The sequence below is a fragment of the Oncorhynchus mykiss genome, chromosome 1 (assembly GCF_013265735.2).
Source record: "Oncorhynchus mykiss isolate Arlee chromosome 1, USDA_OmykA_1.1, whole genome shotgun sequence".
Classification (NCBI taxonomy): domain Eukaryota; kingdom Metazoa; phylum Chordata; class Actinopteri; order Salmoniformes; family Salmonidae; genus Oncorhynchus; species Oncorhynchus mykiss.
The window spans coordinates 77,736,747-77,808,835 of NC_048565.1; the positions used below are offsets into that span (position 1 = coordinate 77,736,747).

At 42.8% G+C, this 72,089-nt stretch overlaps 2 protein-coding genes across 3 annotated transcripts; one reads left to right on the forward strand and one right to left on the reverse strand.

Annotated features, from left to right (window-relative positions):
* Positions 1-15,838: 15,838 nt before the first annotated feature.
* On the forward strand, positions 15,839-26,882 carry LOC110529992 (tetraspanin-14). Of its 2 annotated transcripts, none has more exons than XM_021612736.2 (9): positions 15,839-15,990; positions 16,681-16,769; positions 18,245-18,295; positions 19,965-20,111; positions 21,701-21,871; positions 22,300-22,425; positions 22,926-22,976; positions 24,174-24,287; positions 24,368-26,882. In XM_021612736.2, the coding sequence occupies exons 2-9, from the start codon at positions 16,689-16,691 to the stop codon at positions 24,434-24,436; spliced, it is 810 nt and encodes a 269-aa protein (XP_021468411.1). In that variant the 5' UTR covers positions 15,839-15,990; positions 16,681-16,688; the 3' UTR covers positions 24,437-26,882. The 2 variants fall into 2 exon arrangements, with proteins under 2 accessions (XP_021468411.1, XP_036841992.1); XM_036986097.1 differs by lacking the exon at positions 15,839-15,990 and adding an exon at positions 16,020-16,404.
* Positions 26,883-29,197: 2,315 nt separating this feature from the next.
* Positions 29,198-46,225, reverse strand: sh2d4ba (SH2 domain containing 4Ba). The gene is made up of 15 exons (XM_036989897.1): positions 45,797-46,225; positions 45,400-45,552; positions 45,005-45,152; positions 37,470-37,608; positions 36,885-37,191; positions 36,262-36,389; positions 34,428-34,648; positions 33,354-33,405; positions 33,111-33,141; positions 32,747-33,028; positions 32,448-32,616; positions 31,620-31,868; positions 31,139-31,189; positions 30,920-31,054; positions 29,198-29,290 (listed from the first exon to the last, which is right to left on the reverse strand). Exons 1-15 carry the CDS (start codon positions 45,973-45,975, stop codon positions 29,198-29,200), a joined length of 2,337 nt encoding a protein of 778 aa, XP_036845792.1. The 5' UTR covers positions 45,976-46,225.
* Between the last annotated feature and the right edge of the window lie 25,864 nt (positions 46,226-72,089).

Genomic DNA, 72,089 nt, shown 5'->3' on the forward strand with positions numbered 1-72,089 from the left:
CACACTGTTCACAACATTGACATCAGCAAACTGCTCACCCACACAACATCATTCTGCCATCTGCCCGGTACATTTGAAATCGACATGAATCCATGAAGAGCACACTTCTCCAGTGCCAGTGGTTTATCGAAAGTGAACATTTACCCACTGAAGTCGGTTACGACACCGAACTGCAGTCAGGCCAATACTCTGGCGAGGACGACGAGCACCCAGCTGAGTTTCCCTGAGACGGTTTCTGACAGCTTGTGCATACATTCTTCAGTTATGCAAACCCAGAGTTTCATTAGCTGTCTGGGTGGCTGGTCTCAGACGATCCGGATCTTGCAGGTGAAGATGGATGTGGAGGTCTTGTGCTGGTGTGTTTACACGTGGTCTGCAGTTGTGAGGCCGCTTGGACGCTCCCACCAAATTCTCTAAAATGATGTTGAAGGCAGCTTATGGTAGAGAAAGTAACATTTAATTATTTGGCAACAGCTCTGGTGGACACTCCTGCAGTCAGCATGCCAATTGCACCCTCCCTCAAAACTTGAGACATCTGTGACATTGTGTTGTGACAAAACTACATTTTAGAGTGGCCTTTTATAGTCCCCACTACAAGGTGCACATGTGTAATGATCACGCTATTTAATCAGCTTCTTGATATGCCACACCTGTCAGGTGGATGGATTATCTTGGCAAAGGAGAAATCCTCACTAACAGGGATGTAAACAAATTTGAGATAAATCAGCTTTTTGTGCGCATGGAACATTTCTGGGATCTTTTATTTCAGCTCATGAAACATGGGATCAACACTTTACATGTTGGGTTTATATTTTGTTCAGTGTATGTTAATGTCATTATTTGGCAACAGTTACCACACACCATTATAACAGCAAAATCCTTAATTCTGTAACTAAACACACCTACATTGATTAGGCTACCAGTCTACTGTCATATTCTACAGCAGGGGTGTCAAATTCATTTTTCCCCGGGGTCACATTTGGTCTTAGCCCATTGGCGCCCTGCAAATGTGTTGTAATGTTATATGTTTGACATCCCTGTTCCAGAGAAAGATATATCTATCTATCTATCAATCTACACTATACAGTATATACAAAAGCAAATTAGTAGATTCGTTAATTTCACTGCCATGCAAACTCCATAGACAAACATTGGCAGTAGAATGGCCTTACTGAAGACTTTCAATGTGGCACCATCATAGGATGCCACCTTTCCAACAAGTCAGTTCGTCAATTTTCTGCCCTGCTAGAGCTGTCCTGATCAACCGTAAGTGCTGTTATTGTGAAGTGGAAACATCTAGGAGCAACAACAGCTCAGGCGCCAAGTGGTAGGCCACACTAGCTCACAGAACGGTCCTGCCGAGTGCTGAATTGTATAAACATCATCTGTCCTCAGTTGCAACACTCACTACTGTGACATCCCTCCACCTATGGCTGCTGTGATCTCCTGTCTGGTAGTCTACTTGTTGCAGGAGCCCAGTGGGCAGAGCTATGAGGATCGACAATTGATGTGGCACACCTGGGCAGGCTTGGTCTGCAGGCTATAAAGGGTGACCACATCAGCCAACATTCTCTCTCTTCCCTGACTGGCAGGCTGGCTTCCAGCAGTTTTTTCGCCACCCTATAACACATACTACTGGTCCTACAAATGTCTACAGCTTATGTTACATTTTTATATTTAGTTTAATAAATATATTCATTTTTACATTTAAGTCATGCACAATCTCCCTTTGTTATGAACTATGAGTCATGTCGTAACACAGTGGGGGCTCGACCAATTGGAGATTTTGCCTATATGGCAGTTTTGGTAGTACGTTATTTATAAAATGGGCTATTTTTTTTTGTTTGGCATTTGGTTTGGACTCCCTGTTTTGTGCATGGTTAGCTTGGAGCACCGTGTAGGGGTAGTAATTGGTGCTAAATTGGGTTCAGCTGTGTTGCTACAGTTCTTCAAGTGCAATGTGGTGCTATTTGTTTGGCAGTCTTCGTTAAAGCCAAAGTTTGGGAGTATCAAAGCCGAAGTTTCTTTTTTCAGGGTTTTTCCTTAATTGTGTAGGCTTTAGGGGTTTTGTTTTGGTGGATTCTGGAAGGGAAGCAGCTTTTGTCCTCTGGGTGTTGCCCTACAAAGCCATTTGTTTGTACCTATTTCCTAATCACTGGGGTTTTAGGTGCTGTTACATTGACTTGGTAAGGATCGCCACTTCAGTTGGTAGGACCACATATCCCCTTGTAGGTTTCAGTGACCATTTTTGTTTTCTCTCTAGTATCGTGGAGACCGCAGGTAAAGCCAATTTGTGATAAATTGCCCCTGGATCACTTCCTTGGATTCAGATCAGTCACTGGATTTACGGTTGTCTTACTGTTTCTGATGGAACCAGTGCATAAATACCCCCTGCCAGTATCTGCACGAAGACTAGGGTTGAGATTAGCTAGTCAGTTAGATAAGCATATTAGTTAGAATGGGGCCGGGGAGTGTACATTAGTGTAAACCATGTACCAGCCCTAGTTGTGTAGGCTTGTCTCAATCTAAATTGGTAATTAAATTTTTATAATTGCTAGTAATCTAGACAAGTTTATTTAGTGCCCATTTGAAGCACTTTTGGAGCAGTGCACCAAAGAGCAGATGGCACAGATTACTGAACACTACAATATTGGATTGAAAGATATTATGAAAGCCAGTCTAAAAGCCAAACTAGTTGAGGAAGGAATCCTAACTGTTCGAGAGCCACAGTTTGTTACTCCATTTGCATCACTATGTGTCACTTGTTTAAGTTTTGAGCGACGAGATAATGCTACAACTAGAAATAGAGCAGATTAATACAAACTGAGTTGGTAAAACGACAGATGGAACAGTATAAGCTAGACCTAGTCAGCAAGGGTCAAATTAGTCATCAGTTTTGCCAGTAACCAACTATCCAACTGAGGACATTGTAAGAAATGTTTACTTTTTCGGGGTAATGAGAAGGACCGGGAAACATTTTTCTCTTTGTTTGACTAGTAGTAGAATCTGGTCTGATGCAGATCGTACTTTACTGCTACAGTGTGTATTAACTGGTAACGCTCGTCTATGAAACGGTGACACCAGCAGTGTTAAAAGCCTACAAATTGGTCCCAGAGGCTTGTAGGCAGTGTTTTCGCAATTGGAAATTAGGTGACAAGCAAACCTATGTAGAATTTGCATGAAATTTAGTGTTTCAGTTTAGTCATTGGTGCTCTGTCTCAGAGGTAGATAGATACATTTGAGGAATTGTCTGATCCGGTGGTACTTAAGCAGTTTAAGAATTCAGTACCAGAGCGTGTTAGTGAGCACAATATAGAACTGCTGCCTGACTAGGAGTTTATCAGATGAGTATGTCTTCATCTATAAAAGCTTTTTTATAAAGTACCTTTTTATAAAGTACTTTTTTATAAAGTACAGAGTACTTCTCCGCTCGCCAAAAATGTTCAATGTTGTGAGCAGATCAATGTTTTCCTAAGGTTGATCGTGGCATACGAGGTAGAAATGATCTAATTAGAGTTTGTAACTACTGTCAAGGTAAGGGACACTGGAAAAATGAATGTCCTGGAAGCTACAAATTCTGGTGGCAACTCAAAAGTACAGTTCTCTGGCCTGGTACTTTATCTCAGCTTGAGAAGCATGCAGAACGTTTTTCAAAAAGCCACTGCTTATGACTATGCTGCTTACATTCCTGAAGGTTATTTCTCCCTGGTAGGACGTGATGAGAAAGTGGCAGTCAAAATATTGTGAGACACAGGCTCTGTGGAATCATTTGTTTGTGAATCTGTATTGCCATTCTCTTGAATCAAATACAGGCAGTGGCTATTTTAGCATGGAAATCTTAGTGGGGAAAACAACAAAACATGTGGGATGCATGCCAACAAAGCCACAACACTAAACAATATGTTAATTGCACTATAACGGTGACAAACGGTGCCCACAAACTGATATGGCCTACATAAAGCTGTCCCAACAGCAGATTCCCAAAGCCTTACCACTGTTACACCTGGCTTTCAGCTGAGCTTTGTCTGGCAGTGAAACAGTTCATTCAGCCTCATTTACTGCCTTAAAAAAAACATAGCTGATATGGTAGACTTGCTTAAACAAATGTGGTTTCTACTGACAATTGAGATGTACAAACTATGGCATAGGGGGACGAGAAACCAAGAAGAGGCAATCCATAATTTTGATTACGACAATGAGCAAGCGACGACGGACGTAGTCAATATAACTATTTGTTCAGCACTTTTGAACAGCAACAGAATTCAGAACACGGTCCATTCTTACAGTAGAAGTCAGAACCGTAGGATAAGTAAAGGGGGCATATAAATAGACAATGAAGGCTCTTACAATATTCAATGATTACATTTCTCTAAAACAGGTTATAGGCTAAATGTGCACCACCAAGTCAGAACAGTAGGTGAAAGTAAGAGGTGAAAATATACCAAATTATTAGGGTGGGAGACATTGAACGCCGTTTGGGTCTTTGCGTGTCAAAAAAGATACCGTAATATAACACTATTTGACACGTTAAATAAGCTTTTAATTTGACACCTCAAATAACACAATTCTATTATAGAATGTTGTGTGTGCTGAATTTGCACTTGCAAGCCAAGCACCACCACTACTATCAGTAGCACTGTCAAAACTGTACAAAAAAGTAGCCAAACAAGCACACACCGGGCCATGAACAATGTGTTTACAATACCACGTTGGTGAAAATAGACCAAATTATTAGGGTGAGGTACATGGGCTACTAACAGCTTACTACACAGCATACACTTAGTATTGCTTTCTTAGCTACAGTATACATTTCTCTTCCATTACATAATTTATGCAGCAGCATACAATACATTTTTGGACTCACCTTGTGAAGGTGGCAAATTTAGTCATCAAACTTTGTCAACAAAGTATGTCTTTCTCTGGATTCATGGTGGGAACTCTGGAAAAAAAACCACAGCCACTCCATTGAATAGCAGGCTAACTTTAGTGGTTTCTTTGCAACTCTTGCAGTTAGCCACTGACTCCTTTCAAACGACTCATTGTTGAATTTGCGATTTCCAACTTGTTGTGTAATCTTTATGTCCAATGGCCAATGAGCACCGATATGTTTTATCTACAATTTCTCTTTGTTATTTCTCTTCATATAACAAGGATTAAAAAGGATTTGCCAGTAGATTGTGTACTTGATTTATGATGACTGCAAGCTAGTCCAATCAGTCCAATCAAAGCTACTGTAGATATGCGATTTTAAATCATTTTATCTGTGGCCAACGACCTTGAGCCTTCTTGGAAGGGCATTTCTAATCTAAGTCTATGGCAGGACCCAAAGGGCTCACATTCTTGATGTCTACCCTTACTAAAGGCGGATGACATGTGTCCTCATGAGTGACAGAACACTGAGCCAATCACGGTGCAATGCTCCGATTTTCTGCTGACCAGCCCCACCACTACAGAAAGCACTGAGCTAGGCTGAAACACCTGCATTTTGGAGCTACCTTACTCAAGAAAACAAAAAGGGACCATGTTTGTGTGGCTTTATTAACTCAATGATATATATATTTTTATGTTGTTTGCAAACTGATATGTGACCATTATTAATGCCAAAATAACATACATAACAGGCAAGCCCCCTCCAGAAAATCATTTTTTTTAATAATAAATATATATGCACATATTTAATTCCATTTTATTTTTTGCAAAAAATGTAGGGTTGCCACTGGATACAGGTGATTCTACACTAATCCGTGGGTTGTTTGTTTTTCCTGTTCCTGTGCATACAGTGCAACTTGACTCAGATCTTATGAAAGGTGTGTTTTGTGGTGTGTCCTCATCTACCAGTGGTGGGTATTGATCTCATTATACAGGGCTTCGGTGCCCCCACCTTATGTGGCTACACAGCAAACCCCTGTTCTCCCTGCTCCTGAGGAGTCAAACCCCTGCTCCTGAGGAGTCAACCCCCTGTTCTCCCTGCATCTGAGGAGTCAAACCCCTGCTCCTGAGGAGTCAAACACCTGTTCTCCCTGCATCTGAGGATTCAAATCCCTGTTCTCCCTCCATCTGAGGAGTCAAACCCCTGCTCCTGAGGATTAAAATCCCTGTTCTCCCTCCATCTGAAGAGTCAAACCCCTGCCCCTGAGGATTCAAATCCCCGTTCTCCCTCCATCTGAGGAGTCAAACCCCTGTTCCTGAGGATTCAAATCCCTGTTCTCCCGCCATCTGAGGAGTCAAACCCCTGTTCCTGAGGATTCAAATCCCTGTTCTCCCTCCATCTGAGGAGTCAAACCCCTGCTCCTGAGGATTCAAATCCCTGTTCTCCCTCCATCTGAGGAGTCAAACCCCTGCTCCTGAGGATTCAAATCCCTGTTCTCCCTCCATCTGAGGAGTCAAACCCCTGCTCCTGAGGATTCAAATCCCTGTTCTCCCTCCATCTGAGGAGTCAAAACCCTGCTCCTGAGGATTCAAATCCCTGTTCTCCCTCCATCTGAGGAGTCCGACAACTCTCCAGATAGTACAGTTATCTGTGCAGTGACATGTGCTGGGAGGTGTCAGTAACTGAACAAAATTCTGTCTGTTACAGAAGCGTTTTACTCACCTTTGCCTGGGCATCTCTTGTCTGTTTCTCGTGATGACTTGGTGAAGGAACAGCAGGACGACCCCTCTTTGAAGGAGCTGTTTGACAGTGTTGCCAGCTGATGGGACAGACAGCTCTGCACAAGGTTACTGGCTTCAAAACAGTATGCTTGTTTGCAGGTGCGTGCCTCATGGGGAAAACTTTGTAGGTGATCTTATCATGCAGATTGTAGTTTCGCCAGACAGTGCTTCAAATCTCCCATGATAATGTTGCTGGACATTTGGGAGTTAGGAAAACGTATGACCATATTTTGCATTTATTTTTCTGGGCAAGGTTGAAATGTGACATCTCTGCTTACATTAAAAAAAAACGTCACACATGCCAGTTGACTGGTAAGCCAAATCAGTCAATTAAACCTGCTCTTCTGAATCCTATTCCTGCCATTGGTCAGCCTTTTGAACATTTGATCATTGACTGTGTTGGTACTTTGCCCCATTATGTCTGGCATTAGCTATTTGCTTACAGTGATGTGCCACACAACCAGGTACCCTGCTGCTTATCCGCTACGCACAATAACGAAGTCTGTTGTGAAGGCTTTATCTCAGTTCATCTCTGTATTTGGCATTCCTAAGGTCATTCAGAGTGACCAAGGCTCTAATTTTACCTTTCATGTTTGCACAAGTGCTACAGCAGCTTTGTGTCTAGCAGAACCAGTCATGTACAGTCCCAGGATGCGTTAGAGTATTTTCATCAAACCCTAAAGTCTCTCCTGGCTGCATACTGTATAGAGCTAGATTGTGATTGGGAAGAAGGTTTGCCATGGTTATTGTTGGCAGCTAGAGAAGTTGTCCAGGAGAGTGTAGGATTTAGACCAAATTATCTGTTTTTTGGACATGCAGTGCGTGGACCTCTGGCTGTGTTGCATGACAGCTGGGGAACAGTAGAGCCACCACTAAATTTACTTGGTTATGTTAATGGTTTTCGTAATTGTGTTCTTAGCTGGTGAAATGGAAAAAGAGAAACTGGAAAGTGCACAAGTAAAGATTAAGCATATTTATGACCGTCGGACTGAAAGGAGACAATTTTGCCCTGGTGCTAGGTTTTTAGCTCTGTTACCAATTGTAGGTTCTTCTTTTTATGCTAAGTTCACTGGGCCTTTCACAGTGGTGTGCAAAGTGTCTGAACAGAACTATCTGGTTGCAACTACTAAGAGCAGGAAGGCCCCCAACTTTTTCATGTGAATTTGTTGAAACCTCACTACCATTGTTCATCGGCATCGACTCCTGTTAAGTCAGGTGATAGTTAACTTAGTTCTGCCCTTTCCGCATTCTCAGTTGCCCTAGACTCCTTTCCGCCTCATACTTTGTATGAAGAGGGTAGTTTGAAAAATTCAGAAGCGTTGGGGATTCCTTTCCTCTACCTCATATGGAGGATCGTGTTGATTGTGTTGAAGTGGGTTCTGCAAAGTTTCGGAGCAAGTTCAATCTCCTTAAAGGGTACTGGCAGGTCCTCTTGTCTACTAGAGCAAGGGAGAGTTGTGCAGTCATCACAAATTATTGGACTGTATTCTTATACAGTTATGCCTTTTGGTTTGCATAATGCACCTGCAACGATGTATGGTGTACTTGGATAACGTGGTCATTTATAGTGACACCTGCTCTCAGTATGTCCAACGTATACAAGCACTGTTTGATAGGTTGGCTTGGGTACGTTTGACATTTAATCTTAGTTTAATAAATGTATTCCTTTTACCTTTAATGTATCATGCGCGGTCTCCTTTTGTTGTTACGAACTATGAGCCAGGGTTCCAAACTGCCTCTGGAAGCAACATCGTTGGGAGCTTCATGAAATGGGTTGCCATGGCTGAGCAGCCACACACAATCCTAAGATCACAATGCCAAGCATTGGCTGGAGTGGTCTAAAGCTCTCCGCCATTGGACTCTGGAGCAGTGGAAACGCTTTCTCTGGAGAGAGGAATCACGCTTCACCATCTGGTAGTTTGACGGATTCATCTGGGTTTGGCAGATGCCAGGAGAACACTACGTGCCCCAATGCATAGTGCCAACTGTAAAGTTTGGTGGAGTAATAATGGTCTGGGGCTGTTTCATGGTTTGGGATAGGCCCCTTAGTTCCAATGAAGAGAAATCTTAACACTACAGCATACAATGACATTCTAGATGATTCTGTGCTTCAAACTTTTTGGCAACAGTTTAGGGAAGGCCCTTTTCTGTTTCAGCATGACAAAAAATGTTTGTACCTTTATTTAACTAGGCAAGTCAGTTAAGAACAAATTCTTATTTTCAACGACGGCCTAGGAACAGTGGGTTAACTGCCTGTTCAGGGGCAGAACGACAGATTTGTACCTTGTCAGCTTGGGGGTTTGAACCAACACTCTAACCACAAGGCTACCCTGCCGCCCCAAATGACAATGCCCCCGTGCAGAAAGCGAGGTCCATACATAAATGGTTTGTCGAGATCGGTGTGAAAGAAGTTGACTGGCCTGCAGAGAGCACTGACCACAATTCCATTGAACACCTTTGGGATGAATTGGAACGCCGACTGCGAACCAGGCCTAATCGCCCAACATCAGTGCCCGACCTCACTAATGCTCTTGTGGCTGTAGTGAAGCAAGTCCCCACAGCAAAGTTCCAACATCTAGCGGAAAGCCTTCCCAGAGGAGTGGAGGCTGTTGTAGCAGCAAAGGGGGGTACCAGCTCCATATTAATGCCCATGATTTTGGAATGAGTTGTTTGATGAGTATCTTGATCATGTAGTGTATCTATCTCCCTTTCACTCTCTCACTCACTCTCACTCTCTTCAATTTCCCTTTTCAGGACACACTTTTGATTCAGGCCTCTCTCTGACATGTGGACTGTCCATATGGACCTCTCGTCTCCCTTTATGCCTTGTGTTGCATAACTGCAGATGTGCCCGGTCGTGAGTCGTGCCTGTTGACTCTGCTGTGCAGGTGCGGAGAGAAGGGAAGGGCCGCCGGAAGGAGATCCCAAAACCACCGTGTCCAAACGGGTGAGTCTGTGGCAGGGTTCCTACTCCATCCTTCCTCCCTCGTTCCATCCCTCCCTTCCCTCCCAAAACCACTGGCTCCTGACTGGGCCACTGTTTGCGGACCAGGTGTGAAAACAGTGCAGGCATAGAACCAATCAACAGCAGCGGCAGCCCCGGCCATACCTACAAATATATCACATTTTGAGCATTTTCTCTCATACCTTTTTTTTTTACTCCTCGTTCATATACTGCTGAATAAGAGAGATTATATGGAGGGAGAATTAATCATTTAAGTACAGTGTATGTTTGTCTAGTACATTTTAGGGTTGATTTATTTGACATAAACTAAGTTAATCACCAATTGCCCCCCACCAAACAAAAGGTTATGTCACAAAGTTTTTTTTGCAACTCTCATACATGGAAGTCAAGTACATATAAACATTAATTGGATAAGTCGTTTGAAAATAGACTATAGTTACTATAACTAATACTATAGTTATACCAAACGTGAGTCGTACAATAGTTACATTGGGGAGGAGTCAATGGACATCCACCCACTGCAGATGGAAGAGGTCCCCTACCTAGTTTAAATTGATCGTAAATGCTATACTTTCACCTCTACTCCTATTGTTGGAGCACAAACTACAAAAATATAGAAATACTATTTTTTTCTCTTGAATACTTTCACTGACATCAAGCTGATTTGTAGCTTACAACATTAGACATGGTCCAAGCATGACAGTGGTACAGATACAAAGCAAGGCACAGGAATGTAATAGGTTAAGTTTTGTGGAGGAGAGTATTAGCTCTGAAGTTAAATCTATCATACTGTTGTGAGAGTTATACCCTAGTCTCTGCAGTCTTTTATTGATGGTTAAGAGGTGCACTCCACTCCTGGGTGGGTGGGTGGGTTGGTTGTTAGGGGTAATATTTAGTTTGATTCATAGCAACCCAAAATGCGTGGGAGCTTAGTCTGTTCACAGAGCCTGCTGTGACTTTTTCTTACAGCACACTTTGTTCATTGTGTAGGGCAGAGAGGTGCACACAGAAGCACAAGGTTACTCCAGTTCATAGCCTGGTTGTGCCTGTTTGAGTAATTAAGCCGGCATATTATGCAAAGGTTATTGCTAACATAGTACAAGAAAATGTGATGCATTACATCCACCATCATGAAGAAAACTGAGAACAGTTGCTTTTAATAATGCACAAATATAGAACCAGACTGAACTATTCTAACGAACCTCAACAATTTTTGTGACATTTCTGGGGGAAATACTAAAAAAGCCTCACATCTACTTGGACCACTATAGATCCTGAATCCGGCTCATTCCAGTCCCATTCTGCTATGCATTGTCCTCAGTAAATCATTTTTTAAAGAAACAGCTACACCTGCTGAATTATTGCTGGCATTACCGATACAATGTAGGCTTTTGCTGACTCAAGTCTCAAAAAGGCACATAACAAAATGTTGAATCAAATCATAAAGAGTGAGTGAAGTCATAGGGTAGGCTAAATCCATTGGAATTCAATCACTTTTTGACAGCAACCATTTTGATATAAACCAAACTTTCCATACATGTTTGCCAATGGAGGAAGTTGACACATTTCGCATACCCCAGATATCCATGTCAGTTAAGAAGTTTCGGTGGCTGGCGGGCTGGTTGAATAAAGACAAAACAATACCATAAACGCATAAATGTGTCATTCTTGTGCAATTTATATTTCTGGGCTACATTGAGGTTTTTTTTTCTCATTATTTTAAGGTATTATTTAAAAAAAATATATATTGCATTTTATCCCCTGGTCCTTAAACATCTTTGCTCTGCGAAAGAAGCAGAGATGACAGAAAACTTGACCGATGTCAACTAGATAGAAGCATTCATTCTATAGATTCATAACATCATTATTTTGAACAAGGGGTTACGTTTATTTCGTCTTCTAGGGCAATATATAATGACAGAAGAGAAGCTGCATGTATCTAATTATAGACAAGTTGACTTATAAATAGGCTACTGAAATGTCTGAAATTATACGCAGAAACATGTCTAATTCAGGCAACAAAAAAAAAATCCTGCTACCCCTGTCAGAAAATCGTTCTGCTGTCTCTGACTGTAGTTAGCCTACAGTGTACTTTCTATATTAGTGTTAAAGCCAATTTATGCTTGATCTGCAAATGTGGTCAGAGACTCCATTTGGAGGGTGTGACGCAATTGCGGAGCCTTCAGAGGCATGAAGAGGCCAAATTGACCTCTGTACCGCATCGCTGTGCCCCTCCCAAATTGTGTAACAATCTGGAGGGCTCCATATAGCTCAGCATTGACATGATTGGTTGATGGTAGTTGGGGGCAGGAGGTCCTGTATAAACACAAACTCACGTCCTTGGCAACTTGCTCAACAGCTCTGTGCTGCTCCACAAAGCACAATAATTATGAATGCCCTCACTTCTGCAGAGGCCTTATCATGTAAAGACTGCACGGCCAATGCAGATGTCGATTTGACCATGCAGTGCTTTTTAGGGTCTGGTGCAGGCCTCACATGTTCACTTTATCACATATAGTTAGGCGGTTGCAGATGGGTTACTAGTAGTGCGGGCAGGTGCAGGTAAAAGGCACTACATGGTCAATCCGAGGTCTGCATTGGTCATGCAGCATTTACGGTGATACAGCCTCTGCAGAAGTCAGGGCATTCACACTTCTTGCTTCGCGGAGCAGCGTAGAGCTGTTGAGCAGAGCTGTTGTGAAGGAAGTTGTAAAGGAAGTGAGTTTGTGTTTATACAGGACCTCCCACCCCCCTACCATTAACCAATCATGTCAATGCGGGGTTATACGGAGCCCTCCGCATTGTATAAAAAATGTGTAGGCGCACAGACTCCACAATTGCGTCACACCTTTCGAGTACGGAGCCTTCCAGTACATTTCCAGATCAAGCATAAACTGGCTTTAAACAAACAGCTGACTTGTGCACCACTAGCAGGCACAACACAAAAACCTCAGATGATGTAAAATAGGGTCTAACTGCAACATATGCTAACATGAAGAAAATCTGACTTTACAAGTTTTTATATAGGCCTAATAATTTTTACAATTTATTTTCAAGAAATTATAAATAGTTTGGCAACCCTGTTTGTAAGCATTTAAATTATAGCAATCTCAAGAGTTTATATTTTACACTGATCAAGACATGGATGTCTCATGGTAAGGTGGGCTATGCAAAATAGGTCAACTTTGAGCACCTTTGTCTCTGAATGTTTTGTCATTTAGGTCCAAAAAGTCACTTTTTGAGCACTTCTACAATGAGCAAACACGTAAGGAAGATTTCGCTCAAATCAAAAGGGGTTCTGCAAAAGGGGTGTTTTTTGTGGTTGCATTAGACTCTTGCTGTGTGTGTGTGTATGTGTGTGTGTGTGTGTGTGTGTGTGTGTGTGTGTGTGTGTGTGTGTGTGTGTGTGTGTGTGTGTGTGTGTGTGTGTGTGTGTGTGTATAATATATATATAATGCCATTTATTAACCATATTCATTGGTGATGGGGCTATCTTTGAGAATATTTTATATTTCCATAAAGTTAAAGAGATGTGTTTAAATATATTATTACTCAATAAATTAGCAATTCAAGTTCTGACTTCTAACTTTGTAACAATGTAACAAACAAACTACTTTTAGTTTTTATGGTTGCCTAGTGTTTAGAGCGTTTGGCCAGTAACCGAAAGGTTGCTTCAGCAGTGATAAATTCATGAACTTCTTTGACAAAAAGATCATGATCATTAGAAAGCAAATTACAGACTCCTCTTGAAATCTGCGTATTCCTCCAAAGCTCAGTTGTCCTGAGTCTGCACAACTCTGCCAGGACCTAAGATCAAGGGAGACACTCAAGATATTTAATACTATACAGTATCTCTTGACGCATTGATTAAAATAATCATGGCCTCTAAACCTTCAAGCTGCGTACTGGATCCTATTCCAACTAAACTACTGAAAGAGCTGCTTCGTGTGATTGGCCCTCCTACATAATAAACGGCTCTCTATCCACCGGTTGAGTACCAAACCCACTAAAAGTGGCAGTAATGAAGCCTCTCTTGAAAAAGCCAAACCTTGACCCAGAAAATATAAAGAACTATCAGCCTATATCGAATCTCCCATTCCTCTCAAAACAATTTGAAAAAGCTGTTGCGCAGCAACTCACTTCCCAAACAATGCATATGAAATGCTTCTGTCTGGTTTTAGACCCCATCATAGCACTGAGACTGCACTTGTGAACGTGGTAAATGACCTTTTAATGGCGTCAGACCGAGGCTCTGCATCTGTCCTCGTGCTCCTAGACCTTAGTGCTGCTTTTGATACCATTGATCAGCACATTCTTTTGAAGAGATTGGAAACCCAAATTGGTCTACATGGACAAGTTCTGGCCTGGTTTAGATCTTATCTGTCGGAAAGATATCAGTTTGTATCTGTGGATGGTTTGTGCTCTGACAAATCAACTGTAAATGTTGGGGTTCCTCAAGGCTCCGTTTTTCATTATATATTTTACCTATTGGTGATGTCATTCGGAAACATAATGTTAACTTTCACTGCTATGCAGACGACACACAGCTATACATTTCGAAGAAACATGGTGAACCCCAAAAATTGCCCTCCCTGGAAGCCTGTATTTCAGCCATAAGGAAGTGGATGACGGCAAATGTTCTACTTTTAAACTCAGACAGAACAGAGATGCTAGTTCTAGGTCCAAGAAACAAAGAGATCTTCTGTTGAATCTGACAGTTAATCTGGATGGTTGCACAGTCGTCTCAAATAAAACTGTGAAGGACCTCTGTGTTACTCTGGACCCTGATCGCTCTTTTGATGAACATATCAAGACTGTTTCAAGGACAGCTTTTTTCCATCTACATAACATTGCAAAAAACAGAAACTTTCTGTCAAGAATTATGCAGAAAAAATGTATCCGTGCTTTTGTCACTTCTAGGTTAGACTACTGCAATGCTCTACTTTCCGGCTACCCAGATAAAGCACTAAATAAAATTCAGTTATTGCTAAACACGGCTGCTAGAATCTTGACTAGAATCTTGAAATGTGATCATATTACTCCATTGCTAGCCTCTCTACACTGGCTTCCTGTTAAGGCAAGGGCTGATTTAAAGATTTACTGCTGTGTTTTTTGTGGTTGCATCAGACTCTTGCTGTGTGTGTGTGTGTGTGTGTGTTACATGGGCATTACATGGGCTTGCTCCTACCTATCTTTCCGATTTGGTCCTGCCGTACATACCTACACGTATGCTACGGTCACAAGACGCAGGCCTCCTTACTGTACCTAGAATTTTTAAGAAACAGCTGGAGGCACGGTTTCTCCTATAGAGCTCAATTTTTATGGAATGGTCTGCCTATCCATGTGAGAGACGCAGACTCGGTCTCAACCTTTAAGTCTTTATTGAAGACTCATCTCTTCATTAGGTCCTATGATTGAGTGTAGTCTGGCCCAGGAGTGTGAAGGTGAACGGAAAGGCACTGCAGGAGGGGTGTGTCACTTGAGTGGGCTGAGTCATCTCCCCCTGGGTTGTGCCGTGGGGGAGATCTTCGTGGGCTATACTCGGCCTTGTCTCAGGATGTTAAGTTGGTGGTTGAAGATATCCATCTAGTGGTGTGGGGGCTGTGATTTGGCAAAGTGGGTGGGGTTATATCCTGCCTGTTTGGCCTTGTCCAGGGGTATCGTCGGACTGGGCCACAGTGTCTCCCGACCCCTCCTGTCTCAGGCTCCAGTATTTATGCTGCAATAGTTTGTGTCAGGGGGCCAGGGTTAGTCTGTAATATCTGGAGTATTTCTCCTGCCTTTAAGTTCTCTCTCTCTCTCTCTCTCTCTCTCTCTCTCTCTCTCCCTGCTGGCCATGTTCTGTTATAATCTCCACCCTGCACAGCCAGAAGAGGACTGGCCACCCCTCATAGCCTGGTTCCTCTCTAGGTTTCTTCCTAGGTTCTGGCCTTTCTATGGAGTTTTTCCCAGCCACTGTGCTTCTACACCTGCCTTGTTTGGGGTTTTAGGCTGGGTTTCTATACAGCACTTTGTGACATCAGCTGATGTAAGAAGGGCTTTATAAATGCATTTGATTGATTGATTGGTTGCTGGATCAATCATTAAGCTGACAATGTAAAAATCTGTCGTTCTGCCCCTGAACAAGGCAGTTAACCCAATATTTCTAGGCCATCATTGAAAATAAGAATTTGTTCTTAACTGACTTGCCAAGTTAAATAAAATAAAAATGTGTTAGTCATTGTTACAAAAAGTCTTAGGAGACATTTTTTCGACACATCCAGTAAGGGGAGCAGGCCACACCCGGACAAATTGGGCGTGGCTTCCTGCCCTTTCGGGAAGTCGAGAATAAAGTCTCCAAAGAGTTTTTAAAACTCAGCCAAGCCAACAAAGCGGTGAGTGTTGAGATAGCGACGAAGAAAATATGTATTACGAATTGATTAAATGTAACGAGTTTGATAGCTACAGTAGTTATAAAAAATATATATATCGTCACCGTTAGTTAGCTAAACAACGAAGTTAGCGTTAGCTGACTCCTAGTCAATGGCTAGCTAACTTAACGTTATCTAGCTAAATTAATTAACGTTAGCATCTAGCAAGGGAACATTAGAGACTTAGCGGCATAATTATTGAATGGCATATGTGTTTAACTTTCCAATGAATCACATTTATGTCCCGGGAAGCCACCATGGCTAGTAACGTTAGCTATCTTGCTAAGTTAGCTGTGTTTACATGTAGCTACCATGTTATCTAGCGATAGTTAGCCGCAGTATAAATTGTTTGTCTTGACCGACTAACGTGGTAGCCAGGTAAAGACTAACGTTTAACATTAGTTTAGCATTTTCAATCTAGCTAACGTTTAGCTAGTTAGCTGGCCAAATAAGTTTTAAAAGCTAGCTTGGGTCTTGTCTAATCAGTTGTAGCTAACTTAGCATTATGTGTTTCAGTTGCGCTAACTAAACATGTATGTTGCTGACCTTTATGGATATACAGCTGGATTATACACTAGCTAACTAGGTAAACCTTTCACATCCTGTTATATCCGTGCCACCTAGCTAAATGTTATGTCTCGTCTCTCAACACAGGGGCAAAGATGCACTACTATCGTTATGAAAATGAAGAGGTCAGCTGCTGCTACAAGTACCTCATGTTTAGCTACAACATAATATTTTGGGTAAGTAGCACTAGCGGTAGCCCAGTAAACCTTTAAGGCAGGCAAAATGCCTCTCTTTAGAACCCGAGAGAGAGTGTGATACTTGCTCAGCATTCCCGAACAGTCCTATTACAAGTCAGAATGTTGAACAAACTTCACTTCAACTTTACCTATTGTCTGCTGCTTTTCTCTGTTGTCTGAAGTAATCTGAGACAAAATATCCACAGGAAAGTGTTATCAACCAGACTGAGTACGCTGGCTTGTATTTCTGGTTGTGTTTTCAATACTGACAAAACAAACACATGCACAATATGGCTGAACCACATACTGAACCTGTCCCATCCCAATCAGCTGGCAAACTTCACAAACACTTCAAGCTGATTGTGAGGAAACGTGCTTCGGTTGACTACGTTCGGTTAAATTCGGGCTATTGGTTACATATTGTTCAATGTGTCAGGAGATTAAAAAGCCAAGTGACAGATACTACCGGCACTGCAAAAAGTTGAGTTAACAACACTTTCCTGTAGATACCTTATCTCTACCACCTACCGTCAAAAGCACAGACAACCGGTTAAGTAAGTGTAAATATAATTCTATTCAACATTCTGGCTTGTAGGCTCCTGTGTCTTTTTTAGGCAGACCTCTTTCCTCTTTTGAATATAGGCATACAAATACTATGACACCCCCTTGTCTCATTTGGTGCTAAGCAATGAATGTAGCTATGAATATACTGTTGGCCATGAGCAGTACCTAAATCAGATACTAGAATACTGCAACAATAGGTTGGTGCCCATTGTTTTCTTTTCATGCAAGAATTTCTAGGATTCCCATGTAGGAAACACATTGATTCACTTCAACCATTATCTGCCTTGGAGGCCAGATGGCAGCCTCTGCAGGCTGACCCGGTGCCACTGTCTATCTACACAGAGTACTTTTTTCCATCGCCTCTCCCTCTGATAAAATCCTCCACTGGTAACAGCCACGGCTTTGGTTTATTTTGTCAATTAAAGAATAGTGCAAAATATTGCTTTGTGCTGTCACTTTACACATTTCTATCAATTCCCTGCCAACATCGAGTTGAGAATGAACATTGAGAGCCCATACTTCCTGCTTTAGAGTGAACAGGACTCAGTCTGATGGGTGCTAGTTTCCTCTCTTGGTGTCAACAGGAAATGTAGAAATGTTTCAGTTTGTTTTCTGGTTAAGTGTTACTTTGTCTCTTGATAGGGAAGGGGGTGTGGTAACCATTTGTGACTGCTCATCCTGTTTTTAAAAATGTATTAATTATGTTGCTCCCCCTTTGTAATTAAAGCGGTTGTCAGTGTTTGTGGTCAGCAGGATTCTATTTTTTTTAATATATATCTCTATCTCTATCTATGCTTCAATGTTCTTTAGTGCAGAGGTCTACCTAATGCCCTGGTTAAATACAAGTAAACACACCTGATGTAAATAAATGAACACACCAGAAAAAATAGTTTCTATGCTTCTTTCCTCAGCTGGCTGGAGCAGCATTCATTGCCATTGGGTTCTGGGCCTGGAGTGAGAAGGTGAGTTAGCAGCTTCTCCCATGGCCCTGTGAATGTTTCACCACTGGACAGAGACAAATGACTGTTTGTATAATTGTGTTTGAGATTGACCTTAAACACAGACTGATTGGCTGTATAATACTTAAGCCAGGATTATCCAGTCACTTCTCTTCACAGCTTTTGAAAGCTTCACAATTATCAAGTTTAATTTCCCCTCTTGTTACACATGGCTTAACTTTAGCTGATAAGGCATTTTAATGTAAATGTCTGTTGTCTAGGGTCAAACCGCTTGACTACATTAGAGGTTATTCCAATGCGTATTGGACCTATTAATTTTACTAGGTAACACAGCAGCTTTTAATCACAGGTATGCCGTGATTTATTCAATGTTTGAAGTAATGCCTGCACGTTGATGCTCTTCTGGAAATTATATCAGTCTCTGTGTCATCAGTGTTTAGTGCTGAGCGATTAGTGCTTTTTTAGGCCTGTTTCACTTTGATTATTAAAAATCTGTTTTCAGTTTCTATTGAAACAAAGTTAACATTAAATGCATTGTGTTGAATGCTGTCCCAACACAGAATAAAACAATTAATACAATTTAAATGATGTTAGTGACTGCCCATTACTGCTTATCACTTATTAACGATTTATTCACTTTAATACAATATTTCAATTGTGTATATTACACTTGTTGGTCATCTAATCTCTATAGAGCTGCTGCCTATGCTGTTTGACAAAATCACTATTGTTTTAGTTCTTTAAAGTAAATAAGGCAAACTTGTCACTGCTGGATACCAACCATGTATTTTCAGGTAGAGAGACCTTGTGAAGCAACTGCTCTCTACCCCCTCGCACATTCAAACCTAATTTAGCAGTCCTAAAAGAGAAACCGGACAAGTAGGTGGATTGTAGTTAATTACAACATTTTCTGCACAAAGCTATATAGGATATTGGCTTGTTAGAAACCATTACTCCCTACTACATCGCACAGTAAAGGCTTGATATGATTTATATCTAGAGAAACTGCAATATGCAAATTGAGCTCACCGGAAAAAAATTAGCAAAATAGATTTAAAATAACTGACCAGACTTCGGTCCTGTGTCGCCATACACAATAGCTAGTTTTATAGATAGGATTTGTTAGAGAGAACTTTCTGGGTACCAATTAAGTACCTTACTGGGATTGTTTTTCAATTCAAATGGTAAAAAAGAAACCAGCCTCCCGGGTGAGGCAGTGGTTAAGGGCGCTGTACTGCTGTGCCACCAGAGACTGGGTTCGCGCCCAGGCTCTGTCGTAACCGGCCGCGACTGGGAGGTCAGTGGGGCGATGCACAATTGGCCTAGCGTCGCCCGGGTTAGGGAGCTTGTCGCCCGAGTTAGACACCAGCTTGTTAGCAAAGAGCAATAATTGTGAGGGCTGTTTTGGGAGTGGGGAAAACTAGCTGTTATTGTAAGATGTTTTGGAACTTATTGGTCTAACTAATTGACTGCCTGATGTCACCGTTGAAGGCCAAACCTCCATCTCACCAAAACAGGCAGTCTTTTCAAACAGCTCTTGGACTTAAAGAGCATTATCATTTTTGCAATACCACAGTATTATTCCAACCTCATTGTGTGGCTATAGCTATATTTTAGAAATATCGTCTTTGACTGCACTAGGCCTTTAACTTGACTGCTCTCTCACCTATAGGGTGTGCTGTTGGACCTGACCCAGGTGACACGGCTGCATGGCTTTGACCCTGTGTGGCTGGTGCTGGCTGTGGGAGCGATCACTTTCATCCTGGGCTTTGCAGGATGTGTAGGTGCACTCAGGGAGAACATTTGCCTCCTCAAATTTGTGAGTACCGCACCCCTTCAACAATCCTTTTTCCCTGTGTCTCATAGCATACTGGTAAATATATTTCAGCTGCCCTTACAAACATGCACCTCTGTTGGCCCAGCTTGTGCTCCATGAGTCAGACATGCTCCACAGTTGATTCCACATCCTATGACTAACAAGGGGTGTCTATCTTAATGAGTGGAAATCTATGAATAAGGGATTCCTTCATTTACCACATCCTGCATTGTAGTGTTGCACGTAAATATTACAGTATCAAAATATCACGATACCAACTCTTAAGAAAACCGTAGTAAAGTTTCATGTGACAGTACCACATTTTTCAGCCCTACCAATCTAAAGAATCTGCTGGCGCCTGTTATAAAATGTTAAGTGTTTTATAAATTCAGTTGGATTTTTTTTAAGCAACGCTAGTCTCTTGAATGCCCCAGTCCAGTAATATCCACTTCACTTTCATGCATATATCAGGTGTGGGAGCTGTAATCAGCCAGCCGGCATCCACATCCCCTTCCAGCCACCACTCACCTGCTTCTCTCAGTCCGTTCTGTCTGCGCATCTATTCCGTAATCAGTTTTTAAAATAGAATTTAGCTGTGATGGAGAGTGGGGATGCACACCCTGATGAGTCTTCTGTTACACTGGAGCAGTGCGAGCAAAGTTGATACAATGTATCATTTCATAAAGCACAGGCCAGTCTGGGTAGGCTGTGCAAGTTCACTGTCAAGCAGCCTTTGAGTGCCAGAGGACAAATGCAGCTTAGTGACAGGCATACTTGCAGCTTTACAGCAGATACATTATTTTCTCTAACTCAAATGCCAATAAACCATTGCCCGTATTACCGGAGCGACCTTTTTTAATTTTCTGCTCGATTTAATGCATATTTGATATACACTGAACAAAAATATAAACACAACATCCCAGAAACTGTCTATACGCACAAAAACCTTATTTCTCAAATTTTGTGCACAATTTTGTGCAATTGGCATGCTGACTGCAGGCAATGTTCACCACAGCTGTTGCTAGAGAATTTAACAGGTAGGCTTAGTGTGTGGGAGACGGAGGGGGCATCTGTCTGTTTTTAATGAAGAGGTAAAGGTTTCATGCTGCGTTTTCCCCCTTATTGCCACAATGATATGCAGATCATTATGCATGTGTATTCCTCCAGCCAAAACACAGGTAGGCCCTTGGAAATGTGAGAAAATCAGCTGTTCTATCCAGTATTATGTTAGTGTGACGTTGAATACTATATGTGTTGAGTGGGAGTGTGAATATCAGTGAAAGGTTGTTGATGTAGCACATGCGCATAACGTTTAGAAAACGGGAACAAGTATCACAGGGACGGGATGAACCGGGTGCTAGGTCACTCAGAATTGTTTTCCTCTGTGGTATCACTATTCTTGGCCTGGTATCAAATCACTAGTAACATTTTGGTATTGTGATAACACTACTCTATTGATAAGGGTATGCAATTGTTTTTTTGTTTTGTCTACTCGTGCTACCACGAACACGACTGTCCTGTCTTTGTGTCTGACTCGGATGCCCCTCTATTAGTCTTTCACCACGGGTAAATGGCTTGTTTCTGTCCTTCAGTTCTCAGGGGTCATCGGGTTCATCTTCTTCCTGGAGCTGACGGCAGCCGTGCTGGCGTTCGTCTTTCAGGACAACGTCAGGGAGTGGATCAATGACTTCTTCCTGTCCAACGTCAAGGCCTACAGGGAGGACATCGACCTGCAGAACCTGATCGACTCCCTGCAAAAGATGGTAGGAGAGAGGGAGAGCTATGCAAGGTCTGGCTGTGGGGGTGGGTAATGGGATATAGAGGCAGATAAAGGGATTGTGAGACACAAGGTGATGTTTTAACCAGTGCCTCTTTCCCCTCCCTGATAATGTCTTGCTGCTGTTTTGTTTCATGCTGTTTCTCACATCCTTTCTGTCACATTGTTTCCTTTCCTCCTAACCGCTCAGAGATTGTTGATACATTCCAGTGTTAGTGTGTGCTTGTTTTCACAAGTCTCGCTGCAATGGCCTGTTCTCTGGGGACCTGATGAGACCTGAACTGTTGTCCTCCTAATGTATATGTACTGTATGCTCAGTCCTACACTGTCAGATGTGTGGTATGAAGATGCTTCAGTGTGTTTGGTTCATTAGAACCATCTCTGACTCAAACTCCCCTCTACTGTCTGTCCTAGAACCACTGCTGCGGAGCCAAGGAGCCTGATGACTGGAACCTGAATCTTTACTTCAACTGCACCGTCAACAACCCCAGCAGAGAGAGGTGTGGAGTGCCCTTCTCCTGCTGCCTCAGTGACCCTGCAGTAAGTACTCTCTGCCCGTCTCTCCATGTCTCTTTTGTGCTGCTTTTCCACTGTTACACTAGTGTATACACCCTTATGTTATACTAGGGCACATGTGTTTGTATAGCTAGGGCTGACCGTGAGGACTTGTGAAGAGCAGAATCAACAACCTCTGCATAATCAAAACAGCTGCTTTGTGAGATGGTGTTAAAGTTCAATTAGCCATTATGTAAATTAAAGCTGAAAAGTGCCAGTGGCCTGGGCTTTGGCCCCAAGTGTGACACCAGGTGCTGTGCTGCGTAGGGTGAAACTGAAAAGCCTGATTTATTTTGGGTGAAACACTGCTCAAATCCGTAATGGAAATGTGCCATTGGTGTCATTGCTCCGTCAGTATTCGTCTCCTCTGAATAAGTCACTCTGTTCTAATGTTACAACTCCCACTGTCATACTCATTTTTAGGTATGCTTCTTATTAGTCCTTGACACTGCCGGTACTAAATCAAACTGTTTCTCTCTCCTCAGGACACCGTTTTAAACACCCAGTGTGGATATGATGTCCGTAAAGGTCCAAAGGTAAGACCCTATCCAGCGCACACATCACATACATGTGTTCATAATATATGCTATTTATTAGATGCTTTTATCCAGCTTTTTCTCTTCATTATATCATACTGCATGTCTTTTAAAGGGATACTTCAGGGTTTTGGCAATGAAGCCCTTTATCTACTTCCCCAGAGTCAGATGAACTCGTGGATAAAATGTTTGTCTCTGCGTTCAGTTTGAAGGAAGTTTCCAACTAGTGTTAAATATCCCGAACTGTCTTTATATCACCTATATATGCATCCATGTCTGCTGTTTGTGACAATCTGCCTCTGTACTAGCTGTATTAAAACTACTGCTGTAAACATTTTGTATTGTGAGTAAATGTTTAAGGGGCAATTTCAGTGCAGAAAGAGAACTTTAATTTCTTAAGGGTAGATGATACAGGCTTTAGTGGCAGGTCTTTTAAACTCTATTGACGGTGTCTTTTCTCCCCATTACCCAAATGGGATAAACGCATGTCGTGGTTGGCTCCCTTCTGCCCCTGTGAATCTCTGTCACTACGGAGAGCGGCAGGCTGAAAATAAATTATTCTTCATCTATATTTTGGCCTAGTGTTTCAGTGGTCGCTCTCCAAGTTGGGGTTTAAATTGGTGTTTTTCACATTCACCCTGTTTTACATTGGGTCCCCTGGCTCAGAATGAGCTATTTGTCTTCATTGTTATTAGTTTGGGAGACGGCAGAACCATACAGGGGTTTACAACAAGGTTTCAAGGCAGACTTCTTTGTTGATCAGGAAGGACGTCTTAGACACTGCAGATGCGCATAAAACATTTATCTATTTTTATGCTGAACATGGAAGAGCTGAGTTTTGCTTTTCATCATAGATGACTCAATTCATTGCAGAATAACCAAATATATGCCAACCTTGACCTTTCCTCTGCCCTTTTTATGGTGCTCTATCAATTTCACAAAGATTTTTTTCATACATAGGCTGTCATGGATGAAGGCTACACAACAGCAGAAAGGACTTTTTTGTTCAAATTCTGGAAACTTCTTGACAACACACACTTGGTGTTAAATCTTTAGTATTTGAAAAAGCAATCTGTTGGCTCTAGCCTTTATACGATGCATTAAGTGCACCAATGGTTGTAGTGAGGTGATTTGAGTAAGCCGGTATATACGAAGGTATGGAAGAGCATTCTATATAGCTGTCATTTCCTGTTGCAGGGGGTCTGGAGTAACGCCATTTACGTCAAGGGCTGCATCCCAGCCTTGGAGGAGTGGCTGCCTCGGAATATCTATATAATAGCTGGAGTATTCATCGTTATATCTGTACTCCAGGTAAATATAAGTATATCCACGTGTAAGTGACAGACTACATGTGTTCTAAACTAATGCTGTGAATTCTTCTTACTTCTCAGATGATGGGCATCTTCTTTGCTCGGACACTGATCGGAGACATTGAGAAGGTCAAGTTTAACTACTACTGAGTGGTGTGGTGAAATGCATAGGCCTACAGAGGACAGTACTGGGACTATCCACCATACATTCCTCCCGATCTCTGATCTCTCTGAGGCATGGCAAGGGACAAGAATACGTCTATACCCGTGGCTTGTTATCTTTGGACTGTTCTGTCAGTCTCTGGAGATGGGATACCTCTGCAGAGCCTGCACAGTGGACATTAATCCGCCTTATTCAACTCAAGACTCTTATGTGCCTTCTCTCACAGGATTGCAGTCGTACTTAAAAATACACCCTGGGTTTCCCTTTGTTTTTGTAATTAGATACATTTTTGTATGGTTTGCCTCAGACACAGTGAATGTTTTCCTCGGCAACAGTCTTAACCAATAAACCCAGGTCGATTCCTGGGTCAATACATCATACCTCAATGATCCAAAAACAACAATTTAAGTCGCCGCACAGGTTTAAAAGGTGTGTTCTCTAGCCTTCAGCGTTTCATGAGTAGAATGGTAGCGTATCAGACTGGGGGAGGAGGAGTTTACCACGTCAGTGCAGCTGCAATGGCTCCGATATAAGACCTCGCCCTAGAGCTCAATCTGAAACAACAGGATTTCGGCACTGTTATGTGACAGGCTTTCAACTGGCACTACCATTGTCCCTTACCTCAGCTAAACATGAGAAATGCAGCTCTATTTTAAAGGTAGACTCAGTAGATGCAGACAGTAAACTGCATGGTGGGTCAATTTCCACAAAGTGTGAGCCTCAACTTCTCTTTTTTTACATTTTAAATTCTCTACCTACAATGCTGTAAGAGTGAAGCGAACCCGTGCAGATACTGTGTTGGGCGCAAAGTATTGCATCTTGCTCATCTCAATATCTGTGGTGCTGCTCGTGGCAGTCATCTAGCGGAGTCTACCTTTTAAACCATTAGAATCAGTCTGCAGCCGGTCAAAACCAAAAGTGCACAGCTGAACCTCTGTCCTATTGTCCATCATGCCTTGTCTTTTCTAGCAGTCATGTGTCTCACAACTTGTCATACATACTTGTCATTCCACAATGTGTACTGCATCATGCCAACTAGTGTTGCGTATCGGTCATGTAGACACAACTTAAGGGAAACAACTGTTGACGCAATGTGTGTGTAGATGACATGCTTTATTTTGATCAGTCTTAGATGACCCCTAAGTGAAATATTAGTTGTTAGCTTGTTGACTCAAGAGTAGCTGAGTTGGATTATTTTACTGTTGTGTTGACTCCAGCCAAGGAAGCTTGGGCAAGTGCAGCAGTGGAGACACAGAGCCCGGTGTCTCTCACCCAGACCGACAGGGAGACATCCAGAGCAGCATGGGCCACTTGAACCACAGGTGAGATCTGATCATAGCGCTCACATCCCATCAACCTATAGCCGGGATCGTGCTGTGATCACATCACTAGACCTGGTTATCTGGCTGCATGGTGACAGTTTTGATTGAGAGATTGTATTCGCCTGTAATGTTTTGAATAATATTTTACTGTCTTATCTTGATGATGATCTGTTTTTCTAAACACATTCACAAACGCAAACCCAGTCGGCGCCTTTTTAATTTTAGCTTGAAAATGTGCTGAGCTGTTCCACTCTGCTCTTGTTAGATATTAAATACAATGCTGTCTGATCGGGCTGCCCGGAGGCACTTTATGTAGAAAAGATACAATTACAACTGTGCGGGAGGTCTTGATGCCCAACTTGTCTCCTCTGCTCAGCCTTTACACCTCAACAAGACACCCAGCCCACATCCAAGTGACCTCTGGCCACAGAATGAGCAGACTTCCTGAAACATTACTCCAAGCCTTCTGAAAGCGTTTTCAGCGGCGGTGTTTGCTGCAAGCTAGATAACTGCCAGTGCCTACACACATTGAGCTTGCTTTACCTTCATCCTGTCCAATGATGCCCTGCTCATTCCCTCTCCATTGCTGTCCTCATACCAGAATGGAGTGCGTTACAGAGCCATCTATGGCAGGTAGCCTAGCGGTTAAGAACATTGGGCCAGTAATCGAAGGGTCACTGGTTCGACTCCCCAAGCCAGCTAGGTGAAAAATCTGACGTGCCCTTGAGCAAAGCACTTAACCCTAATTGCTCTGTGCAAGAGTGTCTGTCGATTGACAATGTAATTGTTGAATGAGGATATCTTTACAGCTGATGAATGCTATACTTGAGCTATATGTCATACATTACAAGATCAAATTAAAGGACTTTCATTCAGGCCTTCAACTCCCATTTACACATCTGATGGTCTAGGTCTTTTATGTAGTTTTACAATTTTGTGTGCTTGTGTTAGATTGCTTCCATGTGATCATGGGAGTGTTTTTAACAAAAGGGACTTTTTTTTCCCATATGTAGATGTTCTGTTTTACCAAATGACATTTTGTAAATGTGAATTTTCTTAATTCTGGATAGGTTTTTATAAGCAATAAAGTATGTTGTCCATTTTTGTTAAATTTCCCTGTGTAATTAATCATCATCACAGATTAAAATGGCTGCATTTACACAGACACCCCAATTCTAATATTTTTTTCCCCCACTATTTGATCTTTTTACCAATCAGATCAGCGCTTGGCAATAATTGGGCAAAATTTCAGAATTGGGCTTCCTTTGTAAACAGACATATTGGCTTTGCCCCCAAAAAACAAAGGTAACTTTATTCTAAAAAGTACTGACTTAATTGTGTTTTAGAGCCCTCTTGTGTTCATAATGGGAAATTACCAGAAGTCCTGAACAGCCTTCATGTAAGAGTTAACATTTATTTTGGAATCTTGCAACATTTTAGACGGTGTAGATATTACACTATAAATTGATAGTCATAATTGTGATTGTTTTGTTCAAGCCCTATAATTAGCTTGTTATCTTTAGGGTGTTGGCAACTACTTAATTGTGGCGATTATGTGAAATGTGACTACCATCATTTTGGTAATTGATTCCCTGCAGTTAAGAAATTCTCTACAAGTCAAGGCAGTATACTATTCACAAAGCAACATTTATACAATGTATATAGTCTATCCTTTATCTCAAAGAAGATGAAAGTAATTTATCACATGAAAGAACAGATCTGTGTAATTTGCTGGTGACTGTCGCTTGCCAATTTCTGTTTCTGACAGTTTGTGTTTTGTGTCATTTCTGCAGAATGTGCTGTGTAAAAACAACGGCCACAATAGTACAGGAAGGACAGTCCAAACAATTTAGAGCAGTCTGGCAGTAACTCCATATACAGCTATTGCCTACCTGGAAAAGGTGTTGCCTGATAGGAAAACAAAATCCCTCTATATTAGACAAGGCGTTTTATTGTTTTTGGGGCAAAGTAGTAGGAACAATTCCATCTTTGATCCCTCCCTTTGATGCCCACGGGAACTTTTTTCTCTGTTTTCCACAGGTTGATGAGTGACAGACTGAAGTTGATATTCAGTGTAGCTTTGTGTGTCTGTGGCTGATTGTTTAGAGCAGCCAGTAAGTAGACTGACCACCTAGCTCACTGATTAATGCTGGACCTACTGCTGAGAAACTGACACCTAAAGCTGGACAAAGGCTGCCTGCCACACAACAATCTCTCCTGCTGCGTTACTACAGCAGCCTATCTATACTAGCCAGGAAAATGCTGTGTCCCAGTGTTGTGGAAACCTGAGCTTATAATTGACTGTGTGTGTTTGCGGGGTGGGTTGGAGTGTGTGTTGATTATGTTAACTGGGGGGTGGCGGCATTAGCATAGTGCTGTTTCGTATAGGCTGTTCTAACTGCCGAATGATTCTGGCCGTTGGAAAAGAAGAGCTCTGGTTACCCACTCGGGTCCAGTGAGGCTATCACTTGCATGGAAAAAGCTGTCAGTGCTTCGACAGCACTAGTCTTGTATCATGAACAGGAGGGCAGTTGCTCCATTCATTTTAAAGATGGGTGGACCTCAAGGAATTATGAATACTTCTTTCTTATAGTACCTTTAACTGGGAGGAGGATGTGCATTCATTCGGTATATGTAATTTCTATGTCAGTGATTTCTATGCAAATTCTCTCCTTCAACTGCATTATTGGCCAGGAACAAAGCCCAATCAGGATGACAACAGATTCCCAATAGGAATGAGTGCATAAAAACAAGTCCTCTATGACTCCACTTTGAAGCTTTAGTACTCCCTAAAAGCATAACATCTGAGACAACCTTTGTTTAATCTGAATGTGTTTTGTGTCTCAAGTGGGGAAGTAGCTCTTTCTCTCTTATCATAAGTTTGCATAAGCACAAAGTGAGAATCTTTGTTTTCAACAAGAAATAGTGTCAATAGGAGTATTTGACAGATGCAAGACACTTTGAACAATCCACCTCTGTTCCTTGTTGCCTCTGGTGTCTGGGTTTCTGTCTGCTTACCCGCGTACACAAGTCTGCTCTTTCCCTAAGAGCTTGATCTTGTCCTGAATTGCACTGTTGCTCAACATTTGTGTAACTTCTCAGTTAGAAACAATGTATATCCCAATGGCTCACTCTTCTCTCGTGTTAGACAGTTTCCAAACAGCTTGTAGCAGCAATTTGTTTACCAATAATTCCCCACTGCAACACCTAGTGGCGAGGCGCATGCAAGATGCTACAGGGGGAACGGATGTCTGTAGACAGTCCTGTGGAATGGTTAGAGTCTGAAGACATGGCGCCATGCCTGGAGAAAGACGGCTCACTCGGTGTGAAGTGTGAATCCAGGTGGGGGCGGTCAAAGTAACATTGCAGGGAGCAGAAAGGGGTTCATAGTGACCTGACAGGGTGTGTGGGGGGGGGGGGGGGGGGTCATTGGAAGAGCCCCCCATAGTCCGTGGCTGAGACTGTACATTTACATGCCTCCTGCAGAAGCTCTCCTCCTGATGTGGTGATCACCTCCTCCTAGAGACAGACAGACATCATCAGAACAAACCCTACAGCAGTGTTACTCATTATTTTTTGTAAGGTGGCCACTTTGGGTTGAGACAATCATTCAGAGGGCCGCACAGATCTTTCATTTGTTGTACTTTTTCTTCCATTATCATCAATTGAGAGCAAATTCAGAGCAATAGAGCACATGCAATTGATTTGATGTACAGGCCTATGAGTCCCTTCTTATTCCCTAACATGTTTAGGGCACTGTCAGTGCACACATATGCCCGATTTGACCAGTCAACATTATTATCAGCAACAAATGTAACAAGGGCTTTCAGAATATCCTCTCCTCGTGTTTGCCTTGAAGGGACAGTAATCATAAAAGTTCCTATCCGAACTACTCGTTTTGAGGGAAACGGACCTAAACACATACATCAGCGCTTTCGTCAAGCGCAATACTAAAACACAGCGCCACGGATGTCAGTCATCAATTGCTTGCCGATGTCTTTTATGCGTCTTGTTATGGTCGAGTCTGAGAGTTGCAGTCCCTTAATTTGCTTTAAAATATCTTCCTTGTTTGTAAAATCAGCATACAATATTTCGGCTGCGAGCCAAAAAACATTATTTGACAATCTCTGAGTCTGTGAAGGTCCTGTTTCTTGCGAGTATCCAAGCAATCTCATATGTTGCCTCTGCAACAGTGCAAGAACTGTCCATAATTTGTTGTTGTCCCTTGAGCTGTCCTTGCGCTATTTTGTTGTTTCTGTGGTTGCTTTGTGGCGGATATGTTTTGTCAAAGGGGGCATGGTGTGACTGAAAATGTTGCTCTAAATTTGCTCGTTTAAAACAATTGACTGCCTTCTGGCAAATAAGACAAAGTGGGCTAGTCCCATTATGCAGTACAAAAGTTTTTTTTTTTTTCAGAAGTTTTTTTTTTTTTACATATAATCGATCCATGTCGACCAGACTGCAAAATTAGCTAGTAGCAAACTGACATGTGTCGGTCGCTGAAGCTGAGCAGTTTCGTTATATTTCGGCCTTTCTGTTCAACAGCTGCGCTATACTGCCATCTATCTGCCGTACAGGGACAACTATATATATGGTTCTGGCCTTCATTTAAGTGGTTCTGGCCTGCATTAAACACCTTGAATTGAAATTGCATCATTACTACGCATTATGTATGGAAAATGGAAAATAGAAATATCACCGCAAGCCACAAATGAAGGGCTCAGCAATGAGTACCACTGCCCTACAGTCATTACATGACTGTCTCATGTCTGTGCTATACATTTTTATCAACAGCTGTTGTTTGTCTGTTGGTGTTTACTGCTTGCATATTACGTATCTACAGTGCATTCGGAAAATATTCTGACCCCTAGACTTTTTTCCACATTTTGCTACGTTACAGCCTTATTCTAAAATGGATAAAAAATATATATTCTCATCAATCAAAACACAATACCCCATAATGACAAAGCTAAAACAGGTTTTTATACATTTTTGCAAATTTATTAAAAATTTAAAACAGAAATACCTTATTTACATAATTATTCAGACCCTTTGCTATTAGACTCGAAATTGAGCTCAGGTGCATCCTGTTTCCATTGATCATCCTTGAGATTGTGGCAGACCAGGGGGTTGGGTCAAAATGTTTACACAGATCAGACACGGACAGAGTAGGATTAGATCCTGCTCGATGACCTTCCGCAGCATTTGTTTGAGCATTTTATTGAACCGCTCGACGAGCCCCTCCGTCTGCGGGTGGAAGACAGAGGTCCGGATCTGCTTGATCTGCAGGAGAGCACACAAATCTTTCATTAGGCGGGACATAAACTCAGTACCTTGGTCTGTCAGGATCTCGTTTGGGATTCCCACCCGGCTAAAGAGGTGGAACAGCTCCAGGGTGATTGCCTTGGATACCTCCGCCTGTAGGGGAATGGCCTCGGGATACCGGGTGGCATAGTCCACTATTACCAGGATGTACTGGTGTCCTCATGCTGTTTTTACCAGGGGTCCCACTATGTCCATGGCGATTCATTTAAAGGGCACCCCGATGATCGGTAGGGTGACCAGTGGGTTTCAGAAGTGTGCCTTTGGGGCAGTCATTTGACTCTCCGGGCAGCTGCGACAGTAATCTTCCACGGTCCTCCTCATCCCGGGCCAGTGGAACCGGGCGGCAATCCGTTCCCAGGTCTTCTCCATTCCCAGGTGCGCCCCCAACAGGTGGGTGTGGGACAAGAAGAACGGTTCCCACGTACCGTTGGGGCAGCAACAATATCTCTCGAAGTTCCCCCTGTTGGCGCGACACCTGATACAAAAGGTTATTCTTGATTTGGAAATGGGGCCAGTCACTCACCCCTGGAAGTAGCTGTCCATCCACTGCTATCACTTGGACTGCGGCGGCTTTCAAGTTAGGATCCTCCCACTGGGCCGTGCCGAATTGTCGCCTCAGTTGGCCCCCAAGGGGTATCTTGACTGGCCCCTCGAAATCGAGGAGGGGGAGGCTGGGCTCTTCCTCCCGTGGTTCCCCAGGGGGGTCAGGTTCCAGCCCCCCCCTCCAACTCTGGACCCGTAGATGCAGGTTGATTAACCGTTTGCTCCCAGTCTGCACAGGTGATGGGGTGTCCTCACTCTCGTCCTTGGACGGCTCGTACCGTCTTCCTCAGCTCGTGCCCCTACAGGGCCACGAACAGCGGACAATCTCGTCCCACTAGGAGAGGTATCGGCAACTCTGGTGCTGCACCCACCATCATCTGGCAGTTCCCTTGTGGCGTCACGATGTCACAATACGTCACGATACGGTTGGATACCGCTTTGTGTCCCCGTGAACCCAGGAAATGGACATCTCCATACCATGTTTGGTATCCTGGTCCAGCAGGCTCGTGTTATGAGGGTAACCATACATCAGGAGTTGCCGTGTCCATCAACCTTCACCGGGACCATGGGTGCAGTTGATTCATGGTGTGCCCAACAGGAGGTGACGTAGTTTCCTGCGTGACCCACCTCGCCTCCGTGGCTTGCTGATGGCATCGACTCCTCTCGAGTCGGGTAATTCCAGGCAGTGTGCCCCCGGGCGCCACATTCAAAACACCTCCTTTGGTCTCCATCTACCTGGTCATCGGTGGCGGGTCGACCCTATCCCAGCCGTCACTCCACGGGTTTGCGGTCCCTTGGCCCTGCTGACTGTTGGTTCAGGGTACACAGCATTGGGGCTGTCCTTCTGACTCCCCGAACGGGTCGCCGACTCGGCCTGGCTCCCACTCAGCCCTCCAAGGTCTGGGGCGCGCCTAGACTCGCTGCCCTCTTCATGTCGTGGGGTAGTGCCCGGAGGAAGCGATCCAGGAACACTTTGTCTAGGACGGAGAGGGTGGATACGTCGGTTAGGCTGGTGACGCGCAGTGGGTCGCTCATCTGGGCTCGGGGGGATGCGTCGGCTATGAACCTCCATTCGTGAGTAGTTGAGCCCGATGGGCCAGGCTGTACCCGTAGCGGCTGAGTATCTCCTGTTTGAGTCCGTCGTAGTTAGCCGCCTGTTCATCGTTCAGGTCCCAATACGCCTTTTGGGCATTCCCAGATAGGAACGGGGCCAGCAGACTGGTCCACTTCTGCCTTTGCCATCCTTCCCATAGTGCTGTCCGTTCAAACGTACAGAGGTAGGTTTTGATGTCGTCATCTTCTGTTAGCTCCTCCTCGTAGCTTCCAGTTTTCCTCAATGAGGTGGACTTTTTGTAGCTGCTGTTCCTCCAGCGTTCGTTCTTGAACCGCCTGTTGGGCTTGTTGGGCCCGGAGGAACTGAGCTATCAACTCGTCCATGCTGATGCTGCATAAAGGTCAACCCTGATCTGACCACATTATCAGAATGACCACAGTCTCCACCACTTGTGGCAGACCAGGGGGTTGGGTCAAAAGGTTTACACAGATCAGACACGGGCAGAGTAGGATTAGCTCAGTTTCAAAGGTTGTTTATCAAAATAAAAGTCCAAAGAAAAGAATAGGTATCCCCCAAGATACCCTCTCCGGGATACTGTCTTCTGGCCTCCAGGTCTTGCTGTATCCTGTGGGGATCAAAAACTGAACTCCCTCCTGTTACCTCTGGTGCCGTCCCCAACTATACGGGAGTCCTTTCCTCGCCCAGGAATTGTCTGTGGAGCACCAAGACAGGATTGTGTTGAGACACAGATCTGGAGAAGGGTACCAAAACATGTCTGCAGCATTGAAGGTCCCCAAGAACACAGTGGCCTCCATCATTCTAAAATGGAGGAAGTTTGGAACCACCAAGACTCTTCCTAGAGCTGGCTGGCCAAACTGAGCAATCGGGGGAGAAGGGCCTTTGTCAGGGAGGTAATTGCTGCCAAAGGTGCGTAAACAAAGTACTGACTATGGGGTCTGAATACTTCAGTAATATTTCAGTTTTTAGATTTTTTTGTAAATTTGCAAAAATTGCTAAACCTGTTTTTGCTTTGTTATTATGGGGTATTGTGTGTAGATTGAGGGGGGGAAACAATTTAATCAATTTTAGAATAAGGCTGTAACGTAACAAAATGTGGAAAAGGTCAAGGGGTCTGAATACTTTCCGAATGCACTGTATATAGTAACAGAATGGTTTAATGTTCCGTTTTTACAGATTCAATGTGATGATCTGTGGTGAATCATATTCAAACTGTTGGTCAGTATGCTCTATCTGATCAGTATACAGTGACTCCATGTTATACTCTATGTGTGTGTAATGCCAAAGAGACATGCAAATTCCTGAAGACCAACGTGCACCCTTTTCACATTAGCATATAACTAATGTCACAGATAAACAGTTCACACATTCAGTTCTGTCAGCCTCCGCATCTGAGAATATGTTTCCATGGTAAGTAAGTCAGTGTTATTGAAGATAACGCAGTTCAGCCGTGCTTGTGATTGGTTGCTAAAATAGTTAATGTGATATGAAAAGATCACAGATGTATATCATGGAGCATTTGATTAGACTTACTCCCAGATGTTTGCTGGCTGTCACTTTGATGTTGAGTTACTAAGTAACCATTTAATCTGATTTCCACATGGAGTCTCTATGCTGACACTGACATTACTGATGTATATAGGATGCTATGTGTCTGACCCAACCCCTGCAGTTCACTGTGTGAAACCCTGTACATACTGTAAACTGCCTGCCTACCTTGTGGAAGTCGATGAGGTCAGCCAAGGTGGCGTGGCGGTTCTGGTCCACACCCAGGAAGCTGTAGTAGTCTCCTGATGCGTCGATCAGGAAGTGTTTGAAGACGTCGGCCGTGCGATAGGACAGCGTGTAGCCCCAGATCCTGTCACTCACCCTCACCAGGAAGGAGCCCTCTGCTGTGTTCATCAGCAGGGTCTCTGACTCCTGTCTGGAAATCAGACCTGGGGAGGGGAGCGGGTCTGAGTGGTTAAATCAGACCTTAGGTCAGGAGGAGGGAGAGTCTGACAGTAGTTAAATTAGATCTGAGGAGGAGGGAGAGTCTGACAGTAGTTAAATCCAAAGCAAAGAGAAGCCCAAGGTCCTTGCACAATATTCTTGAATTTTGCCCTAAATGATTAAAGGAAAAATCCACCTGAAACTACACATTCCTATAATCAGGGTTGGGTAGGTTACGGTCTAAATGTAATCCGTTAGTTACTAGTTACCTATAAAAAAAATTTTCATCAGTAACGTAACTTTTGGTTTACCCAAACTCAGTAACGTAATCTTGATTACATTCAGTTACTTTTAGATTACTTTCCCTTTGAGGCATTAGTAGAAGACAAACATGTATGTAACCAATTGAACAACATCTATTGCAGGATAAATCAATGTTAAAGTTTACATAGCTGGCCATATATGGATGTTAAATTTACTTTATGGCTTCTTTCAACCCATCGCTTTCTACTACATATAATACGATTAAATTATGGATTTACATTTAAAACCAAAGTTTATCAGAATTCCAGTCATTCCAATAAATGTTATACTTGATCTTCAAGAATAGGATTTGGAAATATGGAAGTATAGATTAGCCAAATTGTTTACTTGAGCATAAACCTAAAACTAAGGACTTATTAGCCAGCCCTACACTGTTTATGATTTTGTTGTCATAGAGGACTTATTGGGCTCATTGATTAATTGATTTCTCAAGTTAGGAATATCGCAAATAAATGATCAATGGCTCATTCGAGACAAGATCTCCCACGTTATGACATCAGACAGTATTGAAATCTGACCTGTATGATAGACGTTTTCGCAATCTAAAAGTAATCTTCCTATTAACTTCCCGTGTAGTGAGAGCAATGCCACGTCATTTTCACAATGCCACGTCATACCGGCTGTATGTCTGCCTGCGTAAATGGAAAGAGTTCAGATACACATGAAAACATAGTTGACCCCGGGAATCGATAGAACCTTGCTCGGAGATGCAGAAATACTAAAAACGTTTAAAATGCGTGAATATTTCCTTTTAATGTTGTGTAACGTTGTTACTGACAAAAGTAATCTCAGTGACAGAGAGATGATGACAGTTTTCTGAATGCATGATCTGGGAAAACGGTATTAAACTGGCATCTTTTCAATATAAAGAGTGGGTTTGGGTGTGCTCACATTGTTTAGATGCCTGATACCCTGTCTCTGCATGATAGCATGAAGTGCATGTTGCACCCCTCTTTCCAGTGGAGTGTGCCACTCATAGGCCCATTCATCTGGGCTTTTGTCACTTAACCAGGAGCTACACACTGTGACCTATTATGGAGAGAGTTAGGGCTTAGGGCCACTCGCCAGTAATTAGTCTAGGGTGGCCTATTTATTATTGAAGAGCCTCATCCCTCCAGCCACACACCCTAGCATGCACGAACAGACTAAAACTTCCCTTCAATGCTCAATTCCTGAGAATACTTTTTAGTTAGATAGTTTGCATGTGGCGATGGTAGTGAAGAAAAGTAGATTGGTGCAAGAGGGGAAGCTTGGAGGGATCCACGATTGATCAAGATAACAACTCAGCACTGACCGTGGAACCAGGGGGCGATGGTGGTGCTGTTGCGCTCATAGCCAGCCTGTTTGGGCATCTGCTCTTCTTTGAACCACAGCAAAACACACTCTTTGGAGCTGGGCCGGGGGGCTCTCACCCAGGCAGGACTGGAGAAGACAGAGAAGGGAAGCAAGACATAAACACATCATATATCATAATAAGCATTTAAGACATATTATAGCACAGATTGCCCTAAGCTTTTTAATGCTGCCATGATAAAGGTGCATAATGCTTTAGATGAGTTCCAGGCACAAAAAAGCATGGCGGGCCTATCGGGTCTGCTTCTGTGTATCACTCAATATACAGTATTTTTTATATATTTGTTCTACTTTAACACTCTATGCATCTGATCTGTATATTGATTGGTTCTTGCATAGTAATTATGCTATATCTATCCCTATACATATTCATGAGTAGTAGGCGTGGTGTATTAGCCGTGGTATATTGGCCATACACCACAAACCCCAGAGGTGCCTTATTGCTATTATAAACTGGTTATCAACGTAATTAGAGCAGCCAATCAGCATTCAGGGCTCAAACAACCCAGTTTCTAACTATCCTTATACGCATTCATGAGTAGTAGGCTAGCGCTATATCTGTACCTGTCCATCAGTGGCTGTGTAACAATGGTGCTGTGCCTTTGGCTCTGTCTACGGCGGTACAGTGGAGGAGTAGCAGGCTGGAGGCCGGGGCGGTGGGTGGTGGAGGAGGAGGACTCTAGCACGTTGCTGTATCTCCTGAAGGGGGCTGCTGTTGGTTCGTTCCCCACCACTGGGCCCTGCTGGAACAGCCCACTGAGCCCTGCCACACGGCCCTTCTCTATAGCCCGCAGGGACTGGCGCTTGTACTCATCCCGTGCCCGCCTTGCTTTTCTCTGCATCTCCTGGTCAGCCATCTTAGAGCGCCGCACTGGAAGGGGCGAAATGGAGGAGAGAGAGGATTTGAAAAGGAAGTGACTTTGCATTGGACTTTCATTCTCAGATGTGTCCTGTAGTTCCACGAGAGAGCTTAACTGTACAAGTTTGAGAATAAACAACAGAAGTTTTGGAGTTGATATTTAGGGAGGGACAGGTGAATACAAGAGGATGATGTAAAAGGAGTAAAAATGAGGGGTGTAGAATTGAAGGAGGTGATCACTGGAAAGGAAAACAGTTGTAGACAGAAAAGGCAGGGAAGACTTGACTTACGTTGCTCCTCCCATTCCTTGTCATCCTTCTCACTCCTTCTCTGTTCCTGCTCTAGGGAGATATACAGCTCCCTCGCTCTCTTCTCCTCTGCACGTTTTATCTCCTCCTCACCTTGCTGTCTCTCCTCCTCCTCTCGTTTCTGTCGGAGAAGAAATGTGTGAGGAATGGGAAACAAAAGACTGGCGGGCGTACACACCACACATCCACGTACGCACACCCACACCCACACACACACACACACACACACTGCAGAGTTATTTGCATATCATTTTGTAATAAGACACATCAGTAATAATTGTCCTGAGCCCGCTTAAGACAAAGTTAACCGTAAGAACCTTTGTAGGAGAATTGTTAAATCTGTAAGCTGTTTCCCAAAACCATCTTTACTAAAGTTGCACTTGAAAACACTCGTTATTTACCGACTGCCTCAGACCACTCTTAGACCAGTAGGTGAGTCGTTAGGTCGTTTTTGGCCGCCGATAACATCAGAACCAAGTTGACCACAAATAGAAAGTTGCCAATGTCTTTGCAATTGTTACAAACAAGCGAATGAATAAATGATGCTTCAAATGAACACTGAGATGACTGAAACAAAAGTTAAATACAGCGGGCTACATAGTCCATATTTCAATCATATTGAGTTCTATTTAGCTAAGTGTAGGCTACAATCCATTTCATGGTATGTAACAAAATGTGCGGAATTATGGGCCAAATCTAAGATTTTGTACATTAAGCCTATTGTAAGGTAGGCTAAGAAATAAGGTAGGCTGAGCATTAGCACAAGCCGCTTCAATATTTTCACGTTTTAATGTCACGTGCACAACTACAGTATAATGTCTTTCTTGCTAGCTCAAAACCCAAGAATGTACTAATCAATATCAATGTAGCTCTAAAAATAACATAAGGTAGAACAAAAACACAAAACAAATAAAAATATGAAATAAGAACATGAGCAAGTAAGAAGCTATGTACAGGGTCAGTTCAAATACCACATTAACAATGTGCAGGGATACTGGAGTGATAGAGGTGTAGATACAGTATATAGATATATAAGGGTAAGGTAACTAGGCATCCGGATATATGATAAAAAGAGTAATAGCAGCGTAAATTATGATTATATGTGAGTTTGTGTGTGAAGGGGAAACCTAGTCAGTGGCAAAACTGAATGACTTCAACCGAAATGTGTCATCCGCATTTAACCCAACCCCTCAATCAGAGAGCTACAGGAGGCTGCTGCCTTAATCGACATCCACATCATCGGCGCCCGGGGAGCAGTTGTTGTTGTTGGTGTAACTGCCTTGCTCAAGGGCAAAACAACAGATTTTTCCACCTTGCCGGCTCGGTGATTCGATTTACTGGCTCAACGGTTACTGGCCCAACGCTCTTAACCGCTAAGCTACCGACTGCCCCCGTAGAGTAGAGTCAGAATAAATGTGTGTGCATGTTATGTGTGTGTTGGATGAGTGCAGTGTAGAGCCCTGTGAGTGTGCAAAGAGACAGTCATATTTTTCATCTCAGATAGTCTGTTAGCTGTTTAGCTGTCTTATGGCTCAGGGATAGAGCGGTGCTGTTGCCATACCAAGAAGTGATGCAGCCAGTCAAGATGCTCTCAATGGTGCCATTGTAGAACTTCTGAGGATTTGAGGGTCCATGCCAAAACTTTTCAACCTCCTGAGGGGGAAGAGGCACTGTCGTGCCTTCTTCACGACTGTGCGCATGTGAGCATGTGAGTAGACCATTTTAAGTCCTTATTGATTTGGGGACGAATAACTTGAAACTCTCAACCCGTTCCACCGCAGCCCTGTTGATGTGGATGGGAGCATGCTCGCCCTCCCGTTTCCTTTATTCCATTATCAGCTTGGTCTTACTGACGTTGAGGGAGGTTGTTGTACTGGCAACACACTGCCAGGTCACTGACCTCCTCCCTGTAGGCTGGCTCAGTGTCGCCAGTGATCAGGTCTACCACCGTCATGTCATTAGCTATCTTGATGATGGTGTTGGAGTCGTGCGCGGTCATGCAGTTGGGGTGAACAGGGAGTACAGGAGGGGACCAAGCACACACCCCTGTGGGGCCCCTGTGTTGAGGATCAGTGTGACAGAGGTGATGTTGCCTACCTTCACCACCTGGTGGCGGCCTATCAGGAAGTCCAGGATCCAGTTGCATAGGGAGGTGTTCGGTCCCAGGGTCCTAAGCTTGGTGATGAGCTTGGAGGGGACAATGGTGTTAAACAGCATTCTCACATAGGTATTCCTCTTATGGGTGGGTGAGGACATTGTGGAGTGCAATTGAGATTGCGTCATCTATGGATCTTTTGGAGCGGTATGCAAATTGGAGTGCGTGTAGGGTGTCTGGGATGATGAAGTTGATGTGTGCCATAATTAGCCTTTCAAAGCATTTCATAATTACAGATGTGAGTGCCACAGGGTGGTAGTCATTTTAAAATGAGGGGATTAAAGACTGGGACAAGGAGAGGTTGAAAATTACTGTAAATATGTCTGCCAGCTGATCTGCACATGCTCTGAGAACCTGCCCTGGAATACTGTCCGGCCCGCGGCCTTGCGAGATCACCCAGTCCTCTGGGTTGGTGGAGGCCCTCATACACGGTACGGTGTTGTTATTGTAGAAGCGTGCATAAAATGCATTGAGTTCGTCTGGAAGAGAGGCATCATTGGGCAGATCACGGCTGGGTCTTCCTGTGTAGTATGATCCCACCTTATTCCTACATAGTCCTTGTAGCGGGACTTCTTAAACATGTTCCTGTCCTCGGCTGTAGCCCCATGGTTGTATGCAAGACCCTGTATGCGGTAGCCCTGTCCTCTAGTTTAGCGCCAACCTCTGTTAATCCAGGGCTTTTTATTTATTTATTTCACCTTTATTTAACCAGGTAAGCAAATTGAGAACAAGTTCTCATTTACAATTGCGACCTGGCCAAGATAAAGCAAAGCAGTTTGACACATACAACGACACAGAGTTACACATGGAGTAAAACAAACATACAGTCAATAATACAGTATAAACAAGTCTATATATGATGTGAGCAAATGAGGTGAGATAAGGGAGGTAAAGGCAAAAAGGCCATGGTGGCAAAGTAAATACAATATAGCAAGTAAAACACTGGAATGGTAGATTTGCAATGGGAGAATGTGCAAAGTAGAAATAAAAATAATGGGGTGCAAAATAAATAAATAAATAAAATACAGTAGGGAAAGAGGTAGTTGTTTGGGCTAAATTATAGGTGGGCTATGTACAGGTGCAGTAATCTGTGAGCTGCTCTGACAGTTGGTGCTTAAAGCTAGTGAGGGAGATAAGTGTTTCCAATTTCAGAGATTTTTGTAGTTCGTTCCAGTCATTGGCAGCAGAGAACTGGAAGGAGAGGCGGCCAAAGAAAGAATTGGTTTTGGGGGTGACTAGAGAGATATACCTGCTGGAGCGTGTGCTACAGGTGGGAGATGCAATGGTGACCAGCGAGCTGAGATAAGGGGGGACTTTACCTAGCAGGGTCTTGTAGATGACATGGAGCCAGTTGGTTTGGCGGCGAGTATGAAGCGAGGGCCAGCCAACGAGAGCGTACAGTTCGCAATGGTGGGTAGTATATGGGGCTTTGGTGACAAAACGGATTGCACTGTGATAGACTGCATCCAATTTGTTGAGTAGGGTATTGGAGGCTATTTTGTAAATGACATCGCCAAAGTCGAGGATTGGTAGGATGGTCAGTTTTACAAGGGTATGTTTGGCAGCATGAGTGAAGGATGCTTTGTTGCGAAATAGGAAGCCAATTTCAGATTTAACTTTGGATTGGAGATTTTTGATATGGGTCTGGAAGGAGAGTTTACAGTCTAACCAGACACCTAAGTATTTGTAGTTGTCCACGTATTCTAAGTCAGAGCCGTCCAGAGTAGTAATGTTGGACAGGCGGGTAGGTACAGGTAGCGATCGGTTGAAGAGCATGCATTTAGTTTTACTTGTATTTAAGAGCAATTGGAGGCCACGGAAGGAGAGTTGTATGGCATTGAAGCTTGCCTGGAGGGTTGTTAACACAGTGTCCAAAGAAGGGCCAGAAGTATACAGAATGGTGTCGTCTGCGTAGAGGTGGATCAGAGACTCACCAGCAGCAAGAGCGACCTCATTGATGTATACAGAGAAGAGAGTCGGTCCAAGAATTGAACCCTGTGGCACCCCCATAGAGACTGCCAGAGGTCCGGACAGCAGACCCTCCGATTTGACACACTGAACTCTATCAGAGAAGTAGTTGGTGAACCAGGCGAGGCAATCATTTGAGAAACCAAGGCTGTTGAGTCTGCCGATGAGGATGTGGTGGTTGACTGAGTCGAAAGCCTTGGCCAGATCAATGAATTCTTATCGATGTCACGTGGGTGTTGATTGGGGAAGCAGCGAATCTTCACTGTGGGGACAACTTCACGGATGCATTTCCTTACGAAGTCGGTGACTGAGGCGGTTAGCTCGTCGACGTTATCAGCAGAGTCTCGGGACATATTCCAATCGGCAAATGTGTCCTGTAGCATAATCTCTGATTCTGATATTTACAACCATAAAGATAATAATGTATCTCCAGGAGATGATCCGTCTTCACTTTTGTATTAATGAAACCGGACCCTTATTTACACAATAAGAATCTAGTCTTGCTAACACCAACCTCTCTACGTCCTTAACGTCGCACATTAGCCAGGCTAATCGTAATGCACTAAAATCACAGATGGCGCACATGTTGTTACACATCATAAAATACACTACATGAGCAACAATACGTGTACACCTGCTCGTCGAACATTTAATTCCAAAATGATTGGCATTAATATGGAGTGTGCACCCCTTCGCTGTTTTAACAGCCTCCACTGTTCGTGGAAGGCTTTCCACTAGATGTTGGAAAAATGCTGTGGGGATTTGCTTCCATTCAACCACAAGAACATTAGTGAGATCGGGCACTGATGTTGGGTGATTAGGCCTGGCTCCAGTCAGCGTTCCAATTCATCCCACAAGTGTTCGATGGGGTTGAGGTCAATTCTCTGTGCAGGCCAGTCAAATTCTTCCACACCGATCTCGACAAACCATTTCTGTATGGACCTTGATATGTACATTGGGGCATTGCCATGCTGAAACAGGAAAGGGCCTTCCCCAAACTGTTGCCACAAAGTTGGAAGCACAGAATTGTCTAGAATGTCATTGTATTTTGTCATGTTAATATTAAGATCTCCCTTCACTGGAACTAAGGGGCCTAGCCCAAACCATGAAAAACGGCCCCAGACCATTATTCCTCCTCCACCTAACTTTACAGTTAGCACTATAAATTGGGGAAGGTCATATCTACCTTGTGGGTCTACCTTATGGGACAAGGAAATGGCGGAAATAGCTGAATCCACATTTGAAGGGGTGTCCACATACTTTTGTATATATAGTGTATGCTGAGGCAAACATTTCTGTAACCTACAATTAGCAAAATAGAACTCAATTGACTGAATAAGAAATTGATTTCAATATTATTTAAATATATATGCCTATGTAAATAGTAATAATATTTTAGTCATCTAGGTTTTCATTTGAAGCACATTTTTAAACCACGTTTGTTTGTAAAAATTACAAAGACATTGGCAACTTTGTTTTGAAGTTATCTGCAGTCACAGAGAATCCACTAAGCATCTTGATTCTATGTTAAGCACAGATCTTTTGTGTGTAAAGTGATGCAGAAGGGCAAAAAACACCTAACAATGCTCTTTTATGAGTGGTCTGAGGCAGTCGGTAAATAACAAGCGTTTTCAAGTGCAACTTTAGTAACGATGGACTCTGAGATGAAACGATGCTCATACAAAGGTTCTTATGATGATCTTGGCCTTAAGATGCTTTTGGGAAATCGGGCCCAGTATAATATTCCATACGCAAGCATTCAGCTCATCATCTGTACTGATGTGGTAATAATTTACTGAATAATTTATTCCCAGGGACAAACACATGGCATTGTGGTAATTTGAACCACTTAAGCCTTGTAATTAGTTGCATGGAGTAATTGCCATTGAGTTCTGGAGTGAAAACAGGCAGCTTTTGACCGGGACCATTGTTAGCTGTTGTGTTTTGTTCTAGCTAAAAGGATTTTCCCCCTGCTGGAGAGTGGTGATGTTTCTGACAGTTGTGATGCAGAGATAATTGGTGTTTGATACTTTGGAAAGAACATACAGTGTATAGAACCTCAGTGAACATATTCATAGTTTCAGACCACACAGGGTTCTGCTTCAATACCACGATTGGGTTTCTCAAAGAGGTCAAAGGCTACTCTGCTGTGAATGTAACCAACAGGGGTTCAAACCAGGGTTTCCAGCACAATGAACCCATCAAACAGGATAGTTAAATGGTATTTTTAGACATTGTAGTGGAAGCCAGGGTTCTGAATTGAAAACTGAATTGGTGGAAGACTAATGACCTATCTCTGCTATACATAGTCTAGTGATACGACTTTAGCGTCTTCTATATTTTATATTTTAGTCCCAGAGGTTCAGACAGGAAAATGTTTAATGACTCAGCACTTTCCTTCAGGCGAGCTCAACAGAGGGCAATGATAAACAAGCTCTTTAATATTTCACGAGTTTCTTAAGAAGGTCTCAGTCGTCCGGGTTCTACATCACCCAGGACTGCTGATGCTCCAACAGGGCTCTATGGTACAGCAGTGATCGAACGTGCAGATGTGGTGCTGCCATCCCCCACAGATTCCAGCTCCCCCTTATTTCCTCTTCTTCTTTGAAGGTATAAAGATGATTCAATTTGACTTCTGTATGTGTAATGTTTACTGTTAATTTGTATTGTTTATTTCACTTTATATATTCACTTTATATATTATCTAGCTCACTTGCTTTGGCAATGTTAACACATGTTTCCCATGCCAATAAAGCCCTTGAATTGAATTGAATTGATTCAATTTGATAAAGACCAAACCCTTTTCCATGATCAATCCTCATATACATATACGGTATCTCTACACCCACCCACGCACACGCACACACACGCACACAGGGTTGTTCTGTGCAGTGCACTCCCTGGAAAATACTTCACCCCTGCCCCACAGATCCCTCTAATAAGGCTGATTCTCCCTCTGCTAGTGTGCTTCCCAGATTGAGTATCGATCGTCCGATCCCCCTCTCTCATATTTCTCCCTCTACTGTAGAGCAGGGACTGTAGGGATGTCCTCTCTCTCTAACAGCAGTGTGGCATTGCACCATACAACTTAAAGGCTGAAATATTTAATGGGACTGTTCTGGCAAGGTAGTCCAGCAAAAAGAATGTATGCCTGAAGGCGGGCATCAACACAATCCCTGTAGATGACATTGATCACTTGGATTGTATGGGAAAAGTAATCCGACTCGCATTTCCAAATTGCAACCAAAGATCCCCATCACTCACTCACTCTCTCACACACACACACACACACACACACACACACACACACACACACACACACACACACACACACACACACACACACACACACACACACACACACACACACACACACACGTAGCCTTTGCCCTACCTTGAGAGACTCCTGGATGTGTTCCTCTTCCTGCTTGGCAGCCTTCCTGTCCTCTGTTTCTTCTTTCCACTTCCCTGCCACAAAACGGGCCTTCTCCTTCGCCATAGCATCCCGGAACTTCTCCTCGATCTCAGCCTCTTTGGTTCGCCTGAGCAAGAGGGTTGTTGAAAAACACTTTGTTGTGAAAGGAAGGGGTGAGAAACCTACCTAAAGCCCAATTTGACATGGGTTGCATCAAATATGTCTTTGGAGAGTTTAAATCTAGTTCTGGCACTATAACACACAAATCTCCCTATCTACCCATCTCATCCCTCATACAGTATAATCTCTCTGACACATTTTCCCTTGCTTCAATAACATTTACCATTTACAATGGTTTATCCTTCCCCACTCACCAGAGCTCCTTGGCCTCCTGCTGAGCCTGCCGTCTGGCTTTCTCCCCCATCAGCTCCTTGATGATGTCCTCATAAGGCTTATCCCCAGGAGCGTCGCCCATCACCCACACCCACACATCCCCATCGCAGCCCTGCAGCCACTGGATACTTCTCCTGCTGCCTGAGCGGGCACAGTGGGGATAGCATGTGTTAGCATCACCTTTGACTGTCTGTGTCTGTGACTAATAAAACCATTCCAAACACAACATCTACAGTCTCCATTTTATTTGGAATATTTTATTTAGTGAAACTTACCAGTAACAATACAAAACATCCCTATTAAAAAATTATGTAGACACAGCTAAAAGCATTTCTAAATCTACACTCCGCTTGTCAAAAAATACTCAGTAGAGTACACCCAGACTCACCCTTCTTTCCCTGGTCCTGGTTCTCCTGGTTCTCTCGGTTCTCCCTCTCATCCCAGCGCCTCACCTGCTCCTGGCGGATCTTATAGAATAGGATATGCTTCTGCTCCTCGTTGAGCTCCGCCAGCAGGTCCGGATCGATGTACATGTCCCTCAAAATCTGCTGCATCATCTTGGCAACACAAAGCTTCCAAACACCCAAGAGATCTGTTAACCAAGGTGGGGTTAGGTGAGTGTTAGGGGGCCATGAACCCCTTTTATCAGTTCACTTCATATTGAAGACAAGTGTCATTCCCTCCATCTATGTGTTCATACAGTCCTCAGAGACTCTACTGGGCTGTAGAGTTCAGATCCTTGTTCCTTTTCCCTGTTCTCTCACCATCATACTGGATCCAGCATCAGAACAAAACGCAGGTGCCATCTTCCTTCCCTCTGCTCCATGTGCTTTGAAGCGAGGGGTTTAACCTGATCTCTGGTGCGTGTGTGGGTGTGTGTGTGTGTAAGCACAGATCCCTTTACCTGATGTGCAACATGATAGTCTTTAGTGCAGGAGTGGGAAAGAATGAAACTCATGCCCATCTTCCATATACAGCCCATGGAAATGTTTCACATTAGTGTTGTTTTCTTTCTATCCTTCCTGCTATCTTATCATTCATTTATTCAGAGCTAAACAACAGGTAATTCAGTGTTATAATGAAATTATATAAACCGCCTAAAATCCAGTCAAATGCCTGATTCATGGAAGTCATTATACCATCCATGTCCACTGTAATGCACCTTTTAGATTTACAACAATCTCTTATAATGGGACTTAGTTACAGCATCTCTTCTCCCTCCCACCAGCTAAATTAACCATCCACAGTACAGTAAATAGAGCAGACATAAAGTTTACCTCTCCCCTAGCTCGGTTCTGTTTCACAGTGATGTCATTGAGAGAATGACTTCCTCTACCATTCCCTGTGCTGTTGTTTGTCTGCCTACCTGTCCCACTCACACATAAAGTGAATAGGGACCTGTTCAGGGGAGGACAGGTTGGTTTTACCTTCACAGGCCAACACTGAAAATGGATACTACAGCAAACACCAGGTGGCCATGGCTGTCAGCTGTGTGCGTGCGTGTCTGTCTGTCTGTCGTCTCCCTCTCTCTCTCTCTCTCCTGCTCTCTTTATCAACCTTTCTCTTTCTCTCTCTCTTGCTCTCTTTATCAACATCTCTCTTTCTCTCTCTCCTGCTCTCTTTCTCTCTCTCCTGCTCTCTTTCTCTCTCTCCTGCTCTCTTTCTCTCCCTCCTGCTCACTTTATCAACCTCTCTCTCTCTTTCTCTCTCTCCTGCTCTCTTTATCAACATCTCTCTTTCTCTCTCTCCTGCTTTCTTTCTCTCTCTCCTGCTCTCTTTATCAACCTCTCTTTCTCTCTCTCCTGCTTTCTTTATCAACATCTCTCTTTCTCTCTCTCCTGCTCTCTTTATCAACATCTCTCTTTCTCTCTCCTGCTTTCTTTCATTCTCTCTCTCCTGCTCTCTTTATAAAAATCTCTCTCTCCTGCTCTCTTTATCAACCTCTCTCTTTCTCCCTCTCCTGCTCTCTTTATCAACATCTCTCTTTCTCTCTTTATCAACATCTCTCTTTCTCTCTCTCCTGCTTTCTTTCTCTCTCTCCTGCTCTCTTTATCAACATCTCTCTTTCTCTCTTTATCAACATCTCTCTTTTTCTCTCTCCTGCTTTCTTTCTCTCTCTCCTGCTCTCTTTATCAACATCTCTCTTTCTCTCTTTATCAACATCTCTCTTTCTCTCTCTCCTGCTTTATTTCTCTCTCCTGCTCTCTTTATCAACCTCTCTTTCTCTCTCTCCTCCTCTCTATCACCTCTCTTTCTCTCTCTCCTGCTCTCTTTATCAACCTTTCTCTTTCTCTCTTTCCTCCTTTATCAACATCTCTCTTTTTCTCTCTCCTGGTCTCTTTATCAACATCTCTCTCTCCCTCTCTCTCTCCTGCTCTCTTTATCAACATCTCTCTCTCCTGCTCTCTTTATCAACATATCTCTCTCCTGGTCTCTTTATCAACATCTCTCTCTCCTGCTCTCTTTATCAACATATCTCTCTCCTGCTCTCTATATAAAAATTTCTCTCTCTCCTGCTCTCTTTATCAACATCTCTCTCTCTCTCTCTCTCTCTCTCTCTCCTGCTCTCTTTATCAACCTTTCTCTTTCAACCTAACAGTAATTGATCTTTGTTGCATCAAAGACCATTAAAAAGTTGTTATATTGTTGATCACTTTGTCCTTAAGCATAGTTTTAGGATAGATTAATTAGGGATAAAGGGATAAAGCACTCTAATTGGGTGTTCTTACTAGTGATGGGGGAAACATCAATACAGTTACTTATGGGGGTATTATTTTTGACGATGTCTCATTTTGACAATATCGCAACAATATTTGTGTACTAGTTTGCTGTACCTCCAGCACAACTCCAGTATTTTTGTACTAGTTTGCTGTACCTCCAGCACAACTCCAGTATTTTTGTACTAGTTTGCTGTACCTCCAGCACAACTCCAGTATTTTTGTACTAGTTTGCTGTACCTCCAGCACAACTCCAGTATTTTTGTACTAGTTTGCTGTACCTCCAGCACAACTCCAGTATTTTCTCTTCATCGCTTGTTCTCCATCTTCTTTTTAAATATGGAGCCAATTTGTTTTCAGCTATTTTATTTCCATGACTGATCAAAACTAATTTTCTCATGGCATTCTCTTTTCTCTCTGCAGCAGACATATGGTGAGCAATATGTTTGGAACATTGAATCACAATAAAAATCAGTATCAAATGTCAGTAGATACTGTATAGAATTGTGGAAATTGTGAGAATCACAATACATGTTGTATCGGCACCTAAGTATTGTGATAATATCGTATTGTGAGGTCCCTGGCAATTCCCAGCCCTAGTTCTTACTGTGAAAGCCTCTCAACAGCATAGTAATAATGGAAATGAAAGGCAAAACCTCTTCACAACGGAGTAGGAAACCATTTATTCAGAAATGTAATGAATCATTGTTATATGAATAGCTATAATGAAAACTAACCAGGGTTGAACTGGTGAAATACATACTTTATCACAAGATGAAAATATACTTTAGAAAGCAATCAGACTGAACAGAAATAGTATCATCTTCTATTGAGGGTTAATTACAGTCTTAGTGTCTACTAATAAACGTCTCTGATGTCGTTGATTTCTGTTTGCACGTCTCTCGACTTGATGTCATTGGAGAGGTAGTTTTATACTCACGATAAATACATGCTTTACGGAGTCTAAGTCTGTCTGACAGCCAAGTAAGCTGCCAACAACCGGGCTGTACAATAAGTCTATTTGGTACATTTCAGCTCCATCTGCAAGCCTACCACAACACCAGACATCACTTTCTCTCTCTCTGCTTAGCGTTAATGAGACTTGAGATAAAGACTGCTGTGTGTGTTTGTGTGCATGTCCAACTATCCGTGTGTGTGTGAGTGTGTTTATGTCCCCCAAAGCCTTACACTCTCCACACAGCGTTGACTGATGGAGTATTATTGGTCTTGTGGGCCGCTACGGTCCACATCAACACGGGTTCTTAACACAAAGAACTATGAGTTGAAATCCCTCGTTCTCAGGAATCTTTATTTCTCCCTTTCATCCTCTGCCTGAAGCACATGACACACAGAACATTAGGCAGCATGATTTATGAATGCATCGGGGGCTGTGAATATGGAGCCATCTCCCCAAGTGGCAGGCATCTGCAGCATAATTCCACTGCAGTATAATGAATCAAACGTTGGATTTCACCCGCCATTTTAGCGGGGAAGAAGCTGCTGGTGTGCATCCATAAACACTTGAATATGTGATAACACACTGAGATATACATGGCTCACAATACAAGAATACATACTCATCATGGGTGGAGAAGCATGCACACACACACACACACAATTTATTGTAAAACTTTTTCACTCAAACTTGAATTCACAGACAGAAAATACAGCTTCCTTGTTTCCATAAAGTTTTGTAAAAACCGCTTGTTTCCATAAAGTTTTGCTTGTTATTGTTAACGCTGGTTGACTTTTATTCTCATAGGCCAGCTCTAAATTCAAAATTGTATATATTGTAAAAAAAAAAAATTGTCTTAATTTAAGGTTAAGGTTTCACATTAGGGTTAGCAGTTTGGTTAGAGTTAGGCTTAAAATCAGATTGTATGACTGTGGCTGTGCCAACTAGTGACCACTCTGTAGATCTGCCTCCAGACCAAGTTTCATGATGAAAAACGCTAATCTGCGTTGTTAACTGTATGGACAGAGTGGTTTTTGACATGAGTGGAAAAGATAAGTGTCTGTGTGTTGATGTACCAATGCTGTAAAGAACTTGCCTCAGTGACAGATCTGCCAGACAGGGGGCATTGTTGAGCTGGGATTCTGAAGCCGTGGTGAGCCAATCATGACCAAGGTTTACACATGACTAGAACCAATCAGGGCCAAGGCTGCAATGGCCTGGTGGCACTACCTGCTGGTCACAGTCTGGCGCCAGAGTTTGAGTAATGATGTCAGTCTGGCTCTACTTGCTTCTCTCTTGCGCTCTCTCTCTTCTGTGTCCTATTCCCCTCCTCCTCTTCCAGCTTGGATTCACACGCTTTTCCATTCTCCACCTGGCTTAGCCATTTAAATCTAGAACCGTTAGTTGCTAAATCAATTTTTGGACTTATTAATTACTGATATATATACCCATTGATTATTGAAGAATATAACTCATAAATGCCCCATGAGCTTAGTTTAACTGTCGTACCCCATCAGAACCCAAAATATACGCTTACTCCAATGTTTGTTGGAACGTGAATGTCCTTGCATTCATAGCTATGAATTTGAGAGTGGTTACACTTCTCCAGACCCCATCCCCTAGCTTTTTAGCAAAACAGGGGCGGGGAGTATGCTTTGTTTTCTTTCAATACAGGATTATAGCTTTAATAAAGGATTGTGCAGGCTATGTATAATACATTTATGAGGAAAAAGCAGGGAGTTGGAGAGATGTGCTGGTGTGGAGGTGCCCCCTCCAAACATTATTGCCTTATTATGAGAGAGAGAGACAGAGAGAGAGAGAGAGAGAGACTGAGAGAGAGAGAAACTGAGAGAGAGAGAGACTGAGAGAGAGAGAGAGAGACTGAGAGAGAGAGACTGAGAGAGAGACTGAGAGTGAGAGACAGAGTGAGAGAGTGATAGAGAGAGAGTGATGGAGAGAGAGAAAAACTTGAATCAGTCATGGCACCCATTGCCCTTTATGGTTGTGAGGTCTGGGGTCCGCTCACCAAATTGGGACAAACACCAATTGAGACTCTGCATGCAGAATTCTGCAAAAAAATCCCCTGTGTACAACGTAGAACACCAAATAATGCATGCAGAGCAGAATTAGGCCGATACCCACTAATTATCAAAATCCAGAAAAGAGCTGTTAAATTCTACAACCACCTAAAATGAAGCAATTCCCAAACCTTCCATTACAAAGCCATCACCTACAGAGAGATGAACCTGGAGAAGAGTCCCCTAAGCAAGCTGGTCCTGGGGCTCTGTTCACAAACACACCCTACAGAGCCCCAGGACAGCAGCACAATTAGACCCAACCAAATCATGAGAAAACAAAAAGATAATTACCTGACACATTGGAAAGAATTAACAAAAAAACAGAGAAAACTAGAATGCTATTTGGCCCTAAACAGAGAGTACACAGCGGCAGAATACCTGACCACTGTGACAGACCCAAACTTAAGGAAAGCTTTGACTATGTACAGACTTAGTGAACATAGCCTTGCTATTGAGAAAGGCCACCATAGACAGACATGGCTCTCAAGAGAAGACAGGCTATGTGCTCACTGCCCACAAAATGAGGTGGAAACTGAGCTGCACTTCCTAACCTCCTGCCCAATGTATGACCATATAAGAGAGACATATTTCCCTCAGATTACACAGATCGACAAAGAATTCGAAAACAAATCCAATTTTGATAAACTCCCACCCTACTGGGTGAAATTCCACAGTGTGCCATCACAGCACACTGCAACAAGATTTGTGACTTGTTGCCACAAGAAAAGGGCAACCAGTGAAGAACAAACACCATTGTAAATACAACCCATATTTATACTTATTTATTTTCCCTTGTGTACTTTAACCATTTGTACATTGTTACAACACTGTATATATATAATATGACATTTGTAATGTCTTTATTGTTTTGAACCTTCTGTATGTGTAATGTTTACTGTAAATTTTTTATTGTTTATTTCACTTTTGTATATTATCTACCTCTCTTGCTTTGGCAAGAGAGAGACCCAGAGAGAGAGAGACCCTAGGAGAGAGACCCCGAGAGAGACCAAGAGAGAGGAGCCAGTGAGATGAAGAGATCAATGTAAGAGCAGTGCCCCTCGGAGAGATGTGCTGGCGTGGAGGCGCCTCCTCTCAACATTATTGCCTTATTATGGTGGCTTAAGTGAGGAGGCGGTATGTATGGCTCGCCTCTCCCACAGGAGCACACACTGTCCACACCCAAGCCCAGATTTGTGTTAGCGTCCAAAAGATGCATGGCCCTCAGCAGAGAAGCACGAACACACACACACCCATAAACACACACACACGCATCCACACACACTCAGAACTAACTAACTAACACACAGTCAACACTGCTGTTGTATTCGTACTGTAGATTCCATTGCGTGACCAAGTCACTACCCACTGTCTATTGTACATACAGTGTAGTCCGGTCCATTATTACAATGCAGACTACCTCTTCTATTACTTCTACTCCTTTTATTATTTTTTTACTTGATTCTTGTTATTGTTATTACTGTTATTGATTAATGTACTGCATTGAAGCACATAAGCATTTTACTGCACCTTGCTGTAAACTGTGTACGTGACGAATAACATTTGATTGGACTAAACCATGATTTCTGCCTGCATATGAATAGATGCCTATACACACTCCCACATGTACACAGTGTTTTCTAACGTCTTAATGCTCTACCACCTATTCATCATGTTCCTGTAAACACCATGGTTTACAGTAACATTTGAATGACTCAACCTCTCTAGCAGTCAGATAGAAGACCCATATAATTATACCCAAGAGCTGTCTGTGGGAAGACCACTCAGTGAGATTACATAGCAACAAACATACCCACAATGCTCCAACACTCTAGGAGGCTAGAGGGTTATGTTGCCCTCCTGCAAAGCCAACCCGCACAAACGGCAGTCTGTAACAGCAGGTTCAGTCGTCTGCAACCCCAACGTCTATGATTCTCATCAATTATTTTATACAGTATGATTCTCATACATTATAGTGTATGATTGCTGCCTATGTAAACCAGCAGCACTTAGTCAGCACTTTGATCCAGCTCCCCCTCCCCTCCCCTCTCCTCTCTCCCTCCCAGAATGAACAGATCGACATAAAGGAGGAGACTAATGAGAAGAACAGATCCCCACCACCTCCCCAATGTCTGCAGGAAATCAGAACACTTCATTGCATATCAAATCTCTTCCATAAAGGAGTGTTTTATGTAACAATAATTTGTTTTTAACCCACCAGGAGCTTCTTATGCAAGTGAGGAAGCATTTATTTTGTAAACCTTTTTAAAAAAAAAGGGAAATCCCATTGAGACCAAGGCCTCTTTTACAAGGGTGCCCTGCACATAATCATACAAATCACAATATTTACAATTCTAATGCAATAAAAAACATACAATATTTAAGGCATGTTTAGTTCATGCTCTGGTGCAGTGAGCTTCTGAACATACTGTAGGGTACATTAGATCTCCAGAGCCAGTACTCTGTTTGCACAGGGACACTTCGCTGGGAAAAGCAAATGGACGGGGCAACTACGCTGATATAATTTGCTCTGGGTGAGCGAAGAACATGATGTCAAATTACCGCCTGGCCGAAGACCTTTTGCACATTGATATGGCATTTGAAATGGCTGGGGTTGGCTGAGGTGTCTTGGTGGGCTAGAATGAAGGAAAGAAGAGGAACTGAACACTGAAAGGCCCGACTATAATTGATCTAGTATGAATTCAGTCATGGTCTAGACTCTGTAGACTCTCCATCAGCTACAGTATCTACCTTTGCAGATGGATGAGTATATGGATGCCATGTACAGCAGATCACATGCATGTCCAGTCTATGCGTGACACAGTGACATAGTACATCACCTACGATTCTGTTACACTATAATGACTCACACAATGCAACAGCGTGCATGCTACATGCAAAAGACTGTTACTGTTTTTAGTCTCATACGTAAGTATAATTCCATCCTGAACTACAGCACTGTATCTGCCTTGGGCCACAATATAATATTTTCAATAGGGAAACATCAAAGCAGCTCTCTGTGTAAACCCGATGAATGTAAAGGATTTAGAAACCCATGTCATCACTTTGATTGGATGCAGTAATGGGGAGGCCTGCCTGAGGAAAGTGGCACACCAGCAAACATGTCTCCGTTGGAATTCCAAAGGCCGTGGCTGCATTGGTAATCTCTTGTTGCCCAGGCATCCGTTTTCTTTTATATTACACCCAAACAAAACGGTTGATGTGACACAAGCCAGCAGGGGATGTCTTTTGATTTGTTATGTTTTTTAATTGGAGTGCTAGCTCTGTGGTTTAATTGTGGCTTAACGTAGTTGTGGCAACTAATGAAATGTGGAATAAAATAAAGAAGGAAACCGTGCAAAATGGATGATAAAATATGAGTTGGTTAGATTTCATCCCTATCTGTAAGACCCACCAGGCCAATGAAACATGACACCCAACATTAAAACAACTCAACATGTAAACTGAAAGTGTGGACCCGTTCTCACTCAACTGAACCAAAATATGAAAGTTGGGCTCTAATGTTAACATTGTAACATCCTTTAAGGCCCCACAGGCTGAAATTATATTTTTACATCCTCCTATTCATTTTGAGATTTGTTGGTATTTTGTCCATTTAATATTAATATTTTCAAAAAGTAAATATAAAAATGTCAAAACCTTGATGCAAATGTATGTTTTCTTAAGTTAATCATACTACCGTCATCAACATTTTAATACATTTTAACCACTTTAAAAGGGACATATACAGTGCCTTGCGAAAGTATTCGGCCCCCTTGAACTTTGCGACCTTTTGCCACATTTCAGGCTTCAAACATAAAGATAGAAAACTGTATTTTTTTGTGAAGAATCAACAACAAGTGGGACACAATCATGAAGTGGAACGACATTTATTGGATATTTCAAACTTTTTTAACAAATCAAAAACTGAAAAATTGGGCGTGCAAAATTATTCAGCCCCCTTAAGTTAATACTTTGTAGCGACACCTTTTGCTGCGATTACAGCTGTAAGTCACTTGGGGTATGTCTCTATTAGTTTTGCACATCGAGAGACTGAAATGTTTTCCCATTCCTCCTTGCAAAACAGCTCGAGCTCAGTGAGGTTGGATGGAGAGCATTTGTGAACAGCAGTTTTCAGTTCTTTCCACAGATTCTCGATTGGATTCAGGTCTGGACTTTGACTTGGCCATTCTAACACCTGGATATGTTTATTTTTGAACCATTCCATTGTAGATTTTGCTTTATGTTTTGGATCATTGTCTTGTTGGAAGACAAATCTCCGTCCCAGTCTCAGGTCTTTTGCAGACTCCATCAGGTTTTCTTCCAGAATGGTCCTGTATTTGGCTCCATCCATCTTCCCATCAATTTTAACCATCTTCCCTGTCCCTGCTGAAGAAAAGCAGGCCCAAACCATGATGCTGCCACCACCATGTTTGACAGTGGGGATGGTGTGTTCAGGGTGATGAGCTGTGTTGCTTTTACGCCAAACATAACGTTTTGCATTGTTGCCAAAAAGTTCAATTTTGGTTTCATCTGACCAGAGCACCTTCTTCCACATGTTTGGTGTGTCTCCCAGGTGGCTTGTGGCAAACTTTAAACAACACTTTTTATGGATATCTTTAAGAAATGGCTTTCTTCTTGCCACTCTTCCATAAAGGCCAGATTTGTGCAATATACGACTGATTGTTGTCCTATGGACAGAGTCTCCCACCTCAGCTGTAGATGTCTGCAGTTCATCCAGAGTGATCATGGGCCTCTTGGCTGCATCTCTGATCAGTCTTCTCCTTGTATGAGCTGAAAGTTTAGAGGGACGGCCAGGTCTTGGTAGATTTGCAGTGGTCTGATACTCCTTCCATTTCAATATTATCGCTTGCACAGTGCTCCTTCGGATGTTTAAAGCTTGGGAAATCTTTTTGTATCCAAATCCGGCTTTAAACTTCTTCACAACAGTATCTCGGACCTGCCTGGTGTGTTCCTTGTTCTTCATGATGCTCTCTGCGCTTTTAACAGACCTCTGAGACTATCACAGTGCAGGTGCAGTTATACGGAGACTTGATTACACACAGGTGGATTGTATTTATCATCATTAGTCATTTAGGTCAACATTGGATCATTCAGAGATCCTCACTGAACTTCTGGAGAGAGTTTGCTGCACTGAAAGTAAAGTAGCTGAATAATTTTGCACGCCCAATATTTCAGTTTTTGATTTGTTAAAAAAGTTTGACATTTCCAATAAATGTCGTTCCACTTCATGATTGTGTCCCACTTGTTGTTGATTCTTCACAAAAAAATACAGTTTTCTATCTTTATGTTTGAAGCCTGAAATGTGGCAAAAGGTCGCAAAGTTCAAGGGGGCCGAATACTTTCGCAAGGCACTGTACATAATTTAAAAGGCCATTTCATAGAGAATGTTACAAACTGGACTATATTTAGTAACTTACTTTGAAAAGATTGTGATTGGGTCCAAATAGGTGTTTGTTATTTGATAGTCTAAATTCAGCGTACTTGTCTTTAACTGCCATTTCCCGAAAGTCAGACCCCTCCCACATGCTAACTCCATTTTCACAGCTTCAGAAGCATCTGCATTCACCAAATGTTGTGTGGTTATCCTTAGATATATTCTCCAGACTTGCCCTGAGGGAATTGTTGAATTGTTGATATGTTGTAAATAACATTTGAATATTGTTCTGAACTATTTCAGAAACATTTTAATAGACAAAAGTATTATATTTGTGTCTACATTCAACTGGTAAAACATTATTTGTGATATGATTAAGTGAAAAAAAAGTACCCTATGAGGGTGTGGTGCTTGGCCTTAAGTTGAAAACTCTGCTATTACAATAGTACTTCATTGAAAATATGGCATTGTTTTTGCCATTGGAAATATGTCCTGCAGGTGTGTCCCTTGAAGTCTTCATGGATCATGGAGCCAGCTAAACAAATGGTAATGCTGAGGAGACAGATGAATCTGGTTGATGACACCACCCTGCCAACCCAGGATTAGGAGGAGACATGGTGTAAGCCTCAAGAGCCTGATATACTAAGGAAACAAATAGCGCCATCGAAGAGAGAATGAATGAGGGAGAGAGAACACAAAACTAAGGAGATAGAGAAAACAAAGGAGAATTTGCAGAAAGAGAGATGGAACTGGTGGCTAGAAGAGAAAGACAGAAACACAAAGGAAGACAAGATCGAAGGATGAAGACAAGAGAAGAAATAGAGTGGCAAGGTGGCAGAGATGAAAAATGACTTATGGAATGCAAGAGAGATAGATGGAGAGAGAGAGAGCTCTAAGGCTAAAGGAGTGAAGAGAGGGAACAGATGGCAGGACAGACTCTTTCATTGAGTGAGAGGCTCCCTACGCCTTCAGGACCTCGCCGTCTTCGTCTGGCACGGATTAAAAACAGCCTTTGGTGTGCTACCATGTCTCTTACCCTGGCTGATTTTGGCCCATGTACAGGAAGAGTGGACATGAAGGCTGATGAGAATTAACATCCATGACACGTGTCAAAGATGATCCAAACTTTGAAATAAAAGGCCCTTGAATTAAGAAATGTTCAGAGGTGAAAGGTTTCCAAAGTCTAACTTTATTATCTAGTTTCCATTATAATTTCCCTTGGTCGCCTCTAGCTAACCAAGGGGAACCCAACTGTTCCACAGAAGTTACCTGGTGGTGGCCCATCTGCAGTCAGACTAATAGCTGTAGATGTGGCTTGCAAAGCATGTAATGATATTGAAGTTAACGCTGTGAAATAAAATACAAATGATTAAAGGGCATATCGTGATTGCTGGGTTGACAAAAGATACTGTAAGCCAGGTGAGAGTTGAGATTCAGGAGTCAGTGCTGGGGAGTTTGTTCATCAAGCTGTTAAATTACTTTATCCTGTTTTAGTTTCACGCTAGAGTGATAGACCACAGAGTTGGCGCCAAGTTTGGAGTCTGAGTGTGTGTGTGCGTTGGAGGTGAGGGCATAGAGGGGAGTGTGTAAAACACAGCGGCACCAACGAGCGCAGTGTTAACCAGGGTCACTACCCACCACCTCCCTTCTTCTCAGTAACACACTGATGGAAATAATGGGCCGTGAGCTGGGCAGAGTGATGGATGACAGCAGTATTTCGGAGACCATGTGATTGTAGCACAGATAATGTTGTTCTTATTTCATTATGCTGAGACTGGCACCTATGGGGTTAATGTGTTCTATTAGGTCACTAGATTGTGCCCCTGCAAGTTGGTTGGCAACAGTTCTGGAGAAAAACATGGGAGGGCAGTTAATAAGTGGTTAAACTTGATGTTCATTACACCCAGGCCAGACTTTTGCCTTTTCACTCTGTCCAATCCCTCAGTAGCCCATATTTCCCAGAGGCCTTTGCAGGACTTATCAGAGTGCAGCCCAAACAGACGATGCACAACAACAGGCCTTGAGCTCTTCTTGCATTTCAGACAAAGAAGCAGCCTATATCTGACAGTAGTTGGATATCAAATTATGGCTGACAGCGAAAAGAGAAAAACAGAAGCAGAACAGAAAGTACAGGACATTTCCTCCCGCCTTTTATATGGTGATAAGGCCTTGGCATTGAACATGGCTGTCGAGCATCTCGCTGAACACACTTCAAACTCTTATCTGGTGCTCCAGCAGAGAGGACGGTTTTCAGTAGGCAAGTCGTTTCAGAAGGTACTTCTAATCTGAACCATCAGTAGTCAGCTGCAGCACAGCGGCTGGCTTGAACCAAAGGGGTCGCTAAGAAACACAATGTGATGCCTCTTTAAGGATTAAGCCAGCGTTTAAATCCCCCACGTCCTGTACTTGTAATTGATTTGGTGCTTTTTTGCAATACCATGCTGCGTGCCATTATCACTTGTCAGAAGTCAAAGTCATAAAATATCATAAAAGCTTTGTAGAGCGTCGATGTCAGATCAGGGGAAATGCAGAAGAAATGACAGTGCAGCTAGAATTAACAGCATCTACTAATATCAGTATTAAGGTCTACATGGGTAGATCAAAGATAGTAAGCTTGTTCACAATAATACACAAATGTGTCCTCACGTTCCCTAACAACCAACATTGACTGTTCAGGGATAGGGATTCCCAGTCAGGAGATGTCATATGAGGACTATCATGATGCTCTCTGATATTGGCCGACTGAAAGTTATTACATTTGGTTGGAGTGTACTTCCCCATAATATTGCAACATCATCATCTGTAGAACACATCCCTAGATTTTAGGATGTTCTTTATTCAATTGAATGTCAGGAACAGTGTCTGTACTGTCTGACCAGTGAGTTTCACTGCATTAAATGACAGACAAAAGAGAGTTGAGGCGAAGCTTGAGCGGATACCGTAAAGCAAGCCCAGGCGCACCCATGCTCCCGAGTGGCACAGCGGTCTAAGGTACTGCATCTCAGTGCAAGAGGCATCACTACAGTCCCTAGTTTGAATCCAGGCTGTATCACATCCAGCCGTGATTGGGAGTCCCATAGGGTGACGCACAATTGGGCGTCGTTCGGGTTTGGCCCGGGGTAGGCTGTCATTATAAATAAGAATTTGTTCTTAATTGACTTGCCTAGTTAAATTAAAAAAATGACAAACATGTCAAACACTGCTTTTAAAGAAAGGGAGCAGTCTCTTGAACGACTACATTGAGCATCCTTTTCATTCTTCCTAACTTTTTCACCTTCCAGCCTAATTCGATTTTTTCTCTCAAAATAAATGTTGTAACAGTGAGGCGTTTAGCAGAGTAATTGTTTGAAGTTAAGCTGGGATCTCAATTTATTGGAATGGATTGATATTCATTTGAATCATTTCCGTTCTCCATCAGGTGCTGTGATGGGGAAGGGAATTGTGCCCTGCTTAGCATGCAGGCTGTTTCATAATGGGGTCGTGTAGATGAGGGAGGGAACACACTGATGTGCAGACTGTCAGGATAGCTGTCAGCTTGACTTTCACTGCTACCTGAATTTCAGCTCAGTAATCAGCTAGACGCTAAGCGAGTCATTTGAGTTCAACGCTCCACTGCAGCGAAAGACTGCATCCTCTTCTTGTAAATAGAATGGGCCCTGCATTTTATCATTGTATAACCTCTACTCTTGGTCATAACGACCCTATAGGAAATAAGTCTCACTTTATTCTGTTTATCTTTGATCGTTTTTTAAAATGTAGGCCCATGTATTGTTGTTTCAGCATAGTGATGGAACAACCTTATGTATTTTTCAACACATGAAAGTACGCACACACACACACACACAAACTGAGGTGAGCTTAGTGAAAGAAAATGTTTCTCTACTTCAGCAAACGCACACAGAGGGAGAGGGCGGCTAGGAGATTTCAATTAAGATTATGGCAGACACTGCTGTACGCATTAACAGCTGTGTCTTCTAGGGGCCTCCATCGCACGCACGCACACACGCACACACACACACACACACACACACACACACACACACACACACACACTGTCTGGGCAGTGGGGGGTTCACTTCCACCCTTCTCTGAGTTGGCTGGGAACAACAACCCTGCTAATCCTCACTATGGCAGCCATGGTTTGGCAGTAGTTTGTCCTCACACTTCCAGAGTGCTTGTTTTCAAGGTAAGTATATTATGTTAGGCTCCTGCCCTGTCCTCACATACTACGAGTGGCCACTGTCAATCACTAGAATATTACAGGTTATATCCTTTTATCTGAGTCATCCTTGTACAAAGTTACATACAAACTTCTGTAAAGCACATTAGTCCATGTCGCGTAATAGTCCTCATATTACAGCTCCTGAAAATCCCTTCCCTGCATAGTGAATGTTGGCTGAAATGGAATGTGGGGACACATTAGTGGGAGTACACCTTTAATACTGTATATCATAGTACATTAAGTGCAGCTGAAACATGAAGTGTACTTTCTTCTCACTCCGGCTGGCCTCATCTACCCTCTCAGGGCATCCGAGGTCATTCTGGGAGGTCTACATGTATAATGGCCATCATGATGATTATGGTGTTTGGTTTAGGCTCTGAGACTTTTTCCAGCTCACCTGCACACGTCATCTTTCTATATGCCTACTAGGTCATTTACATACTGTAAATAGTCTGTGAGGGCCTGTCTCTTTCACAAGATGAAAGAGACAGGCCCTCCCTAAATCTTGTTGTTATTTTTACTTGAGGCCAGGTACGTGCACAGATCAGAATCGATCTGTTCCCAGCACGTGACCTTTGTCCCCAACTAACTAAGTGCCCTTTTGGGTGGTGATGTACATTTTTTTTTGTCCGTAAGTCGTCTTGATGTCATCAAGTTCGCCACCCCCACACCTCCACCCCGCCTGGGCGAGTGTGTGTAACTAGCTACCTAGTTTAAATACCAACAGTTCTGCCACTGCAGCTTAACATTGTATTAACGCTTGATAACACTTGATTTACGTCATCATTCATATTCGGTCTAGTTGGGTGATACGCGTAGCTGAGAAAGGCAGAAAGAGAGAAGAGCCTCTCCGACCCAACTCCATCCCTTCCTCAGTCTGCAGCAGCAACACAGGTAGTCTAGACTCTAGCTAACCAACATTAAGGCCTACTAAAATATCCACATAAGCCACTAGCCAACCAGCCATATATCTTGAGTTATGAATATTATAATATAAAGTTCTTATTTTAAGAGCATTGAAGATAAATCACAATCAGTTAAAAAAAATTTAGTTAGCAAACTAGCAGATTTACATCAATCATCAACGACCAGCTGGTAGCCCACCCTCTTTTCCAAATGTCAATCATGTCTTTAGGAGGCATTGTATCTGGCTTGCTTACAATTTGTGAGGAGTAAGTGTGTTTTTGAAGAAATAGATAGTTCTTTGTTAAAAAAAAGTCTCAGTTTGAGTTACTCCTGAATGGTCTGTGCACAACCCTGCTTGAAACGATTCACTTACATTCACTTAATTATCCTCTGAAGATACATCCTTTATTACAAAACACTCATAACATTTTTCTATCTTCCTTTCCTTCACCTCACTATGTTTATTTGTCATATCATAACAAAGAGACTGGAGTGCAAACTTAATTTCCGGCAGCTCCGTGACATGCTTTCATTCACTCTGTAACGCCATGGTGGCTTTGGACAAAGCTGTGAGAGGCTGTAAAAAATACCCTGATCTTGTAGATTCTTTAGACACATTTTGTATGAATCATAAAAAAAACAGGTTTGGAGAGCCTTTACGCACTAAATATATTGATGAATTAAAAATGTAGTGTTTTAATTCATCCTGAAAGTTGTCATACTCAAGTTCAATATTGGAAGGTGGAAAAAAAGTGTACAATAGGGGTTGAACAATAATCCTATAAATCTACCTTAATCCTCACTAATCATGGAACTGTATATCAACCGTCCAGTCGTTGTGAACTGTGCGTCAGGCTCCAGGTTGAACCTGCTACAGTAGGTGTGGTCTGAGTTCCATAATGATTCAAACAGGCTACATGTTCCATATTACTGCACAACGTCATCCTAACATTATGCACTAATAGCGACCCTCAGGAACAACTGGGACATGACAGAGAAAGGTCAACGGAATTAAATGATGCAAAATGTAAACTACAAATTGAAGAAAACGAACACTAAAGTGACAGTTATAATTGCATGTGGGTATTACTGACGGTGGCTAATATTTACAAATTGTAAAATAAAAGGAGAAATGCCTGGGCATAGGCTGTAATTAACACATTCTACAGCGCATACATCAACTCGGCAGGTTCAGCCCTACAGAAGCCTATAGCTTGGGTGTCCAAATTTCATCCACGCAAATTATGAGTGCACACAATTAAAATACTGAATAACGGCACAGCTATTTAGAGCCTATTTCTCTGTGGATAAGGGGCCGTAATACATGTCATGTTGATGTGATTTTCAGTTTTCTTCCATATGGCTGGTTTCACATTAGTTTCCAGGGATCTGTGTATTTACAGTCCCCTTCTCCAAATGAATTACTGATTTACCTAGCTCTTTGTAATAGTTCTTATCCATTTATAAATTACAGTGCATGGAGAATTTCTATCGGGAAAAAATAAAGTAGATGCCTTTTCCACTTGGAACTGGCAGGTTTGGTCGATGTTATTGATGGTTTCCTCACGCGTAAAGGTGGTGGAATTATGAGAGTCAGAATACGGTTATCAAGGTCAGAATACGGATTATCTATAGACACACCTCCGCCACACCTTAATTCTTTAGATCTCCACCCCGAACGAATAGTTGGTGATTAGCATACTATTCTCATGCTTAAGTTCAAGATTAGAATACACATAGGGACAACTGCATAAAAAGGGAATATTATCAATTTATGCTTGCTTACCTCGGGTCAGAATCGGGGCCTGTGTGGTTTTTTAAAGCCTGTACTCAATGGCTGCATTTACACAGGCAGCCCAATTCTGATTTTCTTTCCACTAATTGGTCTTTTGACCAATCAGATCAGATCTTTTTCAGAGCTTTTCAGATTGCTCAGAAGACCAATTATTGAAAAAAAGATCAGAAATGTGCTGCCTGTGTAAACACGGACATGTGAACCCCCCTATTTGTGTCAGTAGACGATCAGATTTATCCAATAAACATTTTTTCATGAGAAAAAATATTTTATTGAAAAAATACATAGCTGTCAATCAACAAGGTGGGTTTGCTAAAGAAGTTATCATCCACCTGTTGTCCGCTATGAAGTCTTCTCTATAATGAAACATACTGTAAATGGACCATATTTGTTGCCTCTTTTGCAGTAACAATAACCCTCCCCAATGGACCTTACTTTGCTCATTATAACACTTATATTCCATGCATATTAATTTTCATAAACTGGAACCCTGGAGCCCCTGTTCACTGTGATGTATTGGGGTGAGGACCTCTCCTCCTCTCATTGTTAATTGCCTCCAAATCACCTCATACATGCTAGACTCATTAGAAGGGAATGCATTCCCATATCTTTACTGCAGAGAAACATTTCACCAATTGAGCTGAGCGATGTGAGAGACCTTGAGATCAGTGGAGGCTGCTGAGGGGAGGATGGCTCGTAATAATGGAATGGGGCAAAAGGAACGGCATCAAACACATGGAAACCTTGTGTTTGATGTATTTGATACCATTCCACCAATTCCGCTCCCGTCAATAGCACAACTGCCTTCAGAAATGCAGAAAATGCCGTGTGTATGTATGTGTGTGCGTATGAACTCTCCAGTGAGATCTTTCAAATGTTATTTTGCTTATATTCACAGTCAACAGTGTGAAGTAAGTGGCTGTCACCAACTCTTTGACAAACTGTCCCAGAAAATGTGTTTACTTTGCATCTGCCTTCTCTGGCAGATAAACCAGAACAACGAGCGTAAAGACCGTAAAATGCCCTTTTCCATTCACTGACGGGAGGTTTTTTAGCAGTCAGGAATTTATTGAACACAACAACTTTGATCACCACTCTAGGGAGCCTCCGGCTTGGCTTTGACTGTTACTGATGCATGTCTCCTGGTGGTTCCTAATGACAGCCCTTCTATCATTCATCAAAACAACATCAACGCCAGTCAAATCATTGTGTTGTTACTCTTCATCCAGTTGAACGTTCACAAATGTCACAGACATGCACACGGTAGTAACACCAGTGTTGAGTAGCTAGAAAGAGCTGATTCCAGAAGAGGACTCCAAATCATCCAGAGTTGTCCAACACGATGTCTCCCCCCTGCAGCTGTGTTCACTAAACCCTCTTTAGGGCCTGTACATTTCCTGCTTTGGCGGTGGGGAATAGGGCCTGAGATGAGCATGGAACAAATTGGTTCATCACACTGGCTGTCATCGCGGCTGCATCCCAAACAAGCTTGGCTCAGTAGTGACAGGGAGATGCTGTGTTGTGTCTGTGTGGTCAGACAGATTCTCCACACTGAGCCAGACTAAACCTTCCCTCTATTACACACATCTAAGGACTGGGGAAAACCAATACCTGCACGGGAACAAGACATCACAACGCTCGATTAAAAAACCCACTGGCCGTAAGCCGGCCCTGATTAGCTTGTGACTATCGCAGCCTTATCTAAATGATGCTGCACTCTGAATAAATAAAGTTATCTCTGTCTGGAGACGGGCTGAGGCTTTGGCTGCAGTGAGTGGTGGTGGCCACTGGGGGCTGCTGTTTTAAAGCCCAGAGATGCTGGTTCTGCAGTCAGCCCCTGCCCAAGAAGTGCAGGTAGAGACTGTGGTAAACTCTTCTGCTATTCGGGGTCTCTCTCGCTCGCGCTCTCTCTCTCGTTCTCTCTCAATTCTAATTAAGGGCTTTATCGGCATGAGAAACATATGTTAACATTGCCAAAGCAAGTGAGGTAGAAAGTAAACAATATAAATTAACAGTAAACATTACACTTACAGAAGTTCCAAAAGAATAAAGACATTTCAAATGTCATATTATGTCTATATACAGTGTTGTAACGATGTGCAAATCGTTAAAGTACAAAAGTGAAAATAAATAAATATGGGTTGTATTTACAATGGTGTTTGTTCTTCACTGGTTGCCCTTTTCTTGTGGCAACAGGTCACAAATGGGTTTGTTATCAAAATTGGATTTGTTTTCAAATTCTTTGTGGGTCTGTGAAATCTGAGGGAAATATGTGTCTCGAATATGGTCATACATTTGGCAGGAGGTTAGGAAGTGCATCTCAGTTTCCACCTCCTTTTGTGGGCAGTGAGCACATAGCCTGTCTTCTCTTGAGAGCCAGGTCTGCCTTCGGCAGCCTTTCTCAATAGCAAGGCCATGCTCACTGAGTCTGTACATAATCAAAGATTTCCTTAGTTTTGTGTCAGTCAAAGTGGTCAGGTATTCTGCCGCTGTGTACTCTCTGTTTAGAGCCAAATAGCATTCTAGTTTGCTCTGTTTTTTGTAAATTCTTTCCAATGTGTGAAGTAATTATCTTTTTGGTTTCTCATGATTTGGTTGGGTCTAATTGTGTTGCTGTCCTGGGGCTCTGTGGGGTTTGTTTGTGAACACAGCCCCAGGACCAGCTTGCTTAGGGGAATCTTCGGCATGTTTATTTCTCTGTAGGTGATGGCTTTGTTATGGAAGGTTTGGGAATCACTACTTTTTAGGTGGTTGTAGAATTTAACAGCTCTTTTCTGGATTTTGATCATTAGTGGGTATCGGCCTAATTCTGCTCTGCATGCGTTATCTGGTGTTTTACGTTGTACACAGAGGTTATTTTTGCAGAATTCTGCATGCAGAGTCTCAATTTGGTGTTTGTCCCATTTTGTGAATTCTTGGTTGGTGAGCGGACCCCACACCTCACAACCATGAAGGGCAATGGGTTCTATAACTGATTTAAGTATTTTTTTTGCCAGATCCTAATTGTTATGTCGAATTTTATGTTCCTTTTGATGGCATAGAAGTCTGTCTGTCTGTCTGTCTGTCTGTCTGTCTGTCTGTCTGTCTGTCTGTCTGTCTGTCTGTCTGTCTGTCTGTCTGTCTGTCTGTCTGTCTGTCTGTCTGTCTGTCTGTCTGTCTGTCTGTCTGTCTGTCTGTCTGTCTGTCTGTCTGTCTGTCTGTCTGTCTGTCTGTCTGTCTGTCTGTCTGTCTGTCTGTCTGTCTGTCTGTCTGTCTGTCTGTCTGTCTGTCTGTCTGTCTGTCTGTCTGTCTGTCTGTCTGTCTGTCTGTCTGTCTGTCTGTCTGTCTGTCTGTCTGTCTGTCTGTCTGTCTGTCTGTCTGTCTGTCTGTCTGTCTGTCTGTCTGTCTGTCTGTCTGTCTGTCTGTCTGTCTGTCTGTCTGTCTGTCTGTCTGTCTGTCTGTCTGTCTGTCTGTCTGTCTGTCTGTCTGTCTGTCTGTCTGTCTGTCTGTCTGTCTGTCTGTCTGTCTGTCTGTCTGTCTGTCTGTCTGTCTGTCTGTCTGTCTGTCTGTCTGTCTGTCTGTCTGTCTGTCCTTCCAAAACACACCATCATCTGGGTGTGATGATACTATTTAAATAATGTGTCCCAAAAGCCACATAATTTATAATCCTGAAGGGGTAAGCCTTGTATTTAACCAGACATTATAGGGGAATATTTAACCAAGAAAACAGGGCAGTCAGAAAAGCCCCTTGTTAATCAAGCTCACACAGAAATATCAGTGAGGCTCTGAACTATGAATGTGGTGAATGTTGTGAGGAAAAAAGTTGTGAACAAAAGAATTCAACACCTGCCAGAGATGAGGAAGAAGAGAGATGGATAGGAAACAGCTGAGACCTTAGGGACCTGGGGAATTAGAAGGCAGAAGCTGGTATTCCCTCTGCCTCTCCCCTTCTCTCTATTTCTCTCCCTTATCCTCTTCTGTCTAGCTCTCCATCTGTGCAAGAGGCCATGAGTTCTTTCAAATGCCTAGAGGAGAAGTCCTTGGCAATGTCACACAAGGACCATTGTTGTAGAAGAACCTATCCACCAGCAAGCTACTTATCTTATACTGCCAACCTCCTACAGACCTGAAATATTGTCTGCTGGTTATGCCAAATGTAATCCAATGAGGGACAATTGGCATTGGTACTGAAGGACTAAAACCAAATGAAGAGGAGAAAAACACACAACCAATTGATCAACTACAACTTCTTAATTAAAACACAGTTTTCCAATGGGTGCTTCCTATGTTAGAGCTGAAGGAAGAAGCTAGCACTGCAGATGGACACACAATACAAACGTAAAGCCTGTAGTCCTTTGGCTGAGGTGAGTTGTACTCCTACAAACATCCCCTGCTAGGTTGCTTCTGTTGCCTCTGCTCTTTCCAGATCTCCTTGTGTTTGATGGCTAATGCTAGCTATCACCACAACCCTAAGGATCTGTGGATATGATGAGGGCCACACAGGCCTGGGACTGGCCTAAATGACCAAGCCTACCACAGAGCAACTCGATTGGGTTTGCCAGACATTGGGGGCTGGTGAGGGTGGGAGATGATGAAGAGAGCTGGTGCAGGCCCAGCCAGAGGAAGATGGAGTAAGCCATTTTAGATTTGCTATGGTGAGTGGGTATTGGACTGGTTCCCTCTTCTCCCTTTGTGATTTGATGTACATCAACATCCTACCTCCTACCTAGTTGCTTTAACAGTGTGCTAGTTATGATTTTTGCTTTAGTTTGTTGTTTGAATCAATCAGGAAATGTTCCTGCAACATTGTTGGAAGAAGGAAGGTCAAATTGAGGTAGGTGTTTCCTCAGTGGAAATTGTATACATAATGTGATGTGTGTTCTCATTTTTGTAACCCATTTACTTGTAAAGACATTAATTTATTCCAAATATATTAACTTTATTCTTTTGACAGTACTTTTGCAGGAACAGAGAGACCTAGCATAGGCATATCTGAGCGAGACCGAGGGATGAATGGAAACAATGAATCTCTCTCTGGTCAACAAAGTAGTACTGCACAATATTCCCCAAGAAGCACTTCACCTCAGCCTGCCCCATCCCCTAGTGTTCCACTTTCTATGGGTGTATTTTTGTCAAACACTTTTGAGTCCTGGTAATTGGCACACACCTGTGTTTAAGTGGAGAGCTGTGTAGATTGGAGGCAGCGCGGGTTTGCCACTCTCTCAGGAGGGAAACGAAGCTTTGCTGGATCTCCTCCAGCCATTTTCTAAGACACAACATCTGTTAGATCACCCTGGCTCCATCGCTCCCTCCTTTCCACACTTACAGACATCTTGAATGCTTTCCAGACGTCCTTGTGGCCTGTATTCAAATTCTGGCTATCTGCACAATGTCCCTACTGAAAGTTACCAAGATCCCCCTCTCCCCTCTGTCCCTCCTTCCTCCACTTTTCTCTCTTTTCTGCATGAGAGAGTCATTTTAATCACCTCTCTCTCTCTCTGTTTTTCTCTCTGTGAGTTGGAGACATCCCAAGTACCTCCATCTCTCTGAGGCCCAGACGAGACAGATAAAGACCTGGCCACCATGCACAGGATGGGATTTACCAATCCCCCTCGATCTGGAGAGAGTGTCTATTCTCGGCCTCTCAGACGGACATGATAGGCTAGAGGGCAATTCCACAGTAACAGAGTGACACTGAGATGTTTCACTTTTAAAATGTATGTCAAACAAAAAAACTATGTTTGCTAAGTAAATTTAAAATGACAATTGAACATTTTCAAGTGAAAGTGTCACCGAACGGTGAAAGTGAGTCAGTGTCACTGTTACCGTTGAATTGCCCTACAAGAGTCCTCATGTGCGTTAGGACACTGATAGATAATGTATCATAATGTATCAAACAGTCACATGTAGTAGAAAGGAAAATACCTAGTCAGTTGTATAACTGAATGCATTCAACTGAAGTGTGTCTTCTGCATTTAACCCATCCCCTCTGAATCAGAGAGGTGCGGGGGCCTGCCTTAATCAACATCCACGTCATCGGCACCCGGGGAACAGTGGGTTAACTGTCTTGCTCAGGGGCAGAACGACAGATTTTGACCTTGTCAGCTTGGGGATTCAACCTTTCAGTTACTGGCCCAACGCTCTTATCCGCCAGGCTACCTGCCGCTTAAAGCATTGTGAATTTAAATAACGTTTTCTAACTGGGGTCTCAAAGCTCTTTGCGTCCTGGGAAATACTATTCCATCTAAACCACACTTCTTAGAACAATAGCTGTTGCATGAGACCTGATTGCACCAGCTAGGAGTGAAGCCAAACCACCATTAATACAGCAGGGAATAGACATCTCTCATACTGACTGTCACCAAACAATAGAGCCACCGGTCAGCTCTGTAGCCCACTGTCATGACCCTGAAATAGAGGCAAGGACTTCCCTGCAGGACACAGTGAGTATAAGGGCTAGGATAATTGTGGCCTGTTACAGACATGTATGAATGCACAATATACCCCCCCCCCACCACACACACACATCCTGTCCTTTGCAGGATTGCCTGTCATCTCTACAGTTCACATAATTTCCCCTCCATCCCAAGCCCCTGCCTGTGCCCTGAAATACAGGACAGAATCTGTCATGTCCCCTCCCACTGTACAGCTCTAAGGTATGTTTTTTCCCCCTCTACATCAGATCATACCCACCCCATGTCTGTAATCAGTGTCTACTCTGTTCCCCTCCCAGTTACCCACTAGAGGCTTTGCTTTCGGACAGGGTCAAGCCAAAGATGGTTAAGTATGAAGATGCCTATAAACTGCTTCTCCAATAGAAATCCCCAATCATGCTTGTAGGCGATGTCATGCACAGAAACACGTCATGGCGTCTAACAGTCATGCCATCAAATGCCGTCAAATCAAAGGCACTCCTTCGAAATTAAGTGGTTTTTGACGAAAATGAAAATGTGTAGCTGTCCAGTGTTTCCAGATTTCTATGAAATATGACCTATAATTACTTACAATATGAGTGAGTTTTCTGTGTTGGAATGGTGTGGGGGTAACCCAACAACAGAATTACCGGTCATTAAAAATATTTATGTAAGTAGACCGCTGATTGGCCAGCTCATTCTCCTCTAGAGCGCTGATTGGCCAGCTCATCCTTTAGCATTTGTGAAACTGTCTGTTAAAGAAACAACTTTGAGGTGGGATTTTGAAGTGTTTTTTTTCTCCATGTATAGGACGAGACAACCACATTACTTGGGTATGAGTTAACAGAATATGAACTTTTAAAAGTGAGATTTTTCTGGACCGTTACCTTAAGATGTTGGCTCGAATCTAGGTTGTTCTTTTAGAAATCGAGAAAATGAACAACTAAATAATAATTTTACGCTTCTCTTATTGACTTCTCAAACCCCAAACCCCAGTCTGGTCTGTCGAGTCTGCTTTGCAAAGCGTTCCCTGAAGTATTGCGATGTTGGGCCTCTAGGTTTTGAAACTCTGTTGTCAAGCACCATGACCTGGGAAATGGCTTGCCTAGGGTCTCCCTGTGCACCATGGGAGCTAACCAGTTCAAAGTGTGGATTGGATGGAGAGAGTTGTCCCAGAAGGAGCTGGATCAGACAGGCACAGGCTGTACCGTTGTAACTTGGTGGCGTGTTGCAGAGCAACAGAGGAGAAACCACACTAAGGCTAATGTCCCTCCCTGTGTTACTTTAAGCAGTAGAGTACAATTCATCTTGATTTGGAAGGCTAAATTGTCATGTTAAACATAACTCAAGTATCTGTCATAGGGTTTTCTCTCCAGTTAGCCATTGATTGGTAATCTTGCTGCATGCAAGTCTCATAAGATTTTACCCCAAACTCTTTCGTGTCAGGAGTAATTTTATTGATGATATTATCTCCATGACGAAAGGACGAAGAATCAATTTTGTGCAATTGGATGTATAACATTTTTTTTTCAGTCACATACACAACTACCTGTATGTACATTATAATTTGTGGGAAATTGAAGCCAAAAAGGCAATTAAAATCACTGTCAGAGATATGTCAGCAGAACCTTCTAAATCTCAGTCACTGAAACACAGTGGAATTTAAGTGCATCTCCTAATTGACTGCAGTTTCAAAGGAGGGTTGTATTTTTCTCGACTTGGTTCAGGCGAGTTAACTTTCCAAAAGAGAACAAGAGTCCCTGCATGAAAAGTAACAGCTGTGTGTCAGTAATGACATAAGGAGACAGTCTAATTGGGAATTAATTGACACTTATTGCAGAGACTGTACAGCGTAATAAGTACTGTCACTTAAAAAGCACAGCCGTGACATTATGTCCATACAGGACCGAGAAGTCATTTCATGTCTATTTTGGTGAATGATTAGAGGCTGTCTGCGCTCTTTTATTAAAGCCCTTACTACTGAATAGTGTCTGTTCCAGGTCCATAGGAGTCAAAGTAAGAATACTGGATGAGATAGAGAGCTGTTGAAAAAAGAAATGAATCCTAAACCTCTGGAAGCAAAGTCAAAATAAGAACTGTTAATCGGGAGCTTCATGAAATGGTTTTCCATGGCCGAGTAGCCGCACACAAGCCTAAGATCACCATGTGCAATTCCAAGCGTTAGCTGGAGTGGATTAATGCTCACCGCCA

Excerpts from the sequence above, each read along its gene's own strand:
- LOC110529992 (XM_021612736.2), top strand. The coding sequence starts at position 16,689 with ATGCACTACTATCGTTATGAAAATGAAGAGGTCAGCTGCTGCTACAAG. Across the intron at positions 18,296-19,964 it reads TCTGGGCCTGGAGTGAGAAG|GGTGTGCTGTTGGACCTGAC; the intron begins GTGAGTTAGCAG and ends TCTCACCTATAG. Across the intron at positions 22,977-24,173 it reads ATGTCCGTAAAGGTCCAAAG|GGGGTCTGGAGTAACGCCAT; the intron begins GTAAGACCCTAT and ends TTCCTGTTGCAG.
- sh2d4ba (XM_036989897.1), bottom strand. The coding sequence starts at position 45,975 with ATGATGCAGCAGATTTTGAGGGACATGTACATCGATCCGGACCTGCTG. Across the intron at positions 33,406-34,427 it reads ACCTCATCGACTTCCACAAG|ACAATTCCTGGGCGAGGAAA; the intron begins GTAGGCAGGCAG and ends GGTGCTCCACAG. Across the intron at positions 31,055-31,138 it reads TGTTCCACCTCTTTAGCCGG|ATCAAGCAGATCCGGACCTC; the intron begins GTGGGAATCCCA and ends GCTCTCCTGCAG.